Source organism: Mytilus trossulus, chromosome 11 (assembly GCF_036588685.1).
Source record: "Mytilus trossulus isolate FHL-02 chromosome 11, PNRI_Mtr1.1.1.hap1, whole genome shotgun sequence".
NCBI classification, from domain to species: domain Eukaryota; kingdom Metazoa; phylum Mollusca; class Bivalvia; order Mytilida; family Mytilidae; genus Mytilus; species Mytilus trossulus.
Window position 1 is genome coordinate 38,440,902 of NC_086383.1, and position 72,089 is coordinate 38,512,990.

General features: G+C 31.7%; 3 protein-coding genes across 3 annotated transcripts; 1 reads left to right on the plus strand and 2 right to left on the minus strand.

Moving 5' to 3' along the window:
- Nucleotides 1-670: 670 nt before the first annotated feature.
- On the minus strand, nt 671-3,598 carry LOC134690350 (uncharacterized). The gene is made up of 2 exons (XM_063550315.1): nt 2,071-3,598; nt 671-1,322 (listed from the first exon to the last, which is right to left on the minus strand). The coding sequence occupies exons 1-2, from the start codon at nt 3,366-3,368 to the stop codon at nt 716-718; spliced, it is 1,905 nt and encodes a 634-aa protein (XP_063406385.1). The 5' UTR covers nt 3,369-3,598; the 3' UTR covers nt 671-715.
- Nucleotides 3,599-24,944: 21,346 nt separating this feature from the next.
- On the plus strand, nt 24,945-27,022 carry LOC134690352 (uncharacterized). The gene is made up of 2 exons (XM_063550316.1): nt 24,945-25,403; nt 26,503-27,022. The coding sequence occupies exons 1-2, from the start codon at nt 24,952-24,954 to the stop codon at nt 26,930-26,932; spliced, it is 882 nt and encodes a 293-aa protein (XP_063406386.1). The 5' UTR covers nt 24,945-24,951; the 3' UTR covers nt 26,933-27,022.
- A 10,053-nt stretch (nt 27,023-37,075) lies between these two features.
- On the minus strand, nt 37,076-48,421 carry LOC134690034 (uncharacterized). The gene is made up of 3 exons (XM_063550004.1): nt 48,242-48,421; nt 39,706-42,087; nt 37,076-39,142 (listed from the first exon to the last, which is right to left on the minus strand). Exons 2-3 carry the CDS (start codon nt 41,925-41,927, stop codon nt 37,618-37,620), a joined length of 3,747 nt encoding a protein of 1,248 aa, XP_063406074.1. The 5' UTR covers nt 41,928-42,087; nt 48,242-48,421; the 3' UTR covers nt 37,076-37,617.
- Between the last annotated feature and the right edge of the window lie 23,668 nt (nt 48,422-72,089).

The window sequence follows — 72,089 nt, forward strand, 5'->3', positions numbered from 1 at the left end:
GCATTTTCAATATAGTTTCACTTTTTATGTGAAATTTAACCTGGGTTTTCAAGAATGTAAAGCTTCCACTGCAATTTAAGAATTGTCTGCTTTTGGTAATTTATCTTGTCATCTTACCAAGTAAATAAGTACATGTAAAGTAAAACACCGCTTTATATTTATAAACATACTTACACAAGCAGCTACAATCTTTTCATTCTAAATTTCAAGGGCCTTTTGAAATCCCATTTTTGGAATGATATTAGTGCGTAAATGAGCTACATCTAGTCAGCCAAAATATATCAATAGACTAATTACAGGATTACTCAAGTTGTAAATATGTGCTAAATTAGATAGTGTATAGAAAGGTATATAATATGAAACTCAGAGCTCGGGGCAAGCTCCTCACTCTAAGTATCATATTATATACATTTTTATACACTTACCGACACGTAAACACACACAAACAAAAAAGGTAAATTCTCATATTTCAGTCATAAGTATCTTTATACAAACGTAAATGAATAAAAAACGAAGTATTAAAGTAAAACTAAAACATGTACAAAGTAAACATTTGTTTTTGTTGAATAATTAAACCACTATTTGCATTTATCACATATTCATCAATACTAGTATATAAAGACACACATGTACATGTAAGAAAGTAAAAGCATTTTACAGACTACGCTCCTTATTCACTACAAAAATTACTCACAAATAACATGCAAGTTAGGATTTACGAAAATAGTTTCAAATAGTTTTGAACAATCATTTCCTGTGTAGTAAGCATCAGCCATTCGTCCTCAACGCAATAAAAAATATATTGAAATTCAACCAACAACAAAAACAAATAGAATAAAAGTAACACTATCAAAAAAAATAAGATAATTGCAGCCAGAAAATTCAGGCATTTTACATCGCAATTTTTGCATTGCTGTTTTCTTTCTTGAATAATCGGCCTTTGTTGTTGTATAGGCTGTGTTGAAATAACAACTAGGGATGACGGTTGAGTGACTTGTTGTTGCGTAGGAGGGATTTTACAGGGTATTGCGAAGGCAATGAAATCATCACATCTACATGTACAGAACTCGAATTGAGGTGGTTCGAGATATGAAGGGCAACAACGTAGTAAACAACACAAACATTTTTTTTCACACCTCAAGCCTTCGCCACATTTACATTCAAACTGTGCTGGAACACAACCTAATATACAACATTTACAAGACTGTTTACAAGATATACACTGTGTACATGTACATTCACAAGCCTCTGTGCCCTGGTCAGGGCAACATCTCAAAATGCAGCATTTAAAAGATTGTTCCCATGTTCTTTTCTTTCGTGCCCTGAAAAAATGAGAGGTTTTTCATTTAGGATTATTCTTCTCAACTTTACACAAAGTGGGAGGTTGTTCAATATCATTTCATATAAATTGTTGTTGTACAATTTTGTTAGATCAGGAGTAGGACATGGTACTTGTAATTGTAAATATGATATTTATGATAAGGTCCACGATTCTGGCTATAAAAGGCTTCAATTCAGTATCAACCATTAGTACCAAGTATAAAATAACGACAAGATACTGAATGAATCGGTTTCTTGATATTGTTTTTTCCCCATATTTTCAAACAATGTCCTCTTTAATATTTACTTTAAGAATATGTACTATTTAAAATAATTATTGCATGTCTGTGTATTTCAAACTAGCAATCATACGTCAAAAACAACATCGCACATCAGCGAACAGACCAGGAAATGTCGGCGTAGATCATCGCACTTCAGCGTCGCCAGTCCTACATATATGTTTTCATGAAATTAACACTCTGCATGATGGTTGACATAAGATTTAGAAGAATTTCAGAAGTTTCGTTGGATTTTTTACTTTTTCATGTTTTGTGTTTGTAACAAAATAAAAAAAAGTAGATCGTTGCTTACAATACTTTGGTATATACGTCAATGCCAAATACTATTACTATTACTTTTCTTTTGAACTTACTCCTTATCGTCACATGTGTAACGTACACGTGACACAAGTATGACATTTTGAAATGTTAAAAATATTGTTTTTCATGAATGAAATATCAAAATAATTACCCATTTCGATCACCAACTTTCGCATTACAAACATCACAATCACAGTCACAATTCTTGGCGATGAGGTAACCCAGTATGCAGGGCGACAATGGAATTAGTAAGACAAGTAACGGTAACAGTATGATCTTTAGGCATGTTTTGATGTATTCACTGCATGATCTGCGACAATCTCTTTCTCTTCTAACGATATGTAGTGGACTTCCAGTTCTAATGGGAGGTCTTGGTACAGGACTAGGGCGTCGACGAATTTGATTTTTCCGATACACAGTACAACATTTGCAACTTGTGAAAAATCGCCATGATATCTTAGAAAAGGAAAATAGTCCGTTTAGGGCAATTAGTAAGTCAGTTAAATCTATAGTACAGTCCAATGTACAAACATCATAAAATCCCATGATTAACATTATCTGGGAAATTTCAATGAAAAGTAAAAACACGAACGTTTCTACATATTCGAGATTAATCTTTGTATCTTTCGGATTACCTTTTATTTCGTTATAGAGTTGGTATATAATATGTAAAATCTGAACGACCGATAAAATTGTTGCTACTATGGTAAAAGTAAGGAAAATAAATTGTATAGTTTTACCAGTTCCTTCGCATTCGATAGTAAACTCTACATCTTTTACGCTTCGTTCTGCAGCTATTGTATAGTTTCCTGTTTTGTTCATTTCAGAATATTCCATCCAATCTAACACCAGATCGAGGATAATAAGCACAATAGAAATTATATGTTTTGCTAGGTTAAACATCCTGCGTCTTTCAAAATGAGGCTTCTTCTTCGATTCATCATTTTCTTCTGCAGTTCGTGTATTAATCGGTGATTCTTCATGTTCTTGGACTACATTTTCTGGTATATGCCTACGTTTTAGAAAATTAGGGTGTCCTAATGACTCTGCTGATAAAATAACTGATGTAGTGTTTGCCTCGTGGGTCACCTCTGATGTTCCCCTTGTTTTAAGATCTGTTGTCTCCAGATTTTTGTCTTCTGTTGTACTCCTTATCTCTAGATTTGTTGTCTCTATTTTCGTCAATGAATCTGAATTGCAAGGTTCTGGTGCAATGCTTATCACTAAAGCCGTTGTGTTTGATGATGCTTTTGTTTCTGTATCTTTTCTCTCTAAAGTTGGCATTTTTTCTCTATCTGGAACTGGATTATATTTATTAATTGGATTAATTTCAGAAAAGCAATCGGCTAATTTCAAGTCATAATTGTCAACGGTCTCTATCGACTGTCTTTCTCTATCAACAGTGTCCTGCTCTAGCGTAGTGCACGTCTTATCCATCCCCTTGTCCATTGTTTCTTTATTCTGTATTTTTTAAATGTTATTAACAAATAATATGTCTTTGTCTGTGTTAAATTTCTGTTATTAACCAATAATCTGTCTTTAAATCTTGATTTGCAGAGGAGTTCACTTCCTTACTTCAATTGTCCTTCTAAAGAAAGGAGGTACATCCTGCTTATAATTCACAAATATGTATGTACATATCTTCTTTTACGTTATAAATTTCAACAAAAAAAACTATTCTTTTCTTTTCGATGTCTGTAGATGTGAGATTAAGGTGTGCTATGAAATTTTGAATTAGGCTACCTAAAATTAAATACGACAAAAATTATTGCTTTGTAGTATTTCAAGTGTGATCAACAATAGCGTATTGTTTGTGGTATACAATCTTCGTTATACTAATATGAACTTGTGATATAGTTTGTGTGATAAAGATACTTGTTTGCATCTGTTTGAAGAAGGTTCACTAACCCTGATGACTGAGAAGTTAAAATAGTTCATGTACAGAGATTAAAATTAAATTAAGAATGAAAACAAGGAATATGTCAAAGAGACATTAACCAGACCAAATAGCAGTCAACGGCCGAAAGCTAACAAAAGGTCTTCAACGCAGCTAGCAAAGCCGCACGCAGAGGAACGCTTCAGCTGGCCCCTTAATAAATATGTGTACTAGTTCAGTGAAAATTGGACGCCCCACCAAACATGTTTTCGAGATTTCAACCCCCCCCCCCCCTATATCTGTAGTCAATATTAAATACAGAAACACACAGCAACCTTCAAATTCAAACTGATTTTAAAAGAAGTTAGATTCTGAAGTCAGAAAAGATGTTAAAAGAAACCAAGTAAAAAAAAGGACTACAAGCAGCTACTATCATGGCAGCTATAAAACTCAACAATGTTTCACTTGTTTTAGAACAAATATGTTTATCTTTAATGCAAAGACTCTATGAAATACTAAATATCAATATCAATTATGCTATCCTTTGTGAACTGACAACAGCTTCTTAACTGCATCCATTTCGAATTAGACTGTTTAAATTCTCCTAATTCTCTTCGTAATTTACGTGCATTGCAAGTTGTTTTTTTCGAAAGGTCTGTTGTTATATTCTTGGACTCCGGCTTCTTTTACTTTTAAAAAACACTAGTAGACATGAAACAATCAACTGCACTAAAAATGGTGTTAATCAAAAAGTTCTAATGACATTAATGTCAATCGAAATGAATGTAAAAAAATACGTTTTGAATTTTTCCACCTTTGATTTTAATTCTGAACAATTCTATATTGCACTCATTTTTCAACCTAGTATTTCTATATGGATATACTTGACAAGCACGTTTTAAATATACTTTTATCATAACGTCAACGCATTTGAAATATGCTTTTGATTTTTCTATTTTTTGACAATTGTTAAATATTAAGTATTTGAGGTTTTATCAAATTTTGATATACTTAATTCAAATGTTTACACATGATACAAACCATTCATCTTATATCTTTTAAACACAGTTATCTTTTTATCAATATCTAAGTAAGTCTTAAGATATATTTTACCGTACACTTTCATACCGAAATCAAACATGGAGGCGTGGAAAAGACGTTAATTTCAATGAAGTGAGTTTAATACTTCCTGTTTCTTGCCAGGCAATATGGGTCAGATGATAAACCAATCAAAAGTATGTTTCTTGTCACATTCACACCCAAAAATCAAACATAAATTCGTGGAAAAGACGAAAACTTCTCTGTAGTGTAATCTTAACTTCCTGTTACTGATCGATCAGTATTGGTCAGATGATCAGCTTAACCAACCACAATGTAAAACGAATGTGATATAAGTTTTTATTTGACCCTGTGAATGCTGTACTTCTTCAAACTCTCTTTAATACGCTGTATAGTTTATTCATTGTTTTTTTGCTATATGTTTTCTCGTTTGGAATGTTTTACAATTGTCATTTTGGGCTTTTTTTTATCATCAAAGTAATTTGTGATCCGTTTTGTTCATTGTTATAACCGTAGTGAAATCTACAGAAATTTACATTAGCGCCATTTCGGCATCTGGTGGATTATTAGCAATCATGCCATGTTTTCAAAATTTTATAATGAGACATATTTCTGACAGAAAAACTTAAGACAACAATTCTAAAAGAGGGGAACGGTGTTTTTACCGAGATTCGCTAATTTACTTTTTTATAAAGGTGTGATTTTTTAAACGACAAAAATGCAAGAAATTACAATACCCCTGAAGACCATATCAGCACACGTAACTTACAGTTTAGAAAAACTACCACATATAGATTATTAAAGTTTTGATAAAATTTGAAGTCGATCAGTAAATATAGTCTACCGTTTATCGTTTTTGAAATAAACGCGTTGTTGTGAAGATTAAAAGATATTTGTCGAAACGTCATATAACTTCCAAATTGAATGTCTTTTACAAACACGTTTGATAAGATTTTATTTGAATTAATCTAACAGTATATAATATCGGATAAAATTGAAGTAGTTATATGTTCTGCATTTTTATTCAATAATTTGCTTTTTCAATTAGAATGGGATTATAAGAGAAAAATATATGTGTTATAGAGTTTTAAGATAGATTCATGATATATAGCCATCTTGAATTGTACAATCACAGTACAAAATCGGTCTAGTAATTGCACAAATCAGCAAATTTGGAAACAGATTTACACTTTAATACATGTAATAGTTAGACAATTTATTGTATTATTCAAAATATTTTAACAAATATTAACCTCTTTGGTTTTTAAAATCATTTTTTTTTTCAAATGAGCCATTTAAGGGAAGACAACTCTTTAAGTACAAAAATGTATACCGGGCTAATAGTGAAATTTGATGTTTTAACGTGAGGAAAACAAGTTCGGTGGCACCATATTTTCTTTTTATTTTCTAAAAACATATGATGAAACCTATCGTCACACAATTTATTTCAAACTTCTATATCATAGAGGTTGTTTTATTCACTCTTAGGTGTTTTTTCATGAAGAAACTAACCAAATTTAGGCAATTTTCGATGACTCATAGCTTGAAAAATAGCACGGTGATCCATACTTTTTATTATATTTTTGAAAAAAGCATAGTAAAATCTTCATTTTGGCAAAGTATAAGAAATTTCTGTCTAAAAAAACATTTACTTATGATCTACCTTAATTCACGTAACAAATTTCTGACACACATTTAGAAACGACCAAAGAAAAACAACAATGTTGCTCATGTTTTCTCTTTTTTTCAATTACAAAAAACACGCAAAAACATTTCAAACGCTAGTAACTGTTTGATCATTCTTTGTTGAATCTTTTAATGCGACAATGTATACTCACGACTTACATGAATGAAAGCTGGCTGAACGAATGAAAAGAATATATTAAAGTGCAAAATTATCTAAAATTGATCTCAATGTCACGAATGTGAAAGACAAAAATAATAATTTAAAAAAAAACATTTATTCTTTTACCGTTAAACACTGTTTCAGCTTTCGATGATTTTCCTTCAAAATGTTTTATTACTAATTTTATTTCAACGTGTCGGGTGGAGCTTACGTTTCAATTTGCATAAGGACAGTCTATTCGAAGATGTGTGTGATAAGGGTGATTGTCGTTTTATTATTGTTACTGATTTCTAATCACCCATCAGTGTTACCAAACATATATAAACAGTAAGAACTATGTGTGGGATAAGGGATGACATAGTTTTAACTTATAACAGTTACATGCGCTAAAGCAGATTTTTTTGTAAAGTATAGGCAATTGTTTTATTCTGTTTGAAACTTTTTCTAAATGTGAACTTTTTTTAAACGTGTTTTTAAAAAAATAAATATAAATATATATATAACAAATAAAATATTTAGACCCTATATGTTCTTGCTTAAATATGCTCAATTCAATTTGCAACTTATCCCCATGCACCCCCCTAAAATCATTCGGAATATAATGAAAAGAAAAAAGTTTAGCAAAACGTTATTAAATAACGACATATTCATATTTTGAAACTGATGTCATCATGGTTTTACACTCAATTTCACAAATTCCCAAAATGTGACAAATTTTACATCTTTTCAAACTTTGCTTTACATGAAAATTCACGTTTTTTTCTCGTTTTTTTGCGAAATACACATATTCTAAGAGTTAACGTATTTTAACCGGATGATCAATGAATGTTACTGCAAACTTCATTGTTGAGTTTATCCTAAAACTCCTGTCTATATATGGACTGGTATATGATGTGCGAACTAGTGAAACTCGACCCAATCTAGTGAAATAAATCGAGTAACACATGTGTATAAATGTAGATGCAGAACGACAGTAACACTGTAAAAACTATATCATGTATATCGTGCCTAGTATTCGAGAAATAAACAAATAATTAGCTTTAAACAATTGTTCGTGGAAAAATTGCAGGTAAATATATCTCTTGAATGCACATTATTTTATTCATGAATAGTTTTCTAAAAGATATTTTATAAATTAAAATCACATTGCACATGTTTAATACTAGTATATCAAACTATAAAGCTTGTGAATCCTAGGTTCATTATAAAAGATATTTATTTTTTACAGTATTTAGATTTTAGAAATAGCAACTTTCTTAATATCAGAATTAAGGTTAAAATATACATTAAGACATCTTTTTACAAAATGAAGAATTGTTACGTCTTACCTTAAAAATTATATCTTGTTCATGCCTCTACTGTATCTGTTTTTAAAAATTAACTGTAAGACGTTGGTTTTTAAACAATTGTATCATTTCACTGTTTTGTAGAAAATAAGAACATTTCTCCGAAAAATCATGAACTACTTCCTTATACTAACCAATCATGTTTGACCAGATTTTTGCTTAACTAATCAAAACGTTAACAACATGTACAATATATATCTATTATTGTAAATTCGAAGTGATTCCAAGCTACGCTAGCTTAACGTAGAGTTATATATTTGAAACTTTTGAAATTATGTACCCATTATTTGAAAACATCCAATTTATTTATACATGAGTAAAGAAACACAGTATGTGTACGGGTAGTACAATGATGCACTTCAAATGTGTGTTTCTTTTAAAACAATTTATCAGCGACGATCGAATCAAAAATATGAAAGACCATGTAAGGTATGAAGTACGATGTTGAAAGCTTAAACACATCAAACAAAGGTATTTGTTTGGGTTATAACTATTTTGATATGAGCGTCACTGATGAGTCTTATGTAGACGAAACGCGCGTCTGGCGTACTAAATTATAATTCTGGTGCCTTTGATAACTGTATACAACTGTCACATTCCTGCCTTGTCATTTCTTTATGTAGAAAATCGTGGATTAAAGCTATCTTTCACTCATATAATAGTTGCATATAAATCATTATATAAGCAAAATTGTATTATCAAAACAAACAGATATAAAACGTACAATTGTAAAAATGTGGGGTCAAGCAGTCAATATTTTATTATACACTCTGCAGATACATACTAAACTCAAAACAAATCTGAAAGACAAGAATACAAGAAATGACCATTATACAATACCACAATGGCTAGATGAATAAACATCGAGTCACGTTGAAAGCATAGTTCTTAAAAGGGGATAAACAGCAAAGGGAAGTAAAAGAAAATAAACTAAAAATACAGTATGCCAAGTTATAAGAATGATATTAAACAACTTCATTACTTCAAGACCATCATTTTATAATGTACTTATTGTAAAGTTGTAACGGAATGTTTATGAACAATATTTTGGTATTTTCTAACGTTTATTTACGTGCATATTTATGATTACTGATTACATGAACGTTACCAATTTCATATTGTATATTTTTTATTTACATATTTTTACACGAACGTAATTTTTAACAATTGGATTTAATCACAATTCAAAATAAATCGACGAATCTCTTTGACCGAATACATTTCAAATATCTGACAAAATTTGTTTATATCAAAAGCGCAAAAGAAAATCAATAACTGTACAAATAAGTAGGTTACCTAATTCTTGATAAAAGTGAAGTAGATTATCTTCATTTACGATTCATTTTTTGGTTACCGAGTACGATTATCTTTCTAAATGAACAATATTTCGGTCTATTTACTAATCTGCTTTTGCTAATGCTATGTTCATTGAAACATAGTATCAACAAAACTCGGAGATATTCTTTGTATTAGTTCAATAGTTCTGAAAATTGAATGTAGAAAATCGTACCTGTTGAAACGAAAAACAGATAGTTTGTTTTTCTATTCATGCTTCATCTTTTGCACAGTCACAGATAAGACGAGACATGAGCAATAATTTCGTATCTATTGGATTTTTTTTTTTAATGTAACACTATGGGTACATAGTTTGTAAAATTTCTTGAAGAAGATGTTAACTGATAAGGAAATGTTTTCATAGTAATAGAAATGCGGAAATGTACAAACCAGTATTAGTGCCACGAAACGGTTACAACGCAAACATTTTCGATATAACGAAAACATTTGTGTTATGACGCAAACCTTTGCGAAATAAAGTAGACATCTTGATTATAATTATTCATTTGATTTTGAATATGTCCGTCTGTCATTAGTTTCAGTAGTGATTTACTAGTTGATAAGAAAAGAACCACAAATATAATGCCGGAGAATGGAAATGGGGAATGTATCAAAGAGACAACAACCCGACCATAGAAAAAAAAACAGCAGAAGGTCACCAACAGGTCTTCAATGTAACGAGAAATTCCCGCACCCGGAGGCGTCTTTCAGCTCGCCCCTAAACAAATATATACTAGTTCAGTGATAATGAATGCCATACTAATTTCCCAATTGTACACCAGAAACTTAAATTAAAATAATACAACACCAACAAAGACCAGAGGCTCCTGACATGGGACAGGCGCAAAAATGCAGCGGGGTTAAACATGTGTGTTTGATCTCTACCTCCCCCTATACCTCTAGCCGATGTAGGAAAGTATAACAAGTATAATTTAACAAGAAAACAGATTAGATATAGTCATATTTTAAATGAAAGAGCAAAAATAATGTCATACAATTGTAAAACTTTCAAGTCAAATAGACAAATAAGCTTTTTGTTATAAAATAAAGATGCTTTGGTAACAATTTACACGGAGAGAACATTATTTTAATAATAACACATTTGTTATTGCAAAACGGTTGCTTGATTGGATCTTACAAACATAACACAATCCTTAAACTAAAGCTTACTTCGGAAGTTTATTTATATTTGGCTATTGCTTTATTAGCAGGGTTGATTTTTATATTCTTCGATATAACTTCAATTTACTCAATTGTGTTTGTAATATATTTACATGTTTTTTTAATTATCGCTTGCTGTTCGGTGTAAGCCAAAGCTACGTGTTGAAGACCTTACTTTGACCTATAATAGTATACTTTCATAAATTGTGACTTGGATGGAGAGTTGTTTCATTGACACTCATACCACAACTTCTTCTATCTATTACCCTGCTTATTATATATTAGTCAATGGTATGTTCTAAATAATCAAGCATTTAACTTTGCAATGAGTACAAGGGAAGACAAATGTTAGCCTCCTTCATTTATAACTGCTGCTTCATTTGAATCTTAAATATAAAATAGAATAAAACAAATGATTGCATTACATGTAGTACGCAAATGTTTTTGTTAAATCGCAAAGGTTTGTATTATATCCCAAACGTTTGTATTATATCGCAAAGGATTGCATTATAAGGCAAAGTTTTGCGTTATTAGGCAAAAGTTTGCGTTATAAGGCAAAGGTTTGCGTTATAAAGCAAATATTGGCGTTATAAGGCAAAAGGTTTGCGATATTTCGCAAAGTTATGCGTTGTTTCGCAAAGGTTTGCATCCTTTTGAAAAGCTTTGCCTTATTTCGCAAAGGTTTGCGTTGTAACATTGGAAGAAATATTTTAAAGAAATGTGAGACGTTAATGCACTAATGTAGAAATGTGTCAATGAATTAGCAAAACACATAACAAATTCCTTAGGTCAGCATGAATATTTTTAAATTTGACAGTTTAGAAATGTTTTTCTACAAAACAAGGGTATCATTAGAGAAGATCAGTTTATGTAGATATAGGAAGATGTGGTACAAATGTATGAGTGCCAATGAGACAAATCTCCACCCAAATCATACGTTGATACACTATTATTGCTGGTAGGTTTAGTATTCCCCTTCGTATTCATGTATTTTCAAGTTTGTTAAAAGATGTCTTAAAACCTTATATTATTCTGTTTCTGTTTTGAAGCCGCCATAACGAGTTTGTTGTCCTGATTCCAAAAGATAGCAGATATGTTCCAAGGGAAATATTGTCGTTAATACAATACAGTCTCACGACGGGTGCAACATTGGGTGGAAGGATCTTCTTATTCATTTGGTGTACCTGCGATCACGCCCAGTTTTAGTGGTTTTTGTGTTACACGGTCTTTTTGATATATGTTATATTTTATGATATACTGTGATAATGTTGTTTTTTTCATTTTTTAGACAACGTGTTCTCATATTATGTTTTCGACTTTTGAGTTAAAATGTCTATTTGTTTTATTTTGTCTGTCTCTTGATATACTCCATCATCCTATCTGATTTTTTACAGATTACGCCATGTTTACTTATGTGGGTGATGCATCCAAATCAGGAGTTACTTGTGTATGATTGTCTACATATGTGTATGATACTATACACATCATGTTAAACAATGTTTTATACATTTACAATCATGGTGAATTGAAGTTGTCTAAATTGAAACAAGTTTAACAAAGAATGTCATCAACAACAATTTTGTTTTTGGTGAAAGGTAGGTAAATTAACGTATTGTATAGGTATTTATGAGTATTTCAATCATTCAAAGTAGAATGTTTTTCAGTTTTTGCAGAATAGTTTTGTTTCAATTTAATTTCATGTCCACATAACCTTTCTTTTTTCTTGAATGTTATAATTATTTTATTCTTAAGCAGTTTCCCTTTCATATTATTTAGATAATTTGTTTAATTTTATTTGATTAACTCGTTAAATTATGTCACTAAAGTATAATTTTACAATAATTTGGAACAATGAAAAGCATTATTTTTTCATTTTTAAGTTTCTAAAGAATTTAAGTTAGATCAAATGTTCACATATTACAAGCAAAACACAAGTTTAACGAATCGGAGTAAAGACATTGAATACCTTCATATAAAAGATGCGTTTTGCACTTTCCTAATCAGGCTACAGATGTTACATAATCTGTCTATAGATAAACCTTTCCTTCCACTGTTACATCGAATCCAACAGAGATTTGAACAATAGAAGTCAATCAAAATTCAAATCGGAAAGACAAAAATCGAATACAGAATAGCACAATAACACAATGATAGGATGAATAATTTAGTCTACGAGATATGCAATGGTATATAGTTATCAAAGGTACCAGTATTATAATTTAGTACGTCAGACGCGCGTTTCGTCTACATAAAATTAATCAGTGACGCTTATATCAAAATAGTTATAAAGCCAAACAAGTTTTAAGTTGAAGAGCAATGAGGATCCAAAAGTTCAAAAATGTTGTGCAAAATACGGCTTAGGTAATCTATGCCTGCGATAAGAAAATCCTCAGTTTTTCGAAAAATTCATAGTTTTGTAAACCGGAAATTTATCAAAAAAAAAAAATACCACATTATTGATATTCGTGTCAACACCGAAGTGTTGACTACTGGGCTGTTGATACCCTCGGGAACGAAACGTTCACCAGCAGTGGCATCGACCCAGTGGTGTTAACAGTTATCAAATGTACCAGGATTATAATTTAGTACGCCAGACGTGCGTTTCGTCTACATAAGACTAATCCGTGACGCTCATATCAAAATATCAAAATAGTTATAAAGCCAAACAAACAAACCATAGGGTACGAAATTGTTTTATCGTTGGTAAGAAATGATAAATTTTGGGTATCAAATACTGTGGATTCATTTATTTTCGTTGGAACCAATTTTCGTGGATTTTGGAAAACTTGCAAGTTTGTTGATATTTAATTTCGTGGTTTTGCCGAAGTCTATATACTAGCCTATAGAAAATTTGTTATTCGTTGAACATTTAATTTCGTGGTTCAACAGTACCCACGAAAGCCACGAAAATTGGTATCCCACGAATAATAATGAATCCACAGTAGTATATGCATTTAACCCATAAGATACGAAATGGTTTTAATCATGGGTACGAAATGGTAAATGTTTGGTAATAATTGTTAAATTTGGGTACAAAATGGCAGAGGTACGAAATTACTTGCTACCAAATATTCGTTGAAATGTCTAGACAACTGCGCAACAAAATTAACTCGGATTTGAAACAAAAAAAAATAGTTTATTTAATCTTTTTATTATCAAATTTCAATTGACTTCCTTTTTAAATTTCTAATTTTATTTTATTTTTTTATTTTCAAATTTAATTGTCTTTTTGAATTTCTAATTAGATTTCCCTTTTGAATTTTGAATTTTATTTCCTTTTTGAACTTCTAATACTTTTCATGTAATTACATTTATTTGTTTTTTTTAACTTTTTTTTTTTTGCCGTATGAAAGTATTGTTTTATAGCATTTTGTTTTAATACATATAAATAAAGTGTATAGATTCGATAACTGCGTCAAGTGGGATATGATATTTTCCATTCAAGGCAGTTCAATTTCAAAATGTTAAAGGTGAAGCTCGCCAAGCTTTTAAATATTTACAAATTAACTTTCGAGAGAGGATAATATCGTATTGCACTGGATCTGGTGGTTGATTCTGTTTCTGTAATCATTTCAGGACGATATTCAACCAAATTTAACTCATCTTTTTGAATGATCTGACAGTGTGAATTTCAAAAATAGTAACAAAAATGGACGTCATACATGTTATCAAATTTTGACCAATGAGGGATTGAGATCAAACACCCTTACATAACTGAAATGTTTACAGGAACCCTTAGAATAATGTTTACAGAAGTTTGCAGCTAGCTGCGAACCTAATGCAAACATTGCAGCTGTTTACTGCAAGCTTGCGGCAAGTTTGTAGAAACATTTATGCTTGCAGTAATATTGCAGGAAACTCTAGAATTTAAGGGATGTTCGCAGCTAGATTGCAGGAATCTATAACAATTATATATGTTTGCAAGAGCATTGCAAAAATTATATAAAACGAATGAGCATGCCCATTGGTATCGTCCTGGAAGATACAGCTTTGAAATTTAAAAATGTTGAAGGTGTTTGAGTCATGTTATCATACAATGTATTAGTATTCAGGAGTATTTTAGGTTGGAAATTAAAAGAAAAGTTTTCAAAGACATTTGTTGCAAGTGTTGATTCTTCATAGACGTGTAAATATATGAAATTCGTCCCCTCAATTAATACCTGCATGAAGTTTTGAAAAGCATTTTCAAACACGTAACAACTAAACATGAACACAATGTTAATTAAAAAGCAGTATATATGCACAAAATAAATTTCAAATAAATCTTTTTTCGTATTTTAGATATGCATGCAATTCATTTTAGCACATACTTGAACAACAAGAAATTTTAAAATCATTTTTTAAAGGAATAAACCTTTGCTATGATAAGTATGCAAATGATTAATTATTCGAATTATGGTATGTATGTATGTAACCAAACTTTCAGAATTTACTGTGTACTAAATATAATGTGATGTGTATACACAACATGACTTAATTGGTTAATATTGTATAATCATTTATGTAGTTCCTGCAAGTTTGCAGCAAGCACGCAATTTGAATATAAATGTTTGCAGCAGGTCTGCAGCAAACACCCAGCAGGTCTGCTGCAAACACGCAGGAGAAAGATTAATTTGCATAAAAATGTTTGCTGCAGGTCTGCTGCAAACAATTTACCATGCAATTATTACAAAAGTATTATTATCAAACACGATATAAATGACTAACAATAATATAACTTGATAAGTAATTGATTGATTGTTGGTTGCTTTACGCCGCATTAGCACAAAAAAGGCTATATCGCGGCGACTTGATAAGTAAATAATCGTGTATAGTGTATAGTTTAGCATCCATCAACTGCAAGATGTATATACAGTTTTTCATTCACAAAGGCAGACAGACGAGATCTGCCATGTCGTTATTGTTATCCAACGTTTGCTTTTCACATCTTTAATATAGTATTAATGTATGGACTTTTTCATATTGGCCCTGTAACATGTCCAAGGTGTTAATAATGGCCAAGGATGGTTGTAATGGCCCTGAGGCAACGCCGAGGGCCATTACAACTGTCCGAGGCCATTATTAATATCAAGGGCATGTTACAGGGCCAATATGAAAAAGTCCATATATTGATACTTTTATTAACCAACTATAAAGGCAACTTCATTCCAGAACAGTCTTCGAGTCTAGGATCCAAAATTATACAGCTATCCACAAACTACAACAGGACCAATACAGAAAAGCCCGTTTCATAACATTTTTATTAAATGGTTTTAATTCTTCGATTAAACAAAGAGTAAAAAACTTACAGTGAAGAAGATACAGGAATTTCATAGCTGAACTTCAACTTGTCTTTTCGCATTTCAATTTCGCATGGAATTTTAGTCAACATTGTGACTGTCAGATGTAATTTCTGATTTCTCATCCAAGTACTTAATTTTATGCTATTAAAATTCATTTCATCTAGCAAATAAAAAGTAGCTGGGAAGAATTAATCAGACAGTTTTAACTATTCTAAAGTCTGCATTCTGAGGAATGAACAACGGAAATGAAACAGTGATAATAATCGAAAATCGTTCTCGAAAAAGGCTGTGAAATATTTCCGTTTCAAGTCGTTACAAAACAATGTTAATGAACATCATTTAAACTTATTTTTATGATATTAAGTTTAAAAAAGAATAAAAAAATGTCACACTCATTTAAAAAAATAAACGACATTTTGTTTTAATCGATGTCCCGTTTCATCTGTTCATAATGCATGACTGTGATTTCGTAATGCACGGGTGTGGTTTCGTAATGCATGACTGAGATTTCGTAATGCATGACTGAGATCTCGTAATGACTGGCTGTAGCAATTTCTCCGTTCATAATGACCAGATGTCGAAATTTTCCTTTTATAAAGCATGGGCATTTCTATACATATTGTAGCAAGTTGGTTAATAATTCCTTGTAAAATAAATTCATTATGAAGTTATAATTATTGCGTGAAAAACCTTTAGAAATGTAACTTAATTTTATATAATTGTTTATGCAAAAAACGGAATACCTTAGTACGACTTACAGCATTTGAAGCATGCATATTTCAATTTAGAATCAACATTTTTTCATAAAACAATAAAAATGTGCATTACATCGATCATGTTTTGTCTTTTGCCTTAGGAACTGCAACTATTATCCTATTTATGTATATTTTTCTCGTTAACAAAGGTTTGTAGTAAATACATGTGTCCTGGTCCTAACACTGAAGACGCAACATGGTCTATCCCCTGCAGATGCTGTGCCGTATCATACTTAACATGCTAAACTCATAATCTACAGTCATACTTTTACAAAAGGAAAATAAGTAAAATCAATGTGCATGTTTTTTTTATAAAAAAAAATTACTATTGAAGTATGGAATCATTTGAATAATAAAGCTCTAATTCTGAAGTACCATAAAATCTTTCTACTACTTTAGACATTTTGTCACAGAGTATGAGAACAATTCAGACATAATTGAAAATGTCCAGCAATGATAATGACTTAAACATATTAAAACAATACTCGGATATAAGATACGGTGATAGGTATTTCAACCAAATAGGAAAATGAAAGTAGAATTTTCAAAACTTCAATAACGCAACTGGTTGGGGTATCGATGAAATAATTACTTGGTGCTTTACACACCGCTTTCTTGAAATATATATAATGTATCAACTGAACGGCAAATGATATAATGGATTCTGAGGTCAATACATAAGAAACGTGACACAATTTCAAACTATGCGGGGTTCATAAAAGAGAGACGAAAGATATCAAAGGGACAGTCAAACTAATAAATCTAAAACAAACTGACAACGCCATGGCTGAAAATGAAAAAGACAAACAGAAAAACAATAGTACACATGACACAACATAGAAAACTAAAGAATAAACAACACGAACCCCACCAAAAACTAGGGGTGATCTCAGGTGCTCCGGAAGGGTAAGCAGATCCTGCTCCACATGCGGCACCCGTCGTGTTGCTTATGTGATTACAAATCCGGTAAATAGTCTAATTCGGTAGGTCAAATTCATGAAAGGGGAGGGGATTGTAATTACGACGTAAGGAACATATCCCATATCATTTGTGAAATGGTTATTCCATAACGGTCAACCAACTCTTATAAATAACGTGTTTGTCTCGTGGTTCTTAATCTCGTTTAGACTTATTTTCAGTTATACATAAATAAATCTTCGTATTTCGAGCACAATACAGATAAATCAGATCTTTAACAGAAATAATACATATTACATCATTTCTTTCAATAAAAATTTATGATTTTTGCTCTAAAATTTTATTTCAAAGAACTACAAATAACCGTTTAGTTTCAACAAATAGAAAAAACTTTTTAAAATAAATTGTTGATTGACAAATGAATGAAGTGCTGGTGATTTAATAGTTTGAATATGCTTTTAAGACATTTTAACTTGCAATTTCTACATGTGTAATATAGTTCAGAATTTACTGAATCAACTACAGACTTAATCCAAATGCATATGTATCTGCTAAAAAAATGACAATTGAAAAATACAAAACTAATCAAAGCTGACTTAAATAATTTAAATTCAGAAATAACTGCCTGCATTTAATTTTGTATTGCAATTTTTGAAAAAAGGCAACTCCGCGCAGTTTCAGATATTAGGACGCGCGTTCTTCTTATTGCAATATTTACCAAGTAGCAGTATTTGCATTTAAAACAACTTCACAAAAATCTTTGAATTTACAGCAATAATTGTGAAAACACTCTATTAGGCAAAATATATGTGTATAGCAACTAAAATAACGTTATAAAAAGAACAGTAAATATATACAAACCGAATTTACAATAGTGCACTGTCAACAAAATATGACGACAAATAATTCTGCTAGTAATGAAGAACTGTATTTTTGTTGAACAGTCTCTGAGTATTTCTGTGTTTTGAATGAACACAATTATCAACAATGTTCCTAATGGCTCGAGATCATCTCTTGAATAGCCATTCAAGATACTTGAAAAAAAAACAGTTTTTGGTCAACGTTATTATTGATGTGCCTAAGAACGTTTGTCTTTAAATATCTTTTTTCTACTGATTTTTAGACACATCTATAGTTTTTACCTTATCGACTCGTGCATGTGCGTCTCTTATTCGCTTACTGGAGACGGATGAAGTTTAAATTGACACTTTGTCAGAATCAGTAAAACAATCAGGTATCTGATAAAACGGCTAATTCATAAATCTAAAATTTGAATGAACATGGTGGATGATCGCCCAAAGTCCGTTTTCTGATAGAAAGCAGTTATAATTTCTTCATGATAAGAATGGTGTTGTTCCTGCGGACAAAGCTTCCAATGAAAGTATGTAAAGCTTCTACTACAATTATTTCGTAAAAGATTTATGAATAAATGAGCACTCAGGTATCTTACATACAAAAATTTATTCCCTGACAATAATAATTAATAATAAGTCCGTCATGACTTCCAAGAACATTACATTGGACAACAAATTGGAGGACTTACCTTATTTATATTGGATACCTAAGCGTCACAATATTCCGTACAAACAATGGTACATTGCCGGATCATCTGCATGATCCATAATGAAATTGTCCATTAGATTGACAACAAATAGTTCTACATTGAAAAAGGAATTTCAGCAATACCGTGAAACTGTTTTCACCTGTAGTTGTATGAATAAAGGCAACAGTAGTATACCGCTGTTCAAAACTTATAAATCCATGGACAAAAAACAAAATCGGGGCATATATATATATCATTTGTGGATTCGAAAAAAACTCGAGAGAACTGATGGATAATCTGAAATACATTTTTCATTACTTTAGTTTGTTTAATTATACATCACCATTCTCCATGTGAAATTGACAAAAATCGTCTAAAAGATTTAATCCACATTTGTTTTTGTTTTTTTACATATATTAAACAAATTGTCATTACTTTTGGATACTAAACGACGTATTTTGTTAATACTGAACAAGGTTAAAACATATTACAAACAGAAACAAGGGATTGGTATTCTGACGTTACTTAATGACAACATATTAGTTAAATTTGGAGGTTAACGTTTTCAAGCAATTGTCGGCACTTCTCTTGGCCAACCTCTCCTTTTTTCATATGAGTCTGATATCCTTCGATAATTTTCAAAATCAAGGATATCAAGGAAGCCACATCATGTAATTTTACATGCATATATGTTCATATTATTATTCTATTTTATTTGGTTTATAGTGGTTAAGATTATAACAAAATGTGGACTGCTGTTATTTCAGTATAACGTTTATTTATTTCGAGAATCAAAGTGTGTCAAAATAAGTTTGTTAACTTTTACATGTTTTGACACCTTGTTTGTTTTCTTTCGACGATACAAGGTAAACTATTTAACCCCATAACATCCAATTTTCTTTCCATAAAAGACTTTAACATCTCAAAAAGGTCATTGACCAAAACTCAACCATATTATTGATTTCTTTTCTTTTCTTTTAATTTTATTTGAGACTCAAATAATATCAAAGCAAATTTAAGGTTAAACCGAGTCAGCCTTTTCCCGCCATTTTTTTAAATCTTCTGAAATATCTCGAAAAGGAGCTCAATAAACTGTCAATATTTTAAGCTAATTTATTCAATAACTAAAGCTCGTTCGACTTATAGTACGAATCATAATTTATTGATTTTCACATTTCAAGAAAACATGGTTTCCATTTGATTTCTTTCGGTAAATTTCATTTCGATTCGTATCATTCTTATGTAGTTTCGCACTTGTATCAGGTATCCACTTTTTAGTCCTTTCCCTTTATTTATATATTGATTAAAAAACAAAAAAATGAACTCATAAAAGAAAAAATCCAAACTGCACCTTTTTTTTGTATTTTTAAAAGATTGAGTACATATCTAAACTAATAAATTTTACAACGAGTTTTAGAATGCGATAATTTTAATTATTATATGAGAATTTCATAATCCAAAAACAATCCAAAAACAATAGAATGTGGATATATAAAACTTTGTTCAAAAAATCATTTTGAAAGCTAATTAGAAATTAAAATGGTTAAGTGTGCATCACCATGTTTTCATTTTTACCTATTATGAATGTTTGTTTTGTTCACACATCGCTTCCAATAAAATGGAATTCTACGCGACTACCATACAAAAGAGTTATTTAGCTAGTTATAAAACCAAGTTTATTGCCTCATTTTCTACGCCAAAATAATGACTGTACCAAATGAGGAATATGACAGTTGTTAACCAGGCATTTGATGTGTTTTGATTCTGTCATTTGAATGCGTTTTTTTTAATTTTATAAGTGTACTTTGTGGTTTTTTATTGAACATTTGTTTGTTTTGAGATTGTGACACAGTGATGACTGCTGTACCAATATTTTGACTATTTAATCTTTTTATGATTGTTTTGTTCACGCGTCGTTGTAAATATAAGGGAATTTGATACGACTGTCATACAAGTGAGAGGTTAAGCTCTATAAACCAGGTTCAATCCACCATTTTATTCATTTGAAAATGCCTGCACCAAGTCAGTAAATTACAGTTGTTGTCCATTCGTATGATGGGTTTTATAATTAATTTTGACATTTGATAAGTGATTGCCGATTCGAATTTTCTTGGGAGTTCAGTATTTTTATGATTTTACTTTTTTTTTTAGGAGACTTTTTTTCTATTTTACTTTTTTTTTAAGTCGGAGTTCTTTCTGGCAATTGGCAAAAACAGTTACATCCAAGAAAGAAGCTCTTGCCATTTCACTTTCAGATAGTTTCATAGATTGAAGTCTGGAGCTGGCATGTCAGTTAGCTGCTACATGAAGTAGTCTGTTGTTATTTATGTATTATTGTCATTTTGTTTATTTTTCTTTCGTTACATCTTCTGACATCAGACTCGGACTTCTCTTGAATTGAATTTTAAATGTACGTATTGTTATGCATTTCCTTTTCTACATTGGCTAGATGTATAGGGGGAGGGTTGAGATCTCATAAACATGTTTAACCCCACCGCAATTTTGCGCCTGTCCCAAGTAAGGAGCCTCTGGCCTTTGTTAGTCTTGTATTATTTAAATTTTAGTTTCTTTTGTGCAATTTGGAAATTAGTATGGCGTTCATTATCACTGAACTAGTATATATTTGTTTAGGGACCAGCTGAAGGACGCCTCCGGGTGCGGGAATGTTTCGCTACATTGAAGACCTGTTGGTGACCTTCTGTTGTTATTTTCTCTTTGGTCGGGTTGTTATCTCTTTGTCACATTCCCCATTTCCATTCTCAATTTTATCATGTTGTTATTTCCATTAACAATCCATACTTTTCGGATTTGGTTCCCTTAATATGTTGTCAAGAACAGAAAATGAAAGAAACAACATTTACAGCTTTCTTTGTGTCATTTTTAGACTTTTATCTCGAATTTGACATGAGCAGAGATCTGTGGCAAAATTTGTCAAACGATCATTATTTATTAAAGAAATAATTCATGCCGGCCGTAGATTTGTTTTCATTTATCCATGGGTTGGACATTTATATTCAATTATTTTGCCCATAGCGTTAGCGAGGGGTAAAATACGAATACAAATGCCCACACCATGGTTAATGAAATTAAATCTACGCTGCCATGAATTATTTCGATTGTAATAGGACAAATTCGGTAATTTTGTTAACCGTGAAAGCCTTATACATACCATACTGTTTTGGTGTCGAAAATAGAGAATATCTGGCAGTAAAAGTAAGTTAGTCATAACGCGGAACAGTCGTTTTTGTGTGTTACTTCGTTTGCGCTAAAAGTAGATATATTGCGATTATACTGGTTGACGATAATATGTCGTCATATAAGAATTTCCCCGATCTTTGTACAAATGATATCAGATATTTTCCTTACGTCTTAACTACCATCCCCTTCCCTTTCATGGATGTGACATACCGATTAAGCCTATTTACCTGATTTGTTATCACAAAATCAACACGACGGGTGCCACATGTGGTGCAGGATCTGCCTACCCTTCCGGAGCACCTGAGATCACCCTAAGTTTTTGGTGGGGTTCTTGTTGTTTATTCTTAAGTTTTCTATGTTGTGTCATGTGTACTATTGTTTGTCTGTTTGTCTTTTTCATTTTTAGCAATGGCGTTGTCAGTTTATTTTCTATTTATGAGTTGTACTGTCCTTCTGCTATCTTTCGTCCCTCTTTTGTAGCAATATACCAAACTCATTTGTATATACATTTCTCAACTTATTTGGTATTCATGAGCATGCAGCTGTTAATCAGACATCAAAAAGTCACAAGTGTCTGAACAGAAAAGTAAAAGAAAGTTTCATCTTCTTCCTAAAAAGATACCAAGACAATGCTGATAAATTTTCATATCAAATTCACAAATTTAACACGATTGTCTTGAAGTATTAATTATAGGTTATGGCGTTGTCATGGTTCTTTATCATCATAATTTCGTGTTATAATATTAATTTATTAGTCTATGTAAATTATTACATTCACTGTTTAGTCTATTTTTGGTTGTATCTATTTGCCGTGACAATTTACTTATATATATACATCCTCATGATCCTGTCATTGTGTTCTAGTAAATTTTTGCATTTCTTTTTTTAGGTTTTTTTTTTGTTTTTTTTTTTTTGCTAACATGCTTTGTCTATATCTTACTTTTGTCTTAACTGTATGTGACTAATATTTTTTTTAGTAATAACTGATGTCCTTGATTTTTTACATAAGGCAGTTAAACCAAAGCGAAATTGTACAAATTGCCGATAAATATCTGATTATTAACAATACAGTTAATGACACAAACAAAAAGTAAAATACCAAAACAGACGATTAATTTGACCGCTTTTGACCGAAATAAATTGTGCTTTTTTTTATTTATATCACACATAAGCTTCCATACAAATTGATTATTATTAATAACAAGGAAGTTAGTTAAACGATTGATAACACAATAAATAAAGTAGGTGAATACACCTTGATCAGAAATGTTCCTTTGTTTCTAGTCCAGATATAGGTTCAATTACATGTCATTAAGTTACTATAGTACATATAACAAGCACTAACGTTACTAACAATAGTTGGTTATAAGCATTACACGATTATTACAGTTGAGAATGGAAATATGGAATATGTAAATGAGACAACAACCTTACCAAAGATCCAACAATAGCCGAAGTCCACAAATGGGTATAAAATGCAGCGATAAAATCCCGCACCCGGAGGCGTGTTTCAGCTGGCCCCTACACAAAAATGTTTACTATTGTAATGTTAATGGACGTCATATTAATCTCCAATATATATATATATATATAAAACAAAAACAAAAGCAAAACCCTTACACTTTGGCCAGGCGCAATTATGCTGATTAAATAAATATGATTAAGGTGGTCTAAAAACTGTTTGACATTACGTAGTGATTATGGAAACATTATTTGAATAGGGACGGTATATTTTGTATTTCTATGTTATGATGGATGATTTCATATTTAGATCTAAACAATTATATACCCGATGCATCGCGTTCGAAGTTCTGAATTCAGTTAAAATGTATGTAAATATAACAGAATCTGCTCATGCCACTCTTATGGTAAAAGAGTTTAATGCATGAATATCTATAGCTCTAATCGCCGATACATACAAGCACAAGAGACAAAATCAACCACTTACACAAAATTTATCAAAATAGACATAAACAAAGACAAACAAATGCGAAAAAAACATAGCATATAAATAGTCTGACTTTTTTTCGGAAACTTAAAAGATAGAGATAAATATAACGCGTGAGAAACAAAACCTTTTCCCCTGCTTTATTTAACCCTATAACTTTCGTTAACTCTAAAACACTCATTTGAAAACATATAAGTGAAACAATCACTAGGATAGCTTTAAACTAGAGCTATGACATAGACATCGACAATACTTGACTGTTTTGCCATTTTTAAATTTTGCCAAACATCATAGAAGAGAGAAACTGTTAACACAAAAAGATCAACACATTATTATTTTTTTTATATATATATACAAAAAAGCGGGAGTGACACGGTCCTGTGTAGCCTCTAGTAAGTTGAAGATGCAAATGGGTCTTTTAAGTTTAAAAGCAAAACAAAATATGAACCGTCAGCTGCAAAAATAAAAATTGGAAATTTCTTGATCATATATGATATTTTCTGTTAGTTATTAGATATTAAAATCAGAATTTAGAAAACTTGTATTTCTTTCCAAATATAGTAGAAGGAGGTGTTAGACACATATTATCTTGTATAGGCAAATTTCCCTTTGAAGTTAAAAAAATATTACTTTAGTTGCAAAAATATATATTTGCAAGATTTTAAAATCATTTAAAACATAACTGTTGGTTGTTTTTGTTTTAAGTTATATGAATTTTAATAATAATGTGAACAAAATTGTATTTTTGTTCCAGTAATAGCAGATATGGCACAGGTGTTGGCCGTTCCAGCAGATGTAAGACATGGATTTTCGTACATAGGCCAATTTAATCACGACTTCGGTCGAATTACTGGGATAGCAGCTACAATAAAGGGGAATGTTTTGTTATGTGACTATGTTAAGAAGAATCTGATATTAGTTGATCCTCTTGGAAATTGTTTACAGAAGCTTGACGTTGACAGTGAACCATATGATTTGGCAATCACAAGTCAAAATATAGGCTATATTACACAACCTAACTCCAGAACTGTCCTACTAATAGACCCTGATAGAATGATGGTACTCTTTAAAGCAACCTGCGACGAACTAAACACAACAGTGTTTTGTGTTTCAGCAGTTTCAAATACTGGAAGAGATTTTCCGAAAAATGTTCCATGCTATCTTGGTGTTAACAAGCATGGTATGTCATATAAAGTTCCTGTCAATTACGAAAACATGTAAGTATGTATGGCCAACACGTGTTTAAACTGTAGACCTTAATCATGATCACACAATAAAACATATAGAAAATTGTATTAAAGAGTTTCACACCTGTTCATGTTGTTATGGTAGTCGATGAAAGGAATTGAAAGATAATTGCCCTTGATACTAAGTTGACCGATGACCTTACGACACATTAGTTTTAAAGTGTGCAATCGGAACAATACATTTTGACCAGTTTATTTGTCTGATTGTTTATATAACGAGAAAACACAATAAAATACCGTTTTCATATGCCAGGGCTTGTTAAACCGAACAAAACTGAAAAGAAATTACTTGCGAAATTAATCCTTTGAAGGCTAGATAAAAAAAAACACACAATTGCAATTTTAAATAAATCCTGTCTTTTTAGACTCAATATATTTTTCGGTATCATATATTCATAAAACATATGAGAATAACATAACTCGTATCCTGCCAACAATTGGTTTTAACATAAATGTGTTTATTTCCGATGCAAAAGACTCTAAAAGTGAATCAATAGTAATACCGAAATACCGTATAGCGTGTTTTTTCGCGGATTGAACAAAAAAGCCACAATGAATTCCGCCATTTTTTCAGTATAAATTCAAAAGTATGAATAAAAGTGTCGAATCCGCCAAAATAATAACCACGAAAATATTTCGTATACCTTATTCAATGAAAATCGCAAAATTTTACACCCGCGAAAAAAACACGCTACACTTTATAATCTGACTTACACTTTTACATACGTCATTATCCTAAAACGTGCAAAATAGAAATAGGAAGATGTGGTGTGAGTGCCAATGAGACAACTCTCCATCCAAATAACAATTTAAAAAGTAAACCATTATAGGTTAAAGTACGGCCTTCAACACGGAGCCTTGCCTCACACCGAACAACAAGCTATAAAGGGCTCCAAAATTACTAGTGTGAAACCATTCAAACAGGAAAACCAACAGTCTAATCTATATAAAATGCTTGTTTAAGCCCAATTTTTGTATTTTATTTTGTTTTGCAAAAGTACAGCTAAACTATCATACACAAAGTCCGTACTTTGTTCAATGTCAGAGATTTATTTTTCTTCCATTGCAGCAGCCTAACAGACGTTACTAAATATCCCAAAATTGGTACACGTGCTGTAAAATTCCATGTCCTGCATGAACGTACCTTCTTATCGTGTATAGGAGGCCAAAATTATATCACATATAACAACACATTTTACAACAAACAAGGAATCGTTGCTGACATTACAACCATGGATACGCCCACTGACATATGCTCTGACGACTATGGACACATCTATGTCACTAGACAGGGATCGAACAATATACATAGACTTAAATATTCAGCGAAAGAGTTACCTTTTCTTCAAATAGAACATGGTTGCAAGGTTATAGACATACCATTGGATTCACAACACGGAATCAAGGAACCTGTCGCCTTGTGCTTCAACCAAGACTATAGTAAACTTTACATTGTCAACGAATGGGGGAAATCAGTTTTGATTTTTGATGTGGTTTAATGATTAATACAAGTACTTTGTTTCATATATGTTCGTACAGTACCATTTTTGTGGAATTGCGTTGGTAAAATTAACAAATGGAATGAAATAATAAACGTAGTATTTTTTAAATTTTTTGGGGTCTTGTATAAAATCTCTGGTACAACCAAGAATTTAATACTCCCGACAGGGCAATATGTCTTCCATCCACGAAAATAAATAAATCCATAAAATTTTTTTTGCTATTTAATATAATACTATGCCGTGTTAATTTTACTTGATGTAAATATTCTGTCGTTAACATATTCAGCATATATATTTGTGATATATTAACAATATACATCCGCAATGTTATCGACAACTAACCAAGAATTTACACTCGAACCGAAGGAAATTTCTAATTAGATATGAACTTTTGACTTATTTGTAAGGCCTCACTTTACGTTTCAGAAGGAGACAAGAGAAGCATCGGTGTGGGTTTGTTTTTGAGACGTGTTTGCAATACAACTAAACCAGGCACAGTACCAGTTCGGCTCTAGTCGTATTGGTCACTTTAATTGTGTTGTCGTTTGAACACAGTCGTTTTGGCAATAATCGATTCGGCCACATTATTTTAAAGTGTTTGTATTTGAAAATATATGTTAATTGATAGCAGCTTTCAATTTTCAAGGAATATTGAAATTATTTTGATATTACGAATTTATGTGCTGTGAACTATAAGGACGCAAGACGATTTCCTTTTATCTGATACAAAAAGCACTGTATGTGTTTAATGATTAATTTAATATGAGGTTAATATATTAAACACGAACAGACTATATAAGAAGAAAAAGATTCGTAAATGAGTAACAACAAACTACGTCAGTTGCAAGTTAATCATCTACTCGGACGCTACTACTCCTAATGAGAAATAGAATGGTTTATTCCTAATATAGAACTATATTGTTCAGACATTGTAGCTCGAAATATATAAAGAAAAATAAGCATGCCTAAAAAATTAGTATATATAATTGTAGCTATAAGGTTTAAATTTAATTTACTACTGTTTTCTGTTTATTATAACATGTTTATAAATATTGTAGTGACAAAAGAAAAAGATGCTTATTTTACGATTTTGATAGAACGTCATAACTGTAGACTAAAATGATTTGTTTTGCAAAGTCAATACCTTAATCTTACTTTTTCTACTTCGACGGAGCAGTTTTTCACAAAAAGAGAAAGACCTGTGGATTTGTTCACTTAAAAAGCAACTCGACAAAATAGTTTACTTTTGTTTATCTTTTTTTATTGCCGAAATTATATCGATTTGGCAATTATGAAAGTTTGAACGCCTAAATTCATATGGTAAAACTAAATTCCCTTTCTATTTAGCTTAATTTTCAATCAGTTTTTAAAATATGATTGTTTTTTTTTATTTCCACAGAGATTATATAAAAATTAATTAATTTCATTACATCGATATCTTGTTAATAATTTATAAAACTTTATAAAGTAAAGTTCTATTATAACGTGAAGTTATAAGACCACTCTGGGTTAGTTTTCTTTTAATAAATTCACGTTTTGGGGATATAGTTGTGATAGTTGTGATAGACACTAAAATTCAATGAATTTCAGATTTATTTCTTCTACTGATACGAAGTATATTTAATGTCTACTGACGAATCGTTTAAGCACTAGCTCATACAATTGTGCGCCTAAAGAAAATGTAAGAATGATTCTTTTTGTATCATAGGTTTACTGAACGATGTTCCTCAACGTTTTTGACTGAGACATTTGGTTAACAATATATGTTATCGGTGGGGTTATGTTTCTAAAGTAAAAACTATATTTCTTTTTCCTACATTAAAAGGTCAAATTGGAGAGCATGAGTGTAAATTTAATTCCAATAATTTTTCTCAAGAAAAACAAAACAGTGCTTTTAAGAGCGTGACTTTTCAAATAAGTATCATTTTCTTGTAACAAAATCAAACCATGCAGAAACTGTCTTTGTTGATGATCAATCATATTTCTCTAATTGTTGTGCTATTTTCACATTTCCTGGTCGGTGTGAGAAAAATATTTCACTAGAGAAATTCTGTTCTCGGCAAATGATTTGTTGAAATTTAATTGTGACGTTAAATTTAAGTTTAATCCACCATTTCTACATTTGAAAATGCCTGTACCAAGTCAGGAATATGAAAGTTCTTGTCCATTCGTTTTTGATGCGTTTTGTTATTTGATTTTGCCATGTGATTATGGACTTTCCAAATTGATTTCAGTTCAGTATTTTTGTGATTTTACTTTTTTCTGGTTTTCTTTGGAATTTTCTTCTTGTGACGTCATAAAAAAAGGCGAGCATGCCTGATGACGTCACATCAAAAGTACACAACTTTTCTCAAATCTTTGAAAAGGAAGGATAAAGAAGATTAGAGAAACAGATTCCACCACTGTAACTCGTGTATTACGATATTCTCCACTCTCAACAGTTAAAATCTAAAACATTTTAAAATTTAACTGTCTGGAGTGGAGAAATATCGTAATACACTTGTTGCAGTTGTGGAATCTATATGTTTCTAGTCTGTTTTATCAGATTCGTGCCCAAGCTTTTGACTGGGCTTATATGGTTTTTTTCTATAGAGATCCAATAAAAGCGACACACATCTACTGATAAGCTGAAACAAACGAAGGACTTATCAAAAAGGGACAAAAGATACCAGAGGGACATTCAAACTCATAGATCGAAAATAAACTGACAACGACATGGCTAAAATACAAAAAGACAGACAAACAATAGTACAAAGAACGCAACTTAGAAAACTTCATACCAAACAACACAAACTCACCAAAAACTGGGGATGATATCAGGTGCTCCGGAAGGGTTAGCATATCCTACCTCACACGTGGCAGCCGTCGTGTTGCGTATGTAATTACAACCCAGGTAAATAATCAGTAGAAATAGTAGAAATATTGGACAAATGAAACATAGAAACAGAATCACTACTTTTTTACAAGAATTAATAATAATAAGGTCACTTATAACTTTAAGACTTTCATAGTTATCTTTTTCATAGCATTCTTGCAAAACAAATGACGTGTAGAACGAAAATGATGTTCAAATTCAAATTTGTAACATCCGTGACGACTTTAAGTAAAAAAAATATTTCATATCGTTTTCTTATGGTAAAATACTACATCATTTTATTTTACGAACTGGAACCAAGTTTGCGTTGGCCAAACTTAAGTGTAGGTTTGACGAATATTATGGAAAATCAATCATTAAACGGAAAACAAATCGGTCTCAAAAGTTTTGAATGTATGGTTCGGTAGTTTAATATTGATGTTCGAACCCATTCAACAACCTAGCCTTTTAAAATCTGGATAAATACTGACAATAATTGAAACCGACAGTTATATAAAGACAATGAATGAATACCAAACATTACATGGGTTCAATTTAACAGTTCCTATTTTAATGCAGTCCTTAGATATATCAAATGTGACTGGTCTAACACTATATACAGTTTCTATGTTTTAATCCCCAAACCACCACGTTTGCTTACTTACTACTTGTTTGTTCTTTTCGTTTGTGATAATTTATACGAAAGAGTTAAAAATTGTTAGAGTAATGCTACTGAACCGCATGACGACAGCATGTGATCTTGTCAATAACAGTTCTATAGTTAAATAAACAGCTAACTTTTTTTTTCATTGTATTTTTTTTTTTGGGGGGGGGGGATTTGGCATTACATGAGGTTTGATAAAATATGAGATTGACAATCAAAATATCTACGGCTTTTGTGAATCATATTCGGATATCTGTAAGTAAAACATTAGCCAAGACATTTTGGAAAAACACTAATTCCAAAGATGAGATATGATGAAACAATGTGTATTCAGCAAATTTTAAATCAGCAAGCGTATTGAAGTGCCTTAAATATAAATTGCCTATGACCAACAATTCATTGTCATACCTTAATAGAATATGAGGACTGCATGGTATTTAATCTTTTGTTTAGGAGCTGTTCTGACTATATAATTCAACAAAATACAGTAAACAGATTATATCTCAATTCTGTAAATAACGATGCCCAATGAGGATATACATGATATAATCGTTTCTTTATTTAAATCATTTGTCAATTGATTCATAGACATGAACTGTATCAAAAGTATTATTTGTTAAAGAGCACTATCTAAGGGGTCATTATTATGCTTCTGATATAATATTTCTAGACATACAATCGTATAAATCATAACGTTAACACACACATACACGCTATGCTATCATTACTGCATTAAACTAATCAATTCTATTACCTGAGGAAATATTTGCAGCTGTCCACTTGCATTAATTGAAACAGAATCGAATCATATTCCGTTTTTGTTATAAGAAACTGCTTGAATATCAAAAATATGCATTTTAATGTACATTTAATGTACAGCATCTATTGAAAGCATCGTATTGTTTCATCAATAGATTACGTCACTATAAACAATGGACGTGGTGTCATCAACCCCTTATGAAATTTGCTACATATAACCTAATATGATTTTAATACTTTGTACAACCCAATATTATTTTTTTTAACAATAATGAAAAATTCAACTACCGAACATCGGCTTTAAAACAAAAATCAATGCACCATTTATAGATTCTACAACTAGCTAAAGATTAAAACTTAAACATTTTTTCCACACACAAAATTTAGCCTGCAAGAAGGGGAGTGCATTAAAGTTGTTTTGACTTGTTAGCTCTATTAAAGGATGAGTAATGACTCGACACAATACAAACAGTCGATAAAATATATCATAATAAACTCATCATATTATATATCAGGACTAAATTTAGTCAATACGCTAGACGCGCGTTTCGTCTACAAAAGACTCACTAGTGACGCCCGAATCTAAAAAAAAAATAAAAAGGCCAAATAAAGTACGAAGTTGAAGTGCATCGAGGAACATTCCTAAAAGTTTTACCAAGTACAGCTAAGGTAATCTATTCCCGAGGTAGAAAAGCCTTAGTATTTCAAAAAATTCAAAAATTTGATAACAGTAATTTTTTAAATATACCATATCAATGACAATTCATGTCAACACATAAAGGGCTGACTACTGGGTTTAAATCATTTTACTTTTTTCAATGTACCATTGATGTTTATTTCGCATTGCATTTACTTTTTATTTGGAAGACATTTATGTTGGTCATGATTTTTTTTTTGTCTTTGATGTCAAAATAACTTAATAGTATTAATAAAATCATACTTCAAAAATTAATTGAAAAGGAGAGGTTCATATAACGTACGGTGTATCAACTAATGGATCGATTTGCAAAAAACTGTCATGTTTGTCTTGCGTAAGTACATAATACTTGCATTATATATTTAGATAGAATAAGAACTTTCTTTCTGTTGTGAACAGTTTATAAAATGCGACATGTTTGTTTTTAGTTATCTTATGAAAGTTGTTTGCTTAATTGGAAATTTTAACTATTAAGGAGTATTATCCTTCTTTAACATATTTAGGAAATGGCCATGTCTTACATATATAAAATATCAAATAAAATATCAACATCTAAATACTAAAATAAAATAAAATAAAATAAATTTTCATTTTGATTTTATTTTGATCTTAATTTACAACAAAATGTCACCAATAATGAAGATCATAGAGGCACTTGGAACATTTCCAAAACTGAAAGAATCTATGGGAAAGTATTAAATACATTCTTACATATTATCAAAAACAATGGTGTTGTTTCCCTTTTTGTATAAAAAAACCCATTATCATTATGAAACTACAGACCAATATCTTTATTTAACGTTAATACTAGGCTTATGGCTTGTGGAGAGTTGTTTTATTGGCAATAATATTCTTCATCTTCTTTTTTTATATTAAAATAATAAGCAGCAAATGTTTTTGGGTAACGAAAACATAAATTTAAAGGAAATTGTTAAGTGTATATTAATTGGACATGAATAAACCCAACTCTCACAAAAACTAACGACTGAGAAAAACGAACATCATCAAAACTGTAAACGAACTCAAGCGTTGCAGAAGGGTAACCAGTTCCCAGCTTCATGTATGGCAACCATTGTCATGATTGTGTTACATTTTTTTTAACATGACACGAACTTTACAGAAAAAAAAGTAAAATTGAGTTTTTATCTTTATAATAATAAAACTTGCAAAAAAGCGAAATAAAAATAAAAGAATGAACAATTCAGTATAACAATTTACATCATGATGCAGCCTGTTGGTTAGTTATTACACCTTATCACTATTTGGAAATCTGCACCGTTAACCCGAAATTCTTCGCCAGTTAAACTAACGAATTCATGTACCGATCACGTTGATATTGTGGCGTCATATAGTATCTTTTATGACGTCAAAATTTTACCGAAACCTTCGTTAAGTCCAGTAAAGACGGACTAATAGATATGATGTGTATTATCAATGGCGTGCTAAGAAATCGTTGGACCGTTTGGCACCTTCTGAAATGTAAACAATATTTCAAACCAAACCAAACGTACACACGGATCGGAAAAATCAGTACTAAATTACGCAATTTTACAATTTTATAATGCATCATTGCTTTACTAGCAACCTATCTGTAAATTTCAAAGGTTCACATCAACCTGTCTTTAATATATGGTTGGCAATAGAATTAGTATTTTCCCGACCGTATATCGATATTTTTTTGGTTTTGCAATAAACAGTTAATGACTTGTGAGATTCTTTGAATTGTCAAATTGGTATGTGCAGTATTATTCAAATGATTGATACCAGTAGTGTCAAGTTGTCTAGTCTGCAAACAGGACATTGCGTTAAATCCCATTTGCAACATTTTGCCTGAGTGTGAATAAAGATGACAGATGCAGGAACTGCAGGTGTAACAGGAAACATATCGTCTATTGTCGCACCACGTTTTGTCCTTTTTAGGGTTCATACGATTCAATAAATTAAGTGTTAAGCGTTGTTTTCATTTTTTTTTCTGCCTTTGATCGATGCTGCTGGTCGACTGTCAGTCCCAACAGTTATCACGAACTAAGTGATCAGAAGGTAGGTACAGATATTTTCCATTTTTAAAATGACACACCTTCCTTTGATTGTTACAAATAATGAAGTAATCAATCATTTCAAGTAATTCAGGAAAAAATTATAGATTTGCGCATTTGATATAGCTCATATAATTCTTACTTTGTTTTTGGTTGTCATTATTCAATTTGATCTGATCGTTCACAGTGAATGTAAATCCGAGGAAAAGTCTCCGGACGCATATAATTTATATCTGTTGTTTTCATATAGATTCTACCACAGCATCGATGGTGATAGGTAATCACGTCGAAGGTGGATTAAAATGATTATTATTGTATTGCAAGAGATTTGGAGTGGAATTTCCCCGCATTACTTATCGACAATATGCAGGTGATCATAATCCTCTTTTTGAATGATCTGCCAAAAAGAATATATCTGTCTTCAGTCATGGTCAACTTCTTTTCATTGTCATAAAAGCTGTTAAGAGAAAAAAACAACAAGTTAATTTGTTTTCATAATCTAGTTGTGTTAAATGACAAAATATTGTGAAGGTGGATCTCTGCGATTGAGATTTCTGCCAATGGCACATCAGACATGTTTGATAGGGTTTATGTATTGAGACATGCAAGGTCAAAACATAGTGTAATCAAAAAATTTGGTTTTGATATCAAATGAACCACATGTTGATTAAATACTTGTTCTTCCACTGTTATGAGTGTAATACGATATGTATACACTCTAAACAGTTCCATTTTCAAATTCAAAACAAGAGCATTTAAACTATTTTGTATATTAAACTGTCGATAGTAGATAAATACCACATTGCTAAAGATTTGGTAGTTGAATCTGTTTCTTTAGAGTTTGTAAACGATACGCAGTCAGATTCAATCCTTCACTTCAAATTATTTGCAAAATGATGTACGTGTTCTTTCTATGTGACATCTTCAGGCATGGTCGTATTTTCTTATGACATATTCAGAAAAAATGAACAAAATTGCAACCGATAAATGACGTATGACGTTAAAAAACTAATACCTGGGATGCGTTTTAGTTGAATTTAGTCTCTGATGCATGATTTTTTTATATCATTTGGTTTGTTTTATGAAGATAGCTTGGGTTGTTTTTTTTTTGGGGGGGGGGGGGGTTTAATTTGGGGGGGGGGGGGTACTAGCTTTATGTAACTGCTAGTATTCTCAAATCGTAGTTTGTTTTATTTTGACCAGTTGAACATTTGATAATGGATTTTTGTTATTTAATGTTTACTTAATAAGTGTTATGTTTTTGTTTTTTGTCCATGGATTTATGAGTTTTGAACAGCGGTATACTACTGTTGCCTGTATTTATGTCTCGTCTCAATTTTTGTAATATATACCAGCATTGATATGAATATTCATTTTCACTTTTGTTCTTGTAACATATAAACACTTTTATTAATTTGTAAAAAATATGTATGTATTCAATGACTGTATATATATCTTGCAACACAATTATTTTTATTTACCTGTGTACGTTATTTTATTTCGTGGCATTTGGTCTAAAGTTATGGTTCATGTGGTTGTCATTCTTATATTGTTTAACATCTCAATCTTCATTTTATTATTTTATATATATATTGTGTCATAGATCAAATTTATTCGTTCAGTTTATGATCGCTTGTTTGTTAATATGTCTTTCAATTGATACTTTATAGCGTGTATTCCTTTGTTGTTATGCAACACTATAAGTGTTTCAGATAAGGTGAATATGTGTACCCGCTGTGTTTGTTTTCACCTGTTCTAATTCAGAAACCTAATAGTCAGTGGTTATCCTTTGTTGATGTTGTTAAGAAGTGTTTGTCGTTTCTCTTTTTTTAAATAGACTTTACCATTGGTTTTCCCGATTAAATTGTTTGCACTAGCCATTCTGTGGCCTTTTATAGCTTGCTGTTCGGTGTGAGCATAGGCTGGGTGTACAAGACCATACTTTGACCTAAAATGGTTTGCTTTTAAAAATTGTGACGTGACTTGGATGGAGAGTTGTCTGATTGGCACTCGTATCACATCTTCTTATATACATCGTCTACTATTTTTATGTCCTTTTTTTAGTCATATAAATGTATCTTTTGGTTTATATGTATATCTGCTTGAATTTCAATTGTTCGGCTTCGGTGAATAAGGTAAATCTCCGGACATATAATTTTATAAAGTGTTGCTTATCTTTTATATGTTTTTCTTCGTTAAAATTAATAACAAAACTTTGTTTTGACGAATTTAAAGTTATAGGAAAAACACCAATAAAGTGTAAATTTTATTATTATGTACATGTGTCAAAGGTTTGCTCATGAATGCTATTTGTATTTTACTTCGTGAACAAATGTATTGATACCGTATCGACAATCGTTCTGAATATAATGAAATACATTTGATAGACGTTAAGCAAGTCTTAATTAACTCATTTGAATACGAATTTACTTAAACGTACATAATGCATGAACTTTACAAATATTTTTTAATTATAAGTTTTTGTATGAAAAAAGTATCAGTAGTTTTCTGTCTTTGTTAAGTATATCATTTCAGAATTGTAAACATGGTAAAAGGGTTATTCATACAAATGACCTAATTCTTAAGAAAACGAGGCACATTTAAATTACATTTCTTTACTTTAATTTTAGTAGTTAACGTTATTTGTTATTATCTTTAAGAGGGCTATATAAGAAATGACCTAATTTTTAACAAAACAAAGCAGATATAAATCACATTTCTCGCATGCATGTTAAGAAAACGACGTTATTTGTTATTAATTTAACAAGTATAAACATTGATCAAAACTGTTACAATAGATTTAAAGACCCGTGTTCAATAAATTTAAACTCATAACTTGTACTATTTTCAATATGTCAAGGTAGTTGAAAATATACGTTTTAATAACAAATAAATTGCGCAGCCTAGGGAGTGCACAAAGGCCATTCAATTGCGTTCTTTAATTTAAGGAATACATGTAAGTTGAATCGATTAATTTGGTAACAAAAACCTAACCAATTTTAAAATGCGTTGCTGACCTAATTAAATCGAAAAGATCAAACAAATTCATAAGTTAATAGTTGCATCAAAACATGACAAAGGCACTTCTCAAACATTTATTATTTAAAAAAAAAATCATAATCATCACCTTTTCAACAATTTATCAATAAACCATGATTTATGAATCTATAAATACGTAGGGTCATGCTGCATTGTTGGTCATTCGCATGGCCTTGTTTATAAACACTGTAAATCCGCAACTAATAACTCAATAACTTTTCAACGCTAAAGAAAAACTAATAAAGTGCATTGAACAATTTTTCACTCAAGTTTTGCATGTTTGATAGATTTATTTCAAACGTATCAGGTTTAAAGGAAACACATGATTCATTAAAAAATACATCAAATTTTAATACCATCCTCTGCTTTATCTGCAAATGTCAAATAAACAACTACAAAATGTAAAATACAAGATATACAATGTAACTTTTAAAAATTATTGTATCATATATATAAACTAAAAAAACAAAATGTGCATCTCATTTAGCATAGTCTAGACTAAGTGTCCTTAAACAGAAGAAAAAACAATCCAAAGCAATGTTGGTCAGGTTACAAAGTAAAATTAAATGTTGCAATTGGAATGAAGGAAACACAGTTTACAAATTTACTTCAAATGAAACGATGATTAAGAACTTACACATTAAAGAGTTTCAAATAGTTTTGAACAAATATTTCCTGTGTCGATAGCATCAGCCATTCGCCTTCAACACAAACAAAAACAAATTGAATTTCAACAACCAACAAAAATAAATAGAAAAAAAGAAACAGTACTACCAAAAGTATGAGTACAGCAACTAGAAAATTTATGCACTTTATACTGCAATTTTCGCATAGCTGTTGTTTGGGCGGCGGAGGCGTTGGAACTTGTGGTATAATAATCGGTGTTGGTTGTGGTATAACAACCGGTCTTGGTTGATGTATAATTACTGGTCTTGGTTGTGATGAAACAACGGGTCTTGGTTGTGGTATAATAACAGGTCTTGGTTGTGGTATAGGCTGCTTTGTTATAATAGATATTGGTGGTGGGTGTGAGGGTGGGGTTGGCGGGGTTAGAAGTCGTTGTTGAACTATACAACAGCAACAATTGTTTTCCAACGAAAGGCAATTTCCACATGTGCATTTTTGCTTGGGTGTTGGTATACGTAAAGGTGGTGTTGATAATCGTTGGGTAGGAGGTGTTTGTTGATGTGGTTGTAATATCATTGGTGCAGGTTGTACCTGACTTACACAATTGTTACAACATGTGCATTCGAACCAATCATCTTCCGGAGGACGAAGATCACTAGGGCAACATCGCATTATACAACAGCAACAATCTTTTTCGCACGACATGCACTTTCCGCATGTGCATTTAAATATATCAATTTCAGGGGGATCTAGCTTTGAGGGGAAACATCTGCACAAACAACACGCAAAAGACTTTTTACACGCAAGACATTTTTTCAAGATACATGTACAGTAATCGTCCTCTCCTGCATACGATGGAAAACATCGTAAAATACAGCAGCAAAAATTTTGTTCACAGTTCATACAATTCCCACATAAACATTCAAACCAGTCTGACTTTGGAGGTTTTTGATGTTCAGGAAAGCAACGAAAGCTAAAACATTTGCACGGTAGATGACAAGACAAGCATTCCCCACATCTACATGTACATATATCAGGGTGAGATGGTTTTAAAAACTCAGGAAAACATCTAAAAATGAAGCACGGGCAGAAGGACATTGTACAAGCCAAACATTCCCGACAGCTACAATTCCAAATGTCCTTTTTAGGGGGATTCAAGTGTGTTGGACAACATCTAAATGTAAAGCACTTACAAGGCCTTTCAAAGGCAATGCAATCACCACACCTACATGTACAGATTTCGGACTGAGATGGAACAAGATGAGTAGGGCAACAACGAAGAAAACAACACAGACAATTACTCTCACAGCTCAAGCAATCGCCACATTTACATTCAATGACATCGTCTTTCGGAGTTGGTAATTTTTGGGGAAAACACCTTATAAAACAACATTCACAATTTTTTTCACAAGATAAACACTGTTTGCAAGTACAATCACAAGCTTCTGTGTATTGTTCCGGAAATCGTGACGGGAAACATCTTAAGATGCAGCATTCACAAGACTGCTCACATTTCCATTTGTGCTGTGCCCTAAAATAAGAGAGTTTGTTTTCTTTAATTTAAGGAAAGCCTATCTGAAATTAACATATCGCGTTTATTGTTTTAATAACTATTTATTAATGTAAAATGTACGTGCACTTTTGTAAGATCAGGATGATGGCGTTTGTAAACGGAAATTTAATGTTTGAGAGGGTCCTGGATTACGCGTTGTAATAGGATACCTACGATCAATCGAATATCAATCATGAGTACAAAGTGTCGAATGCCAAAATATTAATCGATTTATCGGTTTTCTGTTAGGATAATGACTTGTATTCCAATAAAAAAAAATGGGGGAACACCTTCTGAGAGTTCAATAGATATACTAAATAAAAAACATAGTTAACAAAACAGATATTTGAATATGTGGCATGAGTGCCTATGAAACACCTCTCAATCTAAGTCAAGGTTTATAATGTTTGTGAGAAATTGCTGAGTTTGTTGGTGAGAGCATGTTATTTCTAAAGCTATAATGCCTCATACAAACGTTTTAGCCGCCACATATTCTTTAATGTACACTTGTAATCAATGAATGAAATAAAAAAGATATTTACCTTTCTGGATCCCCGACTTTCGAATTACAAACATCACAGTTACATTTCTTGACAATGTAGTAAATCAGTATACAGGGCAAAAACGGAATTGCCAAGACAAGAAACGGTAACAGAATGATTATTAAGCAGGTTTTAATGTTATCACTGCATTCACATGATTCACAGCAATCTGTGTCTCTTTGTGTCTGTCTAGGACTATTGGTTTGTTGTTGTACGTGATGTCTAAAGAGTGAAGGACTTTCTCGTCTATCGATATGTTGTGGAGTACCGTGCCTTATTTGATGTCTTTGGATAGGGCGTTTAGGAATCGGATTGTTCCAATACATCGTGCAGCATTTGCAACTTGTAAAGAAACGCCATGATAACTTGAAAAAGGAAAAAATTCCGCTTAGAGCAATTAATATTTCAGTTGCGTCTACAGTACAGTCCAGTGTGCATACATCATAAAATCCCATAATTAACATTATTTGGGAAATCTCAATAAAAAATAAAAACACAAACGTTTCTACGTATTCGAGGTTAATCTTTGTATCTTTCGTGTCACCTTTTATTTCATGAAATATTTGATATATGATATGTAAAATCTGAATCACGGATAATATGGTTGCTACTATTGTAAATACCAGGAAAATAAATTGTATAGTTTTACCAGTTCCTTCGCATTCGATAGTAAATTCTACATTTTTCACGCTTCGTTCTGCAGTGATTGTATAGTTTCCTGTTTTGTTCATTTCAGAATATTCGACCCAATCAAACACCAGATCAAGGATTATAAGCACTATAGAAACAATTTGTTTTGCTAAGTTAAACATTCTGCGTCTTTCAAAATGGGGCTTCCTCTTCCACTCGTCATTGTCTTCTGTAATTTGTGAATTAATCGCCGATTCTTCATGTTCTTGGTCTACATTTCCTGGCATATGCCTACGTTTAAGAACATTACAGCGTCCTGCTGTCTCTGGTGATAAAATAACTGACGAAGGCTGGTTTTCGTCTCGACGATCAGTCGTATGCGTAGAATCAAATTGATTCTTTCCAAATGCAAAACTTGGTCCCGGATCAGAATTGTCAATGAAAATGGAGGAATGTGGAGAAGTCGGTTCAACAATATATGATGTGGGATTTTGATCGTAAAATATATCAGTTGATGCATCTGACGGTCTCTTTTCCTCTTGATATTCTGTCTCTGGTGTTCCACTTGTCTCTGTATTAGTTGTCTCCTGTTGTTTTTGTTTATCTAGATCTGTTTCCTCTAATTTAATCATTGTGTCTAAATTATATGCCAGTGGTGGAATTCCTTTCTCCTGATGTGTTTCATCTGACGGTTTTTTTTCCTCTTGATATGCTGTCTCTGGTGTTCCACTTGTCTCTGAATTAGTTGTCTCTTGTTGTTTTAGTTTATCTAGATCTGTTCCCTCTAATGTAAGCATTGTGTCTAAATTATATGCCAGTGGTGGAATTCCTTTCTCCTGATGTGTTTCATCTGACGGTTTTTTTTCCTCTTGATATGCTGTCTCTGGTGTTCCACTTGTCTCTGAATAAGTTGTCTCTTGTTGTTTTAGTTTATCTAGATCTGTTCCCTCTAATGTAAGCATTGTGATTAGATTCTCTGTTTCTGATGGTATTCCTGCCTCTTGGTGTGTTGCATCTGATGGTCTCTTTTCCTTGTGATATGTTGTCTCTTGTGTTCCGCTGGTCTCTTGTTGTTTATGTTTATCTAGATCTGTTCCCTCTAATGTAAGCATTGTGTGTAGATTCTCTGTTTCTAATGGTATTCCTGTCTCTTGGTGTGTGGCATCTGATGTAACGGTTGTAGTTCTTGTCTCTGGGTTTATTGCCGGTAATGTGACAGTTGATGGTAGATTTGAAGTCTTTTGTATTTTGTTCATCGACAAATCCATTTTTTCTGGTGCTTTCGTTGTTTCTATATTGGTTTCCTCTAATGCTGTCCTTGGTTCATGATCGGGAACGAGATTACTTTCAGTTTTAATTTTGTTTATTTGCTCCGTATTAGGAACACCATCGGATGGCTCATAAGAATTATTTCTAACGTTCAATATCTGTAGCCTTTCTGCGTTTAAAGTATCCTGCTCTATTGTTATACTTTTTAAATCAATCTCATGGGCAATTGTATTCTCATTCGATGTTTGTTTCTGTCCTGAATCGAACTGTTGATCTGTTTTTAAGTTTGCAAAGGATTCACTTTCTAGACTTTCATTATCCATCTTCAAAAAGGAATATAGAGTTATAGACTCAAACAATAAGTTTTTGAATATCCCCTCTTCAAATTAGATATTGCAAAAAAACACTACTGTTTTCTTTTATATCTGTTCTTTGGTTAGTTTTCTCGATTAAGGTGCGCTATGAATATTTGAATCATTCTGCCTAAAAGTAAATATAATAAATGTGTTTATTGTTTTATACCATGTTAAGTGTATTTGTATTCTATATTAAATACACACGTTTTATTTATGGTGCACAAACCACAGATCTAAATAATCTTTGTCTTGCGATAATTTATTGTAACTAATATTTATCAGCACTTGTTGAAGTGGGTTCACTAACCTCGACGACCGAGTAGTGTAAATAGTTCATTGACAAGGATTTCAAACCTGTCAAAACTGGCTTTCGACAACCTTAACATGCTTAAGTCAGGTTAAACTTAAAGTAGGAGAGCATATTTTTTTTCTGTTAGAACTGAGGTATAGTCTTCAATAAAATCAAAAATATACTATTCCATTATATCCTTCGTCTTTTGTATTTCAAAACAGTATGAATTATGCCTCAGTTGATAATTATATTACGTTATTTTGTTAATGTAAGTTATGGTCAACAACGATCCGTTTTATATTGTCAATGTGTAATTGCGCTTAATTTTTTAAAACTAAATAATATTTGAACACTAAATAAGGCATATAGGTTTACATGTTTCCATACAAATATAAAGTGATTCACTTGATTGGTGGTTAATAGTTGTCCAAATACAATTATTTAAAGTTAAATGTGTGAAGAATTTCGTTCAACTTAGATTGAATACACTTTTGGATTGTTGTAAAAATTGGTATGCATCTCTCGTCGACACTATGATATATATTATACATTTCGGGTATTGACTCTGCAATATGGAATATAATAAAAATATAACCAATCTTATGCTATAAGAAATAGGAATTGAGATGAAGCGTTTTGTGTCTTAAAATCACGACGTGTCGTACTGCATATTTGACTTTCAAACACAATTCTGAAAGGCCAATTTAAATTTCAATTAAACTTTTAAATTACTGTAAATTTAGACATTTTTCCGATGTTTTTGTTATTGCGAAAAATGCGGTAAGGTTATAATTCCAATGATTTAAACTCTCATTTTGAAATTTTTTATATGAAATACAAATGATTTGTCTCAATATCTCCAAAAATTAAATCGCATTTAAGTCAAAAATTACAAAATCGCAATAATAATGCACGCAATAATTTTTGAATTTACCTAGTGTATTGCAGCTTCTTTGTCATGTTTATTGCAATAAAGACTAGATTCATACGTTTGTTCTTGGATGCTGATGACCTTGGGGACAGCAATATTATTCTCTAAGAAACAACTTAACTCCAGTATTTCGTTCACTGAAACATACTTCAAAATGCTGGATTTTTGTCACAATATATATATTGTTACAATCGGTATTCCTATGAATGTGAACACAATATGTTACTTGGTCTACCATCTTATTTCTTAATGATTTTGAGACAGATTTTAAACAGAAGCTTCTCAAGAAAATGACATAAAAACGGCCTGTATTCTCTAATTTTCCTTTCTGCTATACAAATTATGTCCTTTGAAAAAAAGGACTTCAACATTTGGTGACTATACTGACTGCGTTTAACCTGAACTTAACATAATCTGAGTCTTCTAGTAACAAAACAAATCGCTACGGTTAATAATTAGTGAGGAAGTCCTACATGTTTACACTTCAATAAAATTGCTTTACCTGACTTGCCATGAGTTAACACTAGAAATATGCTATTCTGTGGCTTTCATCGATTACTGCTTCGAGTCATTTTCATTTTTTACTCAGATTTTGATTTTGTATATATCATCATTACACTCAGAGAAATAAATAAATGCATTACATAAAAGTACATTTCGAGATGTTAACCACAGAATAACAACAAAAACCTGAATATAATTCATGACAGTACGCAAAACCAGCATAAAAGAATTACTAACAGTGCGTCAAACGAATGAACGCAATGAAATCAACTCAACAAAAAACTGAACGTGTTATATGTTTTTGTAGTGATTACGATTATATAAACAATAATTGTGTATTGTCTTGACATATCAACGATATAAGGAGGAGGCTTCGAAATACGAGGGTCTGCCTATAATGTAGCTTTTCCCCGTTTCGGACCGAAATTCTTATATCGTTGATATTTTAAGTCAATGCACTATTATTGTCATTATACCGTAATCTGAAAAAAAAAATTCAATTGTTATTCAATGTATTAATATTATTTTTTTATAAAACATGGAAAAAAATCACCTTCGAAGGAAAAGGTCTCATCTCAGGCGGCGAAATATACCACACAATAAAATGTACATTACCTGTGGAAACCCGCAATCGATTGTGAACGTGTGAGAATGAATTGAAATATCAGCATGGCAAAAAGCATAATGATTTATTATAGGTTTCAAACAAAAAATATTAACAAATGAAATAGGTCTTTTTCTTTTATTATAAAAGAAATAAGTTTGAGCCGTTGTTGTAAACATGGAAACAAGAACAGGTTGAAGAGTTGTATGTATAATTATACATAGTTTCGGCAATTTCTATTTAGATATTAATGAGGAAAGTTAATATCGGGTCAGTGTCTGTTTATGACATAGAAATATACAGTCAACGCATTTTGACTGCCCAAATATAACGAGTGCATTATGAATTACAATATTGACTCCTGTTCCCTAATATTAGACATTTTATTTTTGTTTTGATCATGCACATTCTTGCGTAAATATTAAGTAGTTCTACGTGACTGTCATACAGAGATTTAGCTATCTTGAAACCAGTTTTCTACATAAGGCCTTTACCAAATTAGGAATATGACAGTTGTTGCCCATTCGTTTTACATAATGTGTATCAATTTTTTCTATCTTTTGAACAAATATTCATATGTATCACCATATTTTAATCTAATGTTGTTTCAATAGTTATCAAAGGTACCAGGATTATAATTTAGTACGCCAGACGCGCGTTTCGTCTACAAAAGACTCATCAGTGACGCTCAAATCAAAAATATTTATAAACCCAAACACGTACAAAGTTGAAGAGCATTGAGGATCCAAAATTCCAAAAAGTTGTGCCAAATACGGCTAAGGTAATCTATGCCTGGAATAAGAAAATCCTTAGTTTTTCAAAAAGTTCAAAGTTTTGTATACAGGAAATTTATAAAAATGACCACATTATTCATATTCAAAATGATTCATTTATGTATTTGATAGTCACACTTAAACTGAGATATAATGCTAGTGTCACTTTATGTAGGAGTAAGAGTAATATTCAAACAGACTAACGTTTCTTTCTACTAATTTATGTTAATCCATACCTTAAAGAAACATATTATTCTCTTATAGTCTGTATAAGAAAAATTATAGTTGGTCTTTAAATACAGCCTTCCTTTTACTTTTTCACCGAAATGAACACAGATTAAAGGAAAACAAAAATAATTCGCCGAAAATTCCTTTTACTTCCTATTTCTTAATAACAATAAAGTTTGACCAGATTTCAGTTGAACTAATCAAATAGAATTTATAATATCGGTTTCTATAAAATTCGTTATATATCATGCTTTCTTATTAATCAATGTATTAGTTTGTATATTCAGTTTGAGCTGGAAAATAAAAGAATAAAAGAATTAAGGAGCATTAGTTCACGAAACAAATTCCCACACACGTAAAGCAAAATTCAATATAACATTCACTTTGCGGTCTTCAAAACGAACAATTAATCAAACCGCACCAAACATATTAGAAAGACGCTATCACTAGTTCGATAGACATTTGTTTAAGGTGTTATGACTATTCGTAAGATAATATTCCTCTGTCCACGTATATTTGCCAATTTTTTCAGTCAGTATAAAAATGAAAACTAAGAAAAATACACTGAATAGTTAAAACATAATAACGCGTCTGGTACTCAAGTTGTGCATGTTATGTACAATATAAAAAAGAAGATGTGGTATGATTGCCAAAGAGACAACTGTCCACAAGAGACGAAAATGACACAGACATTAACAACTATAGGTCACCGTACGGCTTTCAACATTGCGCAAACCCCATACCGCATAGTCACCTATAAAAGACCCCGATATGACAATGTAAAACAATTCAAACGAGAAAACTTACGGCCTTATTTTTATAAAAAACAAATGAACGAAAAACAAATACATAACACATACACACACGACAATCACTGAATTACAGGCTCCTGGCTTGGGACAGGCACATACATAAATAATGTGGAGGGTTAAACATGTTAGCGGGATCCCAACCCTCCATCTAACCTGGGACAGTGGTATAACAGTACAACATAAGAACGAACTATAAAAATCAGTTGAAAAGGGCTCAACTCATCAGATGGACTAAAAGACAAGTGGACGTGGCCGGGTTCTTGTAAATGACAATTAACAATTATCTATGAACATATTGGCAAAATGAAAGGTATTATGTTTGTGAATAAAGGTTTATTTATTTATCACAAATGTTCAAGGTTTTTTTATTGTTTTTGTTGCACTTTTTTTATATGCAAATAAAAGACACTGCAAACTTATTCAAGATGTTCCATCAAAATTAATTATCTTCCCCCTTATTTTTCTGAAGTGATATCTCAAAATTAGAAAAAGTATATAATTTTAGTTTTTTTATTTAAACAAATTGCGGTATATCTTTTTATACTGCTGGTAAACCCTAATATTTATAATTTTGATCAACTATTTATCAAGTATTGTTATATTAGTAAACTATTAAATTTATCAAAGTAATAAATCAGAAAGTCAGATCTCCAAATGTATTGCATTGTACTGTCCACAAAGGCATGTAATAATTGCACCTTTATAGTTTAACATTCTCTATAGCTATGTAATTGTAGTTTTTAATGAAAAAAAAACTTATGGGTATTCGTATTTAATATAAATTAAAGGAGATGTGAGGATTACACAAATAAGGCAGCTCACAGTTGGTGTTTTTAAGCGATTCAAAGATATCCCTTGTCTTACTTTTCTTTATAGACATTATAGAAACATTACAATATATGAGATCAACAATAATCCTGTGCAAAATTTTTTTTTATTAATATTGCTGTATCTTAAATGTACTCGTATTCAACTGATTAAACATCATATATTTATTATATATATTTTTCATCTTGTATTGAATTATCTAATTGCTATTATCTTGAAATTTTGTATATTGCACTGTTTTGGAGAGGATTATGTTAAAATTGTTATAACTTGTATCCAATTTAATTGTTTATTAGACAATTACTTTATGGGTAAACTATTCCTGCGCAAAAAAAAGGACTACTAAGGGATTTTTCAATTTGAACAAATTTTCTGTAAACCAAATTTTACAATCCAGAAAAAGTATTTCCACTTTCTATGAACAACAATACGACGGGATGCATTACAGAAGACGTGTCTACCTATCTATCAGGTAAATCTGATTCATCCCTATTTTGGTAGATTTTGTCTTCACTTCATCTTTATGTTTCATGTAAAGAGTTCTAGATTGCTGTTTGTTTTTTCATCGCTTACTTTATGTGCATACATAGCAGGAGTCGCCCCTATTTGTTAAGTATGGTTGGTATTGCTAAGTCTTTATTCTTCTATGTTGTGTCTTGCGAACTTTTATCTGTCCGTTTGTCTTTTTTGTCTTTAAGCTATGACATTGTCAGTTCATTTTCGATCTATGAGTTTGAATGCAACTCTGGTATCTTTCGCTTCACTTTTAGACACATCTAATTGTTTGGCGTTCGTGTGATATGTGTGTGATACCTAAATTAGTTTGTCTACCAATTTTGTCAGATCTAAACATTCGTTAACTTCTGTTGTCTTAATCGAACACATTTTACGGAGAATGTCGATGTCATCAACAGTAAATTAACTTTACGTATTTACATATTGTATGTATATCACCCAATCCATTCAAAGAAGCGGTCTTTTTTGTTTATATCTAAATTCTTTTATATCATTTCTATTTTTACTAATTTGGCTGAGTCTATTTTTTTAATGTTCAACATTTTGATACATTAGTAGTATTATCCTTGATATTTCATGGAAAATATACTGATATATTTGATAATAACCTTCAATACTAATATTTTAAATTCGTAGGTGCTTTGGTCATAGTTTGATTTTTTTAAGTTGTTTACAAAAATTTTGGACAATTTAGTTTTTAAAAATGGAACTTTCTTTAGAATTTATGTACCGTATTATTTTCTATTGCATGCAAAAGACAACATTTATAATGCAAAATAAAGTATTGTCGTACCTGGAACTATTGTATGGTAATTCCCTTTCCTTTATAGTCTTCAAAAGTTATATTTGCGGACTTTAAATATAGTTTTCCATTCAGTTAAGTAGAAAAGAAGAATATTTCGCAGAAAAGCCTTTAATACTTCCTCTTACTAACCAATCATATATGACTCGATTTTCGCTGGACTAATCGAAAGGTTTCTAGAATATATATAATTATATTGATTTTTATATATGACATTAAACACTTAATTTTACAAGTGTTAAGTAAATTCGAACTGTTTTCAAAGTAAAGGAAAATTAAACATGTAAAACCATCTATCATTTCGGAATTCCTACTCATACTTTTAATAAAGCAATGTATTTGTTCCTTGCCAATAAATAAACTCATCGTACATACCGGAATTACTATTTAAACGCCAACGCGCGTTAGTCTTCATAAGATTCATCAGTGAAAATCAAATCAAAAGAGTTAAAAGCCCATATAAAGTACGATGTTGAAGAGCACTGGCGATTCTATCCCAACTTCCGAAAGATAAAAAAAGAGGGGGAGATAATAAAAGGATATACCAGTGATGCCTTGTATGAAGACTACGATTATTGACATCGTAAAATTTCTTTAAAGAAAAAGTTAAAGTGAACCAGTTAGGATATATAATCGGGAATAATGGACCGTTGTCGTCCATAAAAGATAACAAAAGGAAACTCAAATTGTCCCTAAAAATTGATTTTTTGTTACGTGAGTTTTCTTCATAATCTTTTATTTATGTGTTTCTACTGCTATTTACAGAATAAACTTCTGATAACATGGTAGATCACTGATATAGCCTATTTTAAATCCACAAACGTCCTTTAAAAGTCTAAAATGTACATATTCAATTTGGTAGTACGTTTTTATGCCGGTCTATTGTAATAGACAAAACATTGATGTGTAGATGTATTTTTGTTTTTGTTGTAGTCTTTTGTTGGTTTTCTTTCTTTCAAAGAGGGTGGGAAGCAGATGATTGACGTTTATCCACTTTTCTTTTCTTTGTTCTGTGTACTTTCCTAACAGGATGGTACGGACAATCTGGTATAGACCAAATCCCCACAATATTGTCGTAATGTCATTACAATAAATGACATACGAAACATGTTTAGTGAAACTTGCATATAACAAAATGAAAGTTGGCTCTATTTCAGGAACCCTGATATCCGTCTTTGGATATTTGATTATAACATGAAATGTACCATTTTTAAATTTGTATTCTTTTTACATAATGTTACACGCACGCGACTTTTGTCAATCGCAATAGTTTATCTTAGTGGATTTCACTCTTAAAGATAAACTTAACGAATCTTTATAACCGAATTGATTTTATAGCCTTGACGAAATTTTCTTATATCAAATGCGCAAAATGTGGTTATCGGCATTTTATTGTAAAAATAACGAGGTTAAAGTACTCTTTATAACGGTCAAGTAGTATATCCCCATTAACGATTCATTTTTAGGTTATCCAGTACGAATCTCTTTCTAAATGAATAATGTTTAAGTCGCTTCACTATTAGTTTTTGCAGATAATCATTTTAATGAAAAACATACATTCAATAAAACACACAAACCTTAACTGATTTAATTCAAAAATTATAAATTTGAATCTAGAAAATCTTACCTCTGTTACATGTAGACAAATAAAATAATTATTCACAGTTTTCGATCAAAGGTGTTTCCCCAATTGGACATTCTCATATTATTTCAGTTAAAATCCAATCCTTTGAATTATGGTAAAAAAATATGTTAAGGTCCGATTTTGATTTTATTTCTTATGTCAAACCCAGTCTTGTTTTTTATGAAATATTTTTATGACAAAAAAAGTTATGTCATCATGGTCATTATTGCATACTCACCATAGTATAAATATATAGAAATTAAGCGTCGTTTTGTATTAATGCAAAAGTTTATTTGTGTCTTTGAATAGTACTTTCTATGAAAATATAAATCATTTCTAAAAACTACAAACATTTTTATTCTTAGGAACAAAAATCATTCTATTCTGACTAGATATATCTGCAATTGAATTGCAATCAAAGATTGGTTTTTATTTAAATTATTAGGAAACAACTTCGATAGGTGAATCGATTTTGACATAAGAAGGTATGTTATACCTCTTCATTTAATCATAGTTTTGAATTTTCAGGACTTTTGTATGTAAAAGACTAAAACATAAAAAAAATAATCTGCTAAAATAAATTATATGATTCTACTGTCAGCAAAAGCTGTTACGCAAAATCAATTTTCGAAGAGCACAGAGGTTTTGGTAATTGTTGATTTCAGCACCGCTGAGAAATGAATTATTTTGGACAATGTTGCTTGCAAGAATTATAGAAGCAAGTTATGTAATTTACCAAAACTGTACAAAAATCTATTTCAAAAATAAAGAGCTGTTCATTGGCATACACCTGGTGCAGATCATTTGATTTAAATAAACTCATCGTAGATAAGAAGCTTTCATTTTGTAATGCAGACGCACGTTTCGTCTAAAAAAATAAGACGGTCGAATCGAAAGCAGTCTAAATGTCAAGGAGTAGTTAAGTACAAAGTTAACGCGGATGTAGGACCTAAACTTCCAAAAAGGGTTTTTCAAAAACATCTCAGTTCAAGGAGTCTTGTTGTCTTCCTCCTTCTTGGATTTTCAATAAAACGACAACACTGGTCTATGTCTTAAATGAATAGAGCAAATTTTGAGAGAAGTATGCAATTCTTGCGAAAGACTTATAAATCATATTTATGGATGTATTTAAACAAAAATATTCAATATATGGTACTTTTGATAACTATTTGATATTCAATATTTTTATTATTTATTTATTTTTAACTTTGCTTCGTACAAACAACATAAGCGCATCGATTTTTTATTGGGTTGGGTTTGCTTGTTTTGATTTTTTTTACGTTGCGTTGGTATACGGTTGTTCGTCTTGGAACTCTTTTGCCATGGCCAATGAGTCTTGACGTTCCTTTGTATCTCTCGCCTCTCATTTTCAACAAAGAATTATCAAATTCTGAATCGGAATAAAGAATCAAATAAAGATCCAAACATGTACTTCTGTGTGTGGTAAAAACAAAAGGTTCATATAATGACAGATCGAACCCCTCAAAACACCATTTAAGTAGAGAAATAAGATAGGTGCAAATATTCAAAAATTATATGAACATTGCACTAAATTTTGACACCTGGTGAGTAATCTCACTAATCTCAAGTAAATTTAAAACGTCACATAATTTGCTTATCCTTTCTGGGGCACTAGAGGTCATCTAATGTAATTTATGGATAGAAAACAAAATGACATTACGACGAACCATCAATAATACGGCACTGCTGGTCAAAGATCACTTAAATCTCTAACTATTTCATTTACACTTGAAAAATAAGCGAAGCGGTACACAATATTCTTCTCATTGTAAAAATAAGATGATCAGTAGCGTAGTATTGATAAATTGGAAGAAAACAGTATTAAATTTGGGTAAACAAATTTAAAAAGTGATCATCCACGGCTTTCTATGACACATGTATAGTATACTTCTATTTGCCTTTATTAATTATTATTTTACTGTTAAGTCTTTTTTTTGTGATATTTATTCACGTGACTTTGTACTTATGCATTTCGTCATTGATTTATTATTATAATAATTTCTGTATTTTCATCTTTTTCAATTAGGTTTTGTGTTTCGTCTTTTTTAACTTTTGTGTTTCTTTGATAGATATGACGTGGTTCATTGTCTAAACATCGCGCCATTGTATTATTGTGTTATGGAAATTTGTGTATTCTTCTCATTCATATTTGCTTATGCTTTATCTTAATGCTTTTTTTTTGTGTTTCTTTTATACATAGTGGCGTGGCAATTTTTAGAAGAAACTCACAAAAAGCTGATGGACAAGTGGCAAGAAAATCTTGGTTTAATAGCTTCCTTGTGAGCCGTAACCCTCTATCAAGAAAATCATGATAGGAAATGCAAGCACGGGAATATCGTATCAATTGGGAGATATATACCCCGTATGCAGGTGCTGCTGGAATGTTGCTACTTAGAAATGGAAAGTTCACAATTGGAAAGCTGAAATCATCTCTTTTTTCGTAAAGTTTTGTCTTCAACCGACCCTCATTGTCAATTTCTAGATGTAAGTCAAGATATGAAGCCGACTTAACTGTATCTGTAGTATCCTTTATCTCCAATTCGATGGGATAGATGCGATCCACATAGTCACCAAATTTTGAATTGTTTAGTGAAAGAACGTCATCTATATAGCGGAAAGTAGAGTTAAAGGATATTGCTAACTTCTTATCTTTCTTCCTAAGAAGTTCCTGCATGAAGTCAGCCTCATAATAATAAAGAAACAAGTCAGCAAGTAGAGGGGCACAGTTTGTTCCCATTGGGATGCCGACAGTCTGTTGAAAAACACGTCCTCCGAACGTAACAAATATGTTGTCAATCAAGAAATCAAGCATCTTGATAATATCGGTTTCAGAGAATTTTTTGTTTGAATCAGAATGGTTCTTTACAAAGTATGATTTATCCATCCCTAAGACAAGATACTTGTATCTACGTTGGCCATTCTTTTTTATGAAGCAAAGTAATACCAACTCTTTTAATTTGTCTTTTAGTTTGGAATGTGGAATACTTGTGTAAAGAGTAGAAAAGTCAAATGTTTTAATACTATTACAAGATGAAAGAGAGTTAGATTGTATGTACTCTAAAAGATCTTTGGAATTTTTAAGTATCCACATCTGATTCACGCCACCTCTAGAATAGGCAGTTTCACAATAACTTTGAAGCCCGTCTTTGATTGCTGATAAAATGGATGTTAATAATTTAGAAAGGGGTTTCGTGGAGCACTTGGAAGACCCAGCAATATACCGTTGTTTGTAAGGACATTTATGTAGTTTAGGTATCCAATACAGTGATGGAAGATCCAGTTCTTCATCTTTGGTTGAAATACCAAAGGAACAAAGAACAGACCTATGATTATCCAGGATTTCCTCTTTGGTAAGTGTCGTGAGGGTATATGTTGGGTTTCCAAGTGAATTGTCTATACCTAATTCGTTAATCAAGCAATTAATGTAATGACTTTTACAGATAAAAACGATGTTATTTGGGGCTTTGTCTGCGGGGACAGCAACATATTCATCATGGAGGTCAGATAGGTGTTTAGCAACATTTGGATCTTTGAAGATTGACGTAGCATGGGCATTGATGGACCCATTCAGTTTCTTAATTCTGATTTGTATTAACGACCTCACTGCCTTAATCCATTCGGATAGAGTGTCTACGTCTTCCTTCTCGCGCTTAGCCCATTGCCTGGCATAATCCTCGACTGAATCCATCAAAATTTTAAAGTTGTGTTTCCAATTGATGGATTTAGGCTCACGATATTTCGGACCTTTCGATAACACGTTTCGTAGAGAAGTGTTATTAACAATGTTAAGGTCATTATACGAAGTTGACTGTTGTACCCTTATTTTTTTAAATTTTTGCCTATTGTGTCTTGGTTTTCCGTTGTTCAAGCAATGTTGTCAATATAATGGAATTTAATGGGATTTTATACAAGTGAGAGGTTTATCTATCTATAAAACCAGCTCAATCCACCATTTCCTACTTCAGAAAATGCCTGTCCTAAGTCAGGAATATGAAAGTTGTTATCCATTCGTTTAATGTGTTCGAGCTTTTGATTTTACCTTTTGACAAGATACTTTGCTTTTTTAATTTTCCTGGAAGTTCAGTATTTTTATGATTTTACTTTTTCAATTTATTCTTAATAGTCATGATAGTGTGTCTTTTTATGTTGTAATGGAACACTATTATTTAAGGTAACCGCGAAGGTTTTACCGAGTTGAAAATTTTAAGTTTCAAACGAAACTAACGTTACGTTAATGCAAGTACCTTAGGCTCACACTTATAATACGGACTTATAAGACAAATGATTAACGGTACTGTAGTTCCATCGGAAAAAAGCAGAGGCGTAAATCAGTTGAACTTAAGTAGTTAATTTGTTTATATGTACATAAGTTGACTACCAAGTCGACAGGTTGACACTAGAAAAATGTGACACTAGAAAGGTCGACAAGTGTTAAAGTCAGGTGTTAATGTATACATGTTGAAAAGTCGATATATGCATATGTGGACAGATTTACCTAGTCGACAGTTTGACAAGTTTCATTTAACAAGTAAACAGTTAATAGATTTCAAAATAATGAGAAATGTGAGAGGATGTTGCTGATTTAGTAAGAAAAATGAATGCCAAAAGTTTGTTTATGATTTGGGACAGGTTTTTTCAATCGTTGTGTTTACCATTCATCAATTGTGTGTCCATCTCCAACCCTGATTAGCACAAGTTTAAAACTTCAATTGGGCTTAATATTACTAGTAGGTTATATACATATACATTTTCATGGATCTACAATCTCGCGATACCTGTAACTTGGCATTGCACAAGGTCATGTTCTTCTCTGGCTGTTTATGACGTCTTTACACTAAATCCATTGAATGTTGGATGTGTACGGATTGAGTCTTAGAGGCATGATTTTTTATAAGTTGTTAGTGGCATTGAACTAGCTGTCAGATAACTGCGAGTACTCTCAGATCTGTTTATTGTTGTTTTTTTGTGTCGGGATGTATAAGTACCCGGCCACGTCTACTTGTATTTTTGTGTCTATCTGATGAGTTAAGCCTTTTCAACTGATTTTTGTAGTTCGTTCTTATGTTGTACTGTTATACCTCTGTCCCAGGTTAGGGGAGGGTTGGGATCCTGTTTACATGTTAAACCCCGCCACATGTATGTATATGCCTGTCCAAAGTCAGGAGCCTGTAAAATATTGAAAACAACACGTTATTAATTTCTTGCATCCGAAGCGCTTTTCTGGATTTACCTTCATCAGGAACGCTCAAAGCCAAACACTTTATACAAGTGAGAGGTTTATCTATCTATAAAACCAGCTCAATCCACCATTTCCTACTTCAGAAAATGCCTGTCCTAAGTCAGGAATATGAAAGTTGTTATCCATTCGTTTAATGTGTTCGAGCTTTTGATTTTACCTTTTGACAAGATACTTTGCTTTTTTAATTTTCCTGGAAGTTCAGTATTTTTATGATTTTACTTTTTCAATTTATTCTTAATAGTCATGATAGTGTGTCTTTTTATGTTGTAATGGAACACTATTATTTAAGGTAACCGCGAAGGTTTTACCGAGTTGAAAATTTTAAGTTTCAAACGAAACTAACGTTACGTTAATGCAAGTACCTTAGGCTCACACTTATAATACGGACTTATAAGACAAATGATTAACGGTACTGTAGTTCCATCGGAAAAAAGCAGAGGCGTAAATCAGTTGAATTTAAGTAGTTAATTTGTTTATATGTACATAAGTTGACTACCAAGTCGACAGGTTGACACTAGAAAAATGTGACACTAGAAAGGTCGACAAGTGTTAAAGTCAGGTGTTAATGTATACATGTTGAAAAGTCGATATATGCATATGTGGACAGATTTACCTAGTCGACAGTTTGACAAGTTTCATTTAACAAGTAAACAGTTAATAGATTTCAAAATAATGAGAAATGTGAGAGGATGTTGCTGATTTAGTAAGAAAAATGAATGCCAAAAGTTTGTTTATGATTTGGGACAGGTTTTTTCAATCGTTGTGTTTACCATTCATCAATTGTGTGTCCATCTCCAACCCTGATTAGCACAAGTTTAAAACTTCAATTGGGCTAAATATTACTAGTAGGTTATATACATATACATTTTCATGGATCTACAATCTCGCGATACCTGTAACTTGGCATTGCACAAGGTCATGTTCTTCTCTGGCTGTTTATGACGTCTTTACACTAAATCCATTGAATGTTGGATGTGTACGGATTGAGTCTTAGAGGCATGATTTTTTTATAAGTTGTTAGTGGCATTGAACTAGCTGTCAGATAACTGCGAGTACTCTCAGATCTGTTTATTGTTGTTTTTTTGTGTCGGGATGTATAAGTACCCGGCCACGTCTACTTGTATTTTTGTGTCTATCTGATGAGTTAAGCCTTTTCAACTGATTTTTGTAGTTCGTTCTTATGTTGTACTGTTATACCTCTGTCCCAGGTTAGGGGAGGGTTGGGATCCTGCTTACATGTTAAACCCCGCCACATGTATGTATATGCCTGTCCAAAGTCAGGAGCCTGTAAAATATTGAAAACAACACGTTATTAATTTCTTGCATCCGAAGCGCTTTTCTGGATTTACCTTCATCAGGAACGCTCAAAGCCAAACATTTGAAATCCGACGATGTATAATTACCGAAACCGTTGAAGAGCTGTATGTCAAAAATACCTAAAATAAATAGCCAAATTCATCTAAAGCCAACTTTGCCTGAGGGAATTGAAACCTTAGTTTCTTAATAATTCATAAGTTTATGAACGGACAAATTTTTGTAAAGTTTGTTAAATCATGTCAATACCGAAATACTGACTACTGAGCTGATGATACCCTCGGGGACTGATAGTCCACCAGCAGAGGTATCGACCCAGTGATGTAAAATATTGAAAACAACACGTTATTAATTTCTTGCGTCCGAAGCGCTTTTCTGGATTTACCTTCATCAGGAACGCTCAAAGCCAAACATTTGAAATCCGAAGATGTATAAGTACCGAAACCGTTGAAGAGCTGTATGTCAAAAATACCTAAAATAAATAGCCAAATTCATCTAAAGCCAACTTTGCCTGAGGGAGTTGAAACCTTAGTTTCTTAATAATTCATAAATTTATAAACGGACAATATTTTGTAAAGTTTGTTAAATCATGTCAATACCGAAATACTGACTACTGAGCTGATGAAACCCTCGGGGACTGATAGTCCACCAGCAGAGGTATCGACCCAGTGATGTAAAATATTGAAAACAACACGTTATTAATTTCTTGCGTCCGAAGCGCTTTTCTGGATTTACCTTCATCAGGAACGCTCAAAGCCAAACATTTGAAATCCGAAGATGTATAAGTACCGAAACCGTTGAAGAGCTATATGTCAAAAATACCTAAAATAAATAACCAAATTCATCTAAAGCCAACTTTGCCTGAGGGAGTTGAAACCTTAGTTTCTTAATAATTCATAAATTTATAAACGGACAATATTTTGTAAAGTTTGTTAAATCATGTCAATACCGAAATACTGACTACTGAGCTGATGAAACCCTCGGGGACTGATAGTCCACCAGCAGAGGTATCGACCCAGTGATGTAAAATATTGAAAACAACACGTTATTAATTTCTTGCGTCCGAAGCGCTTTTCTGGATTTACCTTCATCAGGAACGCTCAAAGCCAAACATTTGAAATCCGAAGATGTATAAGTACCGAAACCGTTGAAGAGCTATATGTCAAAAATACCTAAAATAAATAACCAAATTCATCTAAAGCCAACTTTGCCTGAGGGAGTTGAATTCATAAATTTATAAACGGACAAATTTTTGTAAAGTTTGTTAAATCATGCCAATACCGAAATACTGACTACTGAGCTGATGATACCCTCGGGGACTGATAGTCCACCAGCAGAGGTATCGACCCAGTGATGTAAAATATTGAAATTCAGTAGTTGTTGTTTGTTTATGTGTTACATATTTGTTTTGCGTTCATTTTTTTACTTAAATGAGGCCGTTAGTTTTTTCGATTGAATTGTTTTACATTGTCTTATCGGGGCCTTTGATAGCTGACTATGCGGTATGGGCTTTGCTCATTGTTGAAGGCCGTACGGTGACCTATAGTTGTTAATGTTGTGTCTTTTTGGTCCTTTGTGGATTGTTGTCTCATTGGCAATCATACCACATCTTCTTTTTTTTTTATATTAACCCCTTTTACGATAATTCTATCTATTTTTGTTACTTCAACCGGGTTAAATTTTGCCCAGCTTTCTCATGTGGTAACTATTAAAGGCCACTGTTTTAAAAAAAAATATCTCGACCCTAGAAATGTGAGATCAGTTTTGCCTAGTTGAAGTCATCAAAATCAATAGGTTTCACGAAAATTTGCTTTAGCATAGCTTTGGGTCTTTCCAAGAATACCAATTGAAGACGAAGTATGTAACATGATCGCAATAACTATTTGACCTTAAACATTCGACAATAATTTTTCAATCTAAACACCACATATCATTTCTATGTATTTAAATAATCAGAATAACTTTTGTACAATCATAATTGATTTATTATATTGTTCGACATTCGAGCAACATACTATCTTCTATAATTCAGGTTAAACTTGTTCATTTAAACGTAGCAACTCTTGTAAGAAATTGTTCGTGTATGCTTAACCAAGTTTATTTTCATGCCATGAATCATTCCTGAATAGTAGATTGTAAAAAAATGGGGGATAAATATTCTAAAAATACTTTTGTTATGTTGAGACAGTTTTAATACCTCAAAACAAAAAAGTCTACGAAGTTTCCATTGTTTCATTGAAGTTAATATTGCAAAACTACAATTTGTGTCGAATGTGTATGTTTTGTTCCGCAAATTGAACACAAATTATACTTCTTCGTACTGTATTAAAACAAGTATGTCATTTGTATGAAATGTGTCATCTGACCTTCTAAGAATATAAATGCTTAGTTTTTTTAGAGTTATTTGTGTATTGCTATACTATTCAGATCTCGGTACAAACGTTCTCGCATTGTTGAAGACCTTGATGTGACCTCTGGATGACAATTTTGTTTTGATATTTTAGTTTGGAGGACAGATTTTGTATTGCTTAATTTATCATCTTTTTTTATTTTGATAGACCTGCCATTCAAATTAAAGTATTCTCGTTTGAATTCTTATGCATTTGTAATTTCGGGGCTTTTTAAAGCTGACTATGTACTACGGGCTAAGCACATTGTCAAGACCGTACGGTGATCTGTAGTTGTCAATTTCTGTGTCATTTAGTCTCTTGTGTAGAGTTGTGTTATTTTCAATCATATCATATCTTCTTGGAAATTTGTTTTTGTCTACACACCTACTTTTCCTCTTCCCGCGACAACATTTATTTCAGAATTATTACCTTTCCCAAGCGATGCTTTGAAAGGATGATAGTAACACAATGATACCTTCAATCCATCTGCTTGTCCTTCAGTGTTTCCGTTCGTAACACCCCTGTTGGCACGTGCATTCTTGTATCTGCATCTTTTAATGGATTCTAAGCATGGCAAACTAATCACACCGCGATATGTTTTATTTTCACTTGCTATGAACCTTCCAAATGAAGTTTTCAAACTGCTTTTCTTAATAGATAATTTTTAATGGCACCCACGACACGTATCATTCATTTAAAAAAGCTCAGTTCAGTTAACTATAAGACAAAACAATCATGTTTAGTATTCTCACAAAAAATAACAAAAGTCCTTTTCAAAATAAATGTTAATTATAATCAAATAAAATAATCCCCCAAAAGATCTGATAATCAAATAAACCAGGTATTTTGATATGCCTAATATTAGAAAAAACATCACCATCTATATGACATATATTTGCCTAAATCACTGAACTACTGAACGTGTGTTTGTAATCTTTGATCAATTTTATTCTTTTTAGAATAAACATGTTCATAAACTTATTTCCCCGTATACTCTTTGAACGCAGCAGGTCTTTTCACAAATTATTTGAAAAAAAACAAAGGAGTTGGTTCAGTAAGACCCCTTTTTGGCCCCAAAATAAAGCAGTTTTACAAAATGTGAAAATGAAACCGTTAAGCTATTTATTGGAAATCAGAATGATTCTCCAACATAAGATTGGGCTGTTTTTGACCATACAATGCACATATATTGAGTACTAACATCATAAAGTCATGCTAAATTACTGAAATCTTCGCAATTTTAGCATTTTAGTTAAATTTTAGACGGTTTCCGTCTTAAATGAAAGTGGCCGCATTCGGGTTCATTCATAATATTGAAATGTATGTTGTATTTTATAATATTACATAACATATATAAAGGTTGAGGATGAACACGGATGCGGCCACTTTCATTTTTGACAAAAATCATCTGAAAAGTGACGATTTGTGGCATAATTGATAGATTTTTCATATTTAAGCTTGAATCGGAGCATTTTTATGGACTGAATCAGTTAAAATCTTTCACAGAAACTAATTAAATCAATTGAAATAGACACTTACGTGTTTAAAAAGTATCTTAAATCTTTCGTTAGATGAAGTTAAAAATTGAGGCCAAAATCGGTCCTTACCGGACCTACTCCTTTCTTTGAACTGTATACCATTCAAAAAATATCTGTGTCCTTTGCGAACAAAGTTTGCCTTTTCGTATGTTCAGATATAAAACCTGTGTGAAATCTCGTTCATGGAATATGCTAGCAATTTAAAATCGATTTCAACTAAATGGAGTAAGGGAGACAAACACAATTTTACAACGACCAAGTTTAGTTGTATTGCGTGCGTTAAATATACGTCAAGTTAAATGGAGAAAGGGAGACAAGCCCAATTTTACGATGACCAAGTTTAGTTGTATTTCGTACGTCAAAATATACATTTTAAATGGAGAAAGGGAGACAAACACAATTTTACAACGACCAGATTTAGTTGTATTTCGTACGTCAAAATATACAAGTTTAATGGTCAACAGGAGATAACCATCCGCATTTTTTGAAATGTTAAGTTATTTTACGTTAAATACGTCAGACATCTAAAATTCTCTACTAGTTAAATATTTTTTTTAACCTGTTGAGTTTGTTTGTACCTTTCCTATGTCAGTGGTATTCGTGTGTTGATTTTGTTCATAAGTCTTTGACCTTTCTTGGTTTTTTTTAAATAGATATCACTTTTCAGTAACACACATATAGATATTTGCTTCTGATATATTTACTTGGATTTCCATTATCCAGCTTCGGTTAATGTAAATTCCGAAAAGCACGTCGGATGCATACAATTTAGTATTGCTATTCTTTTATTTGTTTTTCTTCTTTAAAATAAATTACTAAACTTTTCATTAAAGAATCTAAAGTTATATGAAAAACACCAATAAAGTCTAAATTTATTTACAGTGAAATTGTGTAAATTTTTGTTATTATCGCTTTAATGCATACATTGTAATTTGATAAATGCTCATGATATCTGTTTGCATTTTCTTTCGTGAACAAATGTTTTCATTTTTAATCTTCAATCGACCTAAATATTAATGAAATATTTGTTAATAGACGTTACAAAGGTAAATTATGACTGGATGGAGAGTTGTCTCACTGGCACTCATACCACATCTTCTTATATCTATATATCATTAAGCAAATTTATTCATCACTCATTCAAATACGTATTTATTTTAATGTACGTGATTCATGAACATTACACATATTTTTGAATAATAAGTTTTTATTTTTAAAAAAAATCAGCAATGTTATAAAACTTTTTTTTTAGGTAAGTATATTTATTACTAATTAAAACTATTTTACGACAAATTTATCGTAACGTACATGATGCGTGTACATTATTAATATTTGAAAAATGAGCTTTTATATGAAAAATAAATTATCAATGTTTTTTAAGTATATCATTTCAAATTATTACAGGGTCAATCATGAAATTATCTAATTTTTAACAAAACTTAGCAGATTAATTTAAATTGCATTTTTCTTCTTTAATTTTAAAAATTAACGTTATTTGTAATTATACGAACAAGTATGATCATTTATCAAAACTGATAGATTTAAAAACCAGTGTTCAATAAGTTTAAATGCTTACCTTGTACTATTTTCAATATGTCAAGGTTGTATACAATTTGCGTTTTAATAATAAACAAATTATGCAACCTGAGGAGTCCACAAAGTTCATTGAACTAAGAGTACATTTAGTTTTTAAAGAAAATACTACACGTACATTTAGTTTAAAGAAAATACTACGCGTACATTCAGTTTAAAGAAAATACTACGCGTACATTTAGTTTAAAGAAAATACAATGCGTACATTTAGTGTAAAAAAAAATACTATTCGTACATTTAGCTGAAAGAAAATTCTACTCGTAAATTTAGTATAAAGAAAATATGTAAGCTTCATTGATTGATTTGTTACTTAACACCGATTTTGAATTTGAAATGCGTTGCCGAGCTGATAAAGTCAATAAAATATAACACAATGATAGGTTAAAATGATTTAATAACTCTGTATCAAAATATAACAAAGTAACTAACTAAACATTTATCATTTCCTTCGACAAAATAAAAGATACCAGTCTGTTCATCAATTTTTCAATAGATCATTATCAATAAATCTATAAACACATAGGGTCACGTGGTATTGTTTGGCCATTTACATGACCTTGTGTATAACCACTGTAAATCCGCACCTAAAAGCTCAACTACTCTTCAACGCTGAAGTAAAATTTATTAAGTGCATTTATTTTACTCTAGTTTTGATCGATTCATTACAAACGTGTCATGTAAAAAGGATCACATGATTAATTTAAAAAATGCATCAATTTTGTCTACCAACTTTTGCTTCACCTTCTAAAAGAAATAACACAAGTGCAAATGTGTAAATACAAGAAAAAAAATGGAACAATTGTATTGTAATGATTGTAGCATTGATAATCACATACATGTATACACTAAATGACAAAATGTGCAGTACAAATTAGCTATGTCTAGCCATAAGTGTCCTTATAATTACTTATATACAATGCAAAGCAATATGTCTAAGGCTACAAAGTAATTTAAATGTTGAACCGTGGACTAATTAATTTAAGATATTCACATACATATAAAAAGGAGACCCATTAACAGATTCCACTTTTGGCATTAGCAAACCACTCAAAATGACACAATGATGAAGAATTATACATTAAAGAGGTTCAAATAGTTTTGAACAAATATTTCCTGGGTCGACAGCATCAGCCATTCGCCTTCAACACAAATAAAAACAAATCTAATTTCAACCACCAATAAAAACAAATAAAACAGAATTAACACTAATACCAAAATTAGGAACACTGCAAGTAGAAAATTGATACATTTTATACATGTTATAGTGCAATTTCTGCATAGCTGTTTACGCGGCTGAGGTATGGATACCTGTGGTATAATAATTGGTCTAGGTTGTGGTATAGGCTGTGTCGTTATAACAAATATTGGTGGTGGGGTTGATATTCGTTGCGTTTGATTAGATTGTACTATAATGGGTGCAGGGTACACCTGATTAATATCAAAATGTTTCCAAAATGTGCATTCGAACCAATCATGCTTTGGGGAACGAAGATCACTAGGGCAACATCGCATTATACAACAACAACAACTTTTTTCGCACGAAAGGCACTTTTTACATTCGCAATTATGCTTGGGTATTGGTGTCATTAATGATATTCGTTGCGTTTGAGGTGTTTGTTGGTTTGGTTGTACTATTATTGGTATAGGGTACACCTGATTATCATTAAAAAGTTTACAACATGTGCATTCGAACCAATCATGCTTAAGGGGACGAAGTTTACTAGGGCAACACCGCATTATACAACAGCAACATTTTTTTTCGCATGACATGCACTTTCCGCATGTGCATTTGAATATATCATTTATCGGGGGATCCAGTTTAGAGGGGAAACATCCGCATAAAAAACATGCAAACGACTTTTGACATGCAAGACATTTTCTCAAGATACATGTACAGAAATCATCTTCTTCCACATACGAAGGAAAACATCGTAAAATACAACAGCAACAATTTCTTTCACAGTTCATGCAATCCCCACACGTACATTCAAACCAGTTTGATTTTGGTGGTTTTTGATGTTCAGGAAAGCAACGAAAGTTAAAACATTTACACGGTAGATTACACGACAGGCATTCCTCGCATTTACATGTACAAACATCTGGATGAGAAGGTTTCAAAAACATAGGAAAACATCTAAAAATGAAACATGGGCAGCAAGGCATTGTACACGCCAAACATTCCCGACAACTACAATTCCAAATATCATCTTGAGGAGGATCCAAGTGCGTGGGACAACATCTAAAGGTAAAGCACTTACAAGGTCTTTCAAAGGCAAGACAATCACCACATCTACATGTACAGACTTCAGACCTAGGTGGAACAAGGTGAGTAGGGCAACAACGTAATAAACAACATCGACAATTTCTTTCACAACTCATACAATCGCCGCATTTAGATGTACAAACATCTGGGTGAGGAGGTATCAAAAACTTAGGAAAACATCTAAAAATGAAACATGGGAAGCAAGGCAATGTACACGCCAAACATTCCCGACAACTACAATTCCAAATATCATCTTGAGGAGGATCCAAGTGTGTGGGACAACATCTAAATGTAAAACATATACAAGGTCTTTCAAAGGCAAGACAATCACCACATCTACATGTACAGACTTCAGACCTGGGTGGAACAAGGTGAGTCGGGCAACAACGTAATAAACAACATCGACAATTTTTTTCACAACTCATACAATCGCCGCATTTACATTCAAAGACATCGTCTTTGGGTATAGATAATTTTGTTGGGAAACACCTTAAAATACAACATTTACAAAGCTGTTCACAAGCTAAACACTGTTTACATGTACAATCACAAGTTTCTGTGTCTTGTTCTGGAAATCTTGAAGGGAAACATCTTAGAAAGCAGCATTTACAAGACTGCTCACATTTCCATTTTTTGTGTGACCTGAAAAGAGAAAGTTGGTTTATTTTTATTTCAGGAACATTCATCTTACCTTAACATAAAGTGGCAAGTTGTTCATATAAAATATTGGGGTGCAGTTTAGATGAGAATGATGAGCATTAAATTTAGTGTTTGTAAACGGAAAAACAATTACGCGTAAAATGCGTTAAATTTGTAAAATTGTTTACCTTTTTTTTAAAAAGTGTTTAGTTCTCAAGATGAAACTTACTAGTTCTCGATTCGTAATTATTAACCGGATGCCTATGCATAGTATACACCTAGACAAAGCCAAACTCCAAAATAGCGGTTACGTCCTCTTTACTACGCTTCGTTGACTATGATATTTTAGCGAAACAACGCCACCCCTGTTTCAGAGCTTGAAACAAAGCATGTAGTGTAAACCTATTCATTGTCACATTATTGTAAAAATGTTGCTAAAATGGTGTCAACAATTGATATCTAGAATTTTCATAGTTTGATGTTTTTTTCTAATTATTACATTATTTATTCATAAATGAATTATTTTACCACTTACTCTGACATTTGCAATTATATTTGTTCTGATCTCTTTTTAGGCTTAAAACCACAAGAGTGGTATCAAAAACGTATATTAACATGTTTAACCTATCACATGTTAGCGCCTGACAAAAGTCAGGATAATCTGTATTGTTCTTTTGTCTTCTTTGGTTTAGATTTTAGATAATTTAGATGTTGAAGAGTTTTGTGTGACGTTCATTTTAATTGAAACAATACACATGTTATCAAAGGGACACTATAGGCTTTCTCCGCGTGAGAGATTTTCTCAATGTGTTGCATTGGTGACCTTCCGCTGTATTTTGTTCTTTTGTCAGATCTTCAAAAGCTTAGTTTTAAAAGAGTTCAACAAAAATTATATGTGGCATTCAGAGAATGAAATTTTACAGAATAATAAACGAACTGACAACAAAATTCTTCAAACATTTTAGCACTTGGGAAACAGAAAACTTTCAATTAAATCTATTACTCCAAATATGATTTGCCAAATGTTTTATCTGATAACAGATAAGAGAAACACACTTAGCGTTATCAAACTTATAATTTTATGTAAAATTAACCATTTCCGTACAAATAGAAATAACTCAATAACATTAAAAAAACCTCTTTAGGATATAAAAAAAGTGTGAAAACTAAAATTCGGAAAATTGAACTTGATTTTTTTTCAGTCAAAGGACACAATTTTTCTCAATTTGAAAAACAAATCATCAAACCGTTTTTATGTTATTGAGCGACAGTGTTTGGCAGCCGCCCGACCGTTCGCGACCCAATCCGTACATCCCCAAATCAATAACCGATATCCTTCGTAAATCCGGTTAAAAATCATAAAATTATTACATGGCATTTTCCATATTTGACTCCTATTTCAAGCCCGTCCAATATGTTAAATGACATGTAATAATCTATTTATCACATGGTTCCAGCTGGAGAAAAAAGAAAGCATATATATCGAATGAGTTTCATAATTATAAGAAAAATTGAAGAAAAATTGAAGAAAAAAAAATATGTATCACAGTGAGTTACTTATGGTGTTTTACTGAAATGAAAGTCGGGGACATGATATGAATTTTCGGGGGCTGATTTGGATTTTCGAGGGCTGATATCGATATTGGCCCTGAGAGCAAATAACTAACCTTAACCTATAGCTCTTATTGGCCATGCAAAATCGTACATATTAGTTCAAAATGTGTGATAATCCCAAATACAAGCTTTGTTAGTCTTTTATTATTTTTAATTTTAGTTGCTTGTGTATAATTTGGAGTTTAGTATATATACTTGTTTAGGCGCCAGCTGAAGGACACCTCCGGATGCAGGAAGTTCTCGCTGCATTGAAGATCTATTGGTGACCTTCTGTTGTTGTTTGTTCTATGGTCGGGTTGTTGTTTGGCACATTCCCCATTTCAATTCTCAATTTTATTATTAAGATTTTAACCGCCATAAGTATATTCACTTCTTACTTATATAACCTTTTGGAATGTACAAGACATATTTTCAATTAATATGATATCAAAATGTTTACCTTTCTGGATCAACAACTTTCGAATCACATTCACATTTCGTGACGATGTAGTAAACCAGTATGCAGGGCAAAATAGGTATGAGCAAAGGGAAAATAAGGATAAAAAAGCATATTTTAGTGTTTCCACTAAATTCACACGATCCACAGCATGTACAGCAATCAGTATCTCTTTGTGTCTGTCTGTGTCTGTTTAGTGGTTGCGGGCTTTCTCGTATATCGATATGTCTTGAACTTCCAGTCCTTACTAGATGTCTTTGGACAGGGCGTTGACGAGTCGGATTTTTCCAATACATCGTACAGCATTTGCAACTTGTAAAAAAACGCCATGATATCTTACAGAAGGAAATAAGTCCATTAAGAGCAATTAATATTTCAGTTGCATCTACAGTACAATCCAGTGTGCAAACATCATAAAATCCCATAATTAACATTATTTGAGAAATTTCAATAAAAAATAAAAACACGAACGTTTCTACGTATTCATTGATAATCTTTTTATCTATCATGACACCTTTTATTTCATGAAATATTTGGTATATGATATTTAAAATCTGAATCACGGATAATATTGTTGCTACTATAGTAAATACTAGGAAAATAAATTGTATTGTTTTACCAGTTTCTTCGCATTCGATAGTAAATTCTACATCTTTCACGCTTCGTTCTGCAGTGATTGTATAGTTTCCTGTTTTGTTCATTTCAGAATATTCGACCCAATCAAACACCAGATCGAGGATAATAAGCACTATAGAAACTATATGTTTTGCTAGGTTAAATATTCTACGTCTTTCAAAATGAGGCTTCGTCTTCCACTCATCATTTCCTTCTGAAATTTGTGTATTAATCGGCGATTCTTGGCGTACAGTCTGTGGTACTCGCCTACGTGTTAGAACATTAACGTTTCCAGCTCTTTCTGGTGATAAAATAACTGGCGAAGAATATGGTTGGTTTTCTTCTTGATAATCAGTCATTTCAACTGCAAAACTTGGTCCAGGAACCTGATAATCATTTAAAATTGTAGAATTTGACGGGGTCGGTTCAACCTTATTTGATGTTAGATTTTCATCGTCATAAATATGAGTTCTTGTGTTTGATAATCTTCTTCCCTTTTGATTTGTTGTCTCTGGTTTCCCAGTTGTCTGTGGTAGGTTTTGATTACCTAGATCTGTTTTCTCTAATCTAATCATTGTGTCTAAATTCTCAGATGATATTACTGTCTCTCGAAGTGTGGCATCTGATGTAACAGGTGTTATCCTTGTTTCTGGACCTGTTGTCTCTAATGTGATAATTGTCAATAAATTTTAAGCCTTTGGTTTTTTGCTTATCGTCAAATCCATTGTTTCTAGTGTATGCATTGTTTCTAAAGCGGTTTCCTCTATAAATGTTGTCATTCATTCATGATCTGGACCGGGTTTCTTTCAGTTTTGATTTCATCAGAACACCATTTGATGGTTTGGAATTATAACTTCCAACGTTCGCTATCGCTAGCCTTTCTATATTTACATTATATTTCTCTAACGGATTCCTTTCTAAAACAATCTCCTTGTCAATTGTCTCTTTTTTCCGATTATTTCGTCTGTCCTGAATCCAACTGTTATTCTGGGTTTTTTTTAATTTTGAGTTGCAAGGGATTCAACTTAAAAAAATATATGGAATTATAGACTCACCAGTAACATCCCTGTTTAAAATGAAATAATGAAATAATTACTACTCCTTTCTTTTATAAAAACTGTACTATTGATTCATGCACCTACAAGTAAATACAGAGATGGTATTTATTTGTTTATTCCTTTTTTATTTTATTTTTTATTTAGATACGTACGTCTTGTTTAATGGTGCATAAACTAGAGATTTATATATTTTTTATTAGGGTGTTTCTAACTGATTTTTATTAGCAATTTTTGTTCATATATGTTAAATAGCCTCGATGACCGACTAGTTTAAATAGTTCATTTAAAAAAATAACAAGCCTGTCTAAACTTAAGTTTTAGGTTCAAATACTTATGCGTTCATTATTCAAAAGTATGGCTGATATAATTCAACCAAGCGCTAAACTCCACTCAACAATAGATTAATTGGAAACGGAATTATAGACATTACTGATTTTTCTACCTTTTTACAATAGAGGGAATGGAACTAAGTCCTTGATCATAAATTTCCTTGTGAGATACTAGTTGTCAAACAAAATATCATCATGTAAATTTAATAACCATACACATGTCACGCAGGAGTAAACAAATACAAGGGTTTGAAAATTTGAGTGCATATATACTTTTTGAACAAATGCACAGAGGGGTAATTAAACCAAAATTTAAATTGACTTTCAATTCACAGTTAACATCATTGTACCCAATAAACTTCATAGAAGTGAAACACACTCAAGTTAAGTTTCATCACCAAACTACAATGTGTATGAATAAAGAGAGCGACACATATTTATGGCAGACAGACGGACACACGGATACATGGACGATTGACTAAATGTTTACTTTATGTTTTCTAATAAACAAAACAGGAATCAATTAAAGTGAGGCATGTAAAATCAAACGTTTTTTTTAATATTTTTCACATTTAATTTCTATTATCTTATATTAAGTGATTAAATGATAATTAACACCACTTTAAACACTATGCAATTTCGTGAACGAAAGACCTTCCGTAAAAATATTTTAAAACATTCTTACTCATATACTAGTTTTTGTTGGTTTTTTTCTTGTCCACCGTACAAACATTATTTTCTCAAGATTCTCATCATATCATCAGAATGTCGAGAACAATTCTGATTATATTTATTCTTAGGTGATTAACCAATTATAAAATTAAGAAATGCATACATGTATTGTCTTTATAAACCTTGTTATAAGAAGAGAAGTTGTTGTCTATAAGGTTAAAGGCAACTGCAGCCTTCACAAGTTTCAAAATGTAAAACTTTTGCCGGGTTTGTAATAACACGAGCAGCACGACGGGTGCTACATGTTGAGCAGGATCAGCTAACGCTCTTGGAGCAGCTGATATCACTCGACTTAGAAGTTTGAAGTCCCCTCTGGCTTCTTTAGCATTTTTTTTAAACAAATATAGACATCCAGAAGTGGGTATACTTTGTTTAACAACTAAGATATGTCTAATGAATATGGCAAGGTTAAAAATCGCAACAAATCTAGGGGGAAGATTGAATGAAATAATATAAACTATTTAAAATCGTAAAGAAAAATAGTTTTGTCTTTATTTAAGAGAAAAGAGGTGAAACATACCAAAGTGATGGTCTAACTCATTAGATAAACGTTTACTGATTATACAATACAAGGACCTTCAGAAACAATACCAACAGTCAAACGAACGGATTTTGTTAGTATCCACATCTGATTCACGCAACCTCTAGCATAGGTAATTTCGCAATAACTCTGAAGGGCTTTGATTGTTGATAAAATTGATGTTTATCATTTAGAAATATGTTAGATTAAAGTTGCATCGGTGAGAAAGGTTCTAATTCCCGTTGATTTTGTTTTGGACCGGGGGTTGTTAATTACTGATTGTACCATTATTTATTAAGCTTTCCATTCATTTTAACCTTTATGTATTGATATTCGATTTAATTTTCTTTTAATATGTTATGTTTGCTTTGAATTACTGTTAATAATTTAGAAAGATGAGTCATTAAATTATTATTGGTTATAAAGTTACATTTTTGATTATAGATCGTATCCCTATTTATTAAGTTTTATTTATATATAATCGATTTTACTTCTTTATATAAATGTGTTACAATATGCGTTGGTTATACAACTTATTGATGTTTATGATTTAGAAAGATGTGTCATCAAACTCCGGATCACATTATCATTGGTTAAAGGTATTACTATGTTTTACAAATTACAGATCGTATCAATATTCATTAAGTTTTTCGTTCATTCCAACGTTAGTTTATTGCTAGACGTTTTTAAATATGCTCTTTTAATATATGTATGTTTGCTTTGATGATTAATGACAAGCACTTTTAAAATATGTATTATATATATATATAAGATAAATACTAGTACGGACATGATTTTATTTACAATTATTAGACAATTTTTCAAGTATGAATATGTAAATGCAAGCATAACGGATTTTATTCAATAAAACAAAAAAATATATACGAAACAATTTATGGTATATGCATAACTCTAATTTAAATGGAAATACTGTGCTATGCTCAACTGTTATATGTAGTTAGTTATCAAAGGTACCAGGATTATAATTTAGTACGCCAGACGCGCGTTTCGTCTACATAAGACTCATCAGTGACGCTCATATCAAAATATTTGTAAAGCCAAACAAGAACAAAGTTGAAGAGCATTGAGGATCCAAAATTCCAAAAAGTTGTGCCAAATACGGCTAAGGTTATCTATGCCTGGGATAAGATAAGTCATACATATTATTTAATCAGTGTTTATTTATTCCGTACCGCGAACGCTTGCATCGAAATCGAACACAAAGTCGTGTAAAAGATGAAAACTTCTCCGAAGTTCATTTTATACTTCCTGTTTCATTTTTTTTTAATTTTTCATTTAGGACATTTTAAAATTAATATGCGGTACATTTTGCTCATTATTGATAAAAGCTGTATGGTGACTTGTAGTTATTAAATTCTTTTTAATTTATTTCTATGGTACACAGTTGTCTGAGTAGCAATAGCAATATATCGTCCTATTCTATAATGAAAAATATGTTTGTCAAATCTGGAGAATTTAAGCTTATAACAAACATTGGGTTTATTGCTAATCTTCATTATGATATAAATGTTTGGCATATAAGACGCATGTTGTCCAAGAAACTACAAAATCCCTGAAAAATCATTGAAGCAGGTTTCTTTTGAAGTTCATGCAAACCTCTTCCACTGGTTTGATAATTGGTTGTTACGTCTGTGCGTACACAAAAGTAACGCTATAATATGAACTGAGTAGATCAAAGATGAAAAGATACCATAATACTGAACTTTTACCAAAACAAAATATAAGTACTATGTATTTTGGTTGAGTTAGTTTTGCTAAGTCTTTAGTTTTCAATGCTGAGTATTGTGTACTGTTATTTGTCTGTTTGTCTTTTTATGTTTTACACATGGCGTTATAAGTTTATTTCTATCTATGAGTTTGACTGTCCCTCTGGTATCATTCGTCCCTCCTTAA

Bases quoted from the DNA above. Each gene is read 5' to 3' on its own strand.
- LOC134690352 (XM_063550316.1), top strand. From the start codon at position 24,952: ATGGCACAGGTGTTGGCCGTTCCAGCAGATGTAAGACATGGATTTTCG. The intron at 25,404-26,502 runs GTAAGTATGTAT...CTTCCATTGCAG, and splicing joins CCTGTCAATTACGAAAACAT to CAGCCTAACAGACGTTACTA.
- LOC134690034 (XM_063550004.1), bottom strand. From the start codon at position 41,927: ATGGATAATGAAAGTCTAGAAAGTGAATCCTTTGCAAACTTAAAAACA. The intron at 39,143-39,705 runs GTAAATATCTTT...CTCTTATTTTAG, and splicing joins AAAGTCGGGGATCCAGAAAG to GGCACAGCACAAATGGAAAT.
- LOC134690350 (XM_063550315.1), bottom strand. From the start codon at position 3,368: ATGGACAAGGGGATGGATAAGACGTGCACTACGCTAGAGCAGGACACT. The intron at 1,323-2,070 runs GTAATTATTTTG...TCATTTTTTCAG, and splicing joins AAAGTTGGTGATCGAAATGG to GGCACGAAAGAAAAGAACAT.